The sequence below is a fragment of the Arachis hypogaea genome, chromosome 19 (assembly GCF_003086295.3).
Source record: "Arachis hypogaea cultivar Tifrunner chromosome 19, arahy.Tifrunner.gnm2.J5K5, whole genome shotgun sequence".
In the NCBI taxonomy this organism is placed as follows: Eukaryota; Viridiplantae; Streptophyta; class Magnoliopsida; order Fabales; family Fabaceae; genus Arachis; species Arachis hypogaea.
The window spans coordinates 99,604,917-99,677,005 of NC_092054.1; the positions used below are offsets into that span (position 1 = coordinate 99,604,917).

The window sequence follows — 72,089 nt, forward strand, 5'->3', positions numbered from 1 at the left end:
GCACAAATGCACAATTATACATACACATACTTCTTGAATCTTGAAGAGAGAGACGGAGACAGACCATACTCTCATTGCAAATTTCAATGAGAAACAGCCTGCCAAGCTGGCCCATGTGTCACACATTATTATTATTATTATTATTATTATTATCAGAAAATAATTATGAATTGTCAATAAAAATTGGTAATGAAAAAGAAACTCGTTTTTAGGAGAATATCTGATTACGTAGTGATTTTCTGAAAGATTAATTTTTAAGACTCTTCTCAATTTTAAATCAAAGAAGAACCGTTAAAGGAGAAAGAGTATTGGCGTTTAGAGAACGAGTCTTTTTCAATTTTCGTAGATAACCTCCCAGAAGACATATCAAAGAGGGAACTATTTCACCTCTTTAACTGGACTAGACGCATAAATGACATATACTTATCCAAAAAACAGAAGAACGGCGGTCTATACATCTTTGCGTTCATTCGATACACTATGAAAAGAGGAGCCTTGAAGGCTGTAACAGACATGAATCGAATGAGGTTGAGAGGCAAGGTTGTATTCGTGGGGGAAGCTAAATACAGGAGAGTGTCGGATGTGAGGGACACAAACAAAGTACAGCCACGGGAAGACAATCGAATTGCTATGGATCTTCAAAGGCCACCAAAAAAAGAAGCGAACCAGAAAACATCAACTGTTTCCACTAAAGAATTGGCGAAAGAGAAAATAGGCCAGGATCCACATGAAAATGGGTGGACGAAGAAGGTGGAGGTAGCGGTAGCAAAAGAAAATTTGGACTGGTTGCAGAAAAGCCTTGTAGGCGGATCGACGAAGGCTATTGACTTTAGGTCATTGAAGGATTTCATTGCAAAGAACTTTCCTCAAGTTATTCAGGTGCGTGAAATGGGAGCATATAAAGTTCTGATGACCTTTGACAGTCTGTTGAATGCGGAAGAGACTTACACTTTCAAAATGAATAGCCTTCTACAATTGTTTCATAGTGTTTGGAGATGGGACGAGTCGGAAAAAAGTGAAACTCGAAGAGTATAGTTGGAGTGTTTCGGGGTTCCGTTACATGCATGGTCTGTGGACACCTTCAGATTATTAGGAAGCCAATAGGGAGAGCTGGTGGAGTGCGATAAAGGGACGGAATTTTGCAGCTCCTTTAGTGTCGGGCGAGTACAAATCGATACCTGTGTGATGGAGGTGATCAATGAATGGGTCCATATCACAATAGGTGCTAGTGGGTTTGATGTTCTGGTAAAAGAGGTGGGACATGAAACATATGGAGAGAAATGTAAATTGGAAACTATGGAAGAAGAAGCGGTTAGATGTGAACAACAGAAGATATCATGTGCAAGAGACAATGATGACATAGCCATATGGTTGAAAAGAATAGCAAATTCAACAAACTGTCCAGATCAAGCTGTGGAGGTGGTAATGGAGGGACGGCGGGATGAGGTTGAAGACGAAGCTAGATTGATAAATTCAAAAATAATTTTGAATGAGTGGAGTTATGAATATTTAAGTCACAATAAAAAAATTGGTAACTTATAAATCTCATAATGATGCTATTGAAGGATTAGCGAATTTAGTTGGATGCCAGGAGAGCAATGAGACTGAGTCCGAACAAACTTTGTCATGAGAATATTCTTATAATCCTAATGTGCTGTCTAAGGACAATAAAATATATAAACTGGGTGGCCCAAATTATAAGCCCAATAACGGCAGAAAAGGAAGCAAAAATACTTTGGGTCATGAAGGCCCAAGCCACATGGGACGCATGCTTCTTGGGAACGCAGATGTGATACCCGCTGCTGGGCCGGGTGGAGTTCATCCGGGTCGGGCTAGGAGACGCCTACAGATTGGAGACGCGCCTACTGCTGCTACCTTGGAGTGCCTTGACCTAGCAGGCGGCATGCATCGTGCGACGCGCAACCTGGAAGATGAGGACTCTAGGTGGCGATCTCCAAATTCACGCTCTGGTGCAGCAGGCCTTAAGGACGCCGGTGATGAACACTCACCCGAGCTGGGCTGTCCGCAATTGAAGGATGGAGGAGGACCGATTCTGGGCGGAGGACGCTGGGTTGAAGAAGATGGTATAGGAAGGTTGAAGGGACAGGTGCTTGAACGATTGGAATTTCTCTATCGGTAAAGAATAAAAGTAATCACGTTGTAAGTATAGTTTCTAAACCAACAGAAAATTCTTTCGTACAAAAATTTTGTTTGTCACTTAAACAAACCCAATAAAATTGTTAACTGAGTATTTAAACATCGGGTCGTCTTCTCAAGGAATTGCAGGGAGGTATGATTTATTATTAGCTATGGAAAAGGTAGAATTTTGTTTTGGGTTTTTAAAATAAGGAACAATAATGTAAAATAACAAGTCGTTAAAATAATAAATAATAAAGCTCTTGGCAAGGTATGAGAATTAGAAGTCCTATCCTATTTATCCTTATCAATGGTGATGAAAATTATATTTTGCTCGCCATTAAGTCAACCTCTAACTATGAAGGTAAGTCAAGTGGATAAATCAATTTAACACCTAAAGTCCTAGTCAACTCCTAAGGAAAGACTAGAGTTATAGGAATTTAAATCAATCAGCAAAGATAAAAATTATCAATCACGATGAGTTTGATAACTCAAGAGTTACCAATTAATCAACCAAAGCCAAAACGAAAAAATCTAAATTATTTATATAAATAAAGAAAAGCAATCATAATTCTGAAATACCTCAAATTATATTAAATAAAGAAATCAATTCTAACATGGAGTTCATAAACCAACATTAACAAACTAAAATAAAATAATAGAATAAATAAAAGTAGAAGAACATTGAACCTGGGATTGAGAAGCAATCCTAAAATTAAGAGAAATCCTAAATACTAATCCTAAGAGAGAGGAGAGAAACCTCTCTCTCTGAAACTACATCTAAACCTCAGATTATGAATTATGAAAGCATGATCATGAATGAATGGATTCTCCCACTTTATAGCCTCTAATCTGTGTTTTCTGGGCCGCAAACTGGGTCGAAAACAGCTGAGAAATCGCTGGAGAAGAAATTTGCCACGCTGATTTTTGTCACTGCGATGCGTCCACGTGGAGAACGCATTCGCGTCACCTAGCATCAGGAAAACTATGGCATATTATATATCAAATCGAAGCCCCAGACGTTAGCCTTCTAACGCAACTGAAATCGCATCGTTTGAATCTCCATAGCTCAAGTTATGACAGTTTTAGTGTGAGAGGGTCAGGCTGACAGCTTTGCAGTTCCTCCAACTTCTTGTATTCCTTCCACTTTTGTATGCTTCCTTTTCATCCTCCAAGCCATTCCTGCCTTGTAAATCCTGAAATCACTTAACATACATATCAAGGCATCGGATGGTAATAAGAGAGGGTTAATATTAGCAATTATAAGGCCAAAGAAGCATGTTTTCAATCATAGCACAAAATTAGGAAGAAAATTGTAAAACCATGCAAATAGTATGAATAAGTGGGTAAAGAGTTGACAAAAACTACTCAGTTAAGCACAAGATAAACCATAAAATAGTGGTTTATCAACCTCCTTACACTTAAATAATAGCATGTCCTCATGCTAAGCTCAAGAGAAACTATAACGGAGTGAACAGGAATGGTAGAGAGTATGCAATGCAATCCTATCTATATGAATACAACTAAATGTGAAATACTTCTACCTACTTAGTTAAAAGTAAATAAGTCTTCCAAGACAAACATAAATCAGATTTTACTAATTCAAATTATACAGTGAAAACAAGTAAACTTGTAAGAAGATAGCTCATGAAAGCAGGGAACATAGAATCAAGCATTGAACCCTCACTGGTAGTGTATATCACTCTAGTCTCTAAAGTGTATAGGTTAATTCACTCTACTCTTCTCTAATCATGCTTTCTAAACTTTGTTCTTCATCTAACCAATCAACAAATATTTAGTATACCAATGCAAACATCATGAGGTCTTTTCAGGGTTGTAATGGGGCTGAGGTAAAGGTAAGGATATATATATATATATATTGTATCCCCTTATTTAATTTCTTAATAATTTTTTTTATCTTTTTTTTTTCAATACACATGGTAATTATTTTGATTTCACATGAGCATGCTTCCCAAATTTTTAAATAACTTATTCAATTTAATTCCCCCCTTTTTTTTTCTATCATCCCATGTTTCCATAAAATTCCCCATACTTAAATTATACACAATATCTATCTTAAGCTAACCAAGCATTCAACTTGGGATTTTTATTTTGTTTTTTTGCTTAAGACTAGTAATATGGTTATGGAATAGAGGGGGGTTAAAAAGCTCAAAGTGGCTAACAAGGGTGACATAAAAGGGTAGGCTTATTTGGGATAAGTGAGCAAAAACAAGTAATGGCCTCAATCATATGCAAGCATGTAAATACACTAAATAATGGACATATATAATGGAACAAAGCAATGATTGCAATTATAGAGAAGAAAACACACAAGAAAAAATTTATGGTTAAATAATGTAACCATATAAATAAGCTCAAAATCTCACAGGTTGTGTGTTCTTTGGCTCAAAAACCATGTTCCAAATACAACTTCCAAACAAGTTTAACACAAAATTTTCAATTTAAACTAGTGAAATACTATAAAAATTTCTTGAAAAAAAAATATTACTTCAACCAAGTAGTAACTAAATGCATAAAATCAAACAAATATGCAAATGCAGCAATTAACAAACAAAGAAAATAGAGTATTGGTGTTGAAAAGAAGGTAACTAATCCCTGGAAGTCGGTATCGACCTCCCCACACTTAAAGATTGCACCGTCCTCGGTGCATGCTAAGATGTGCAAGTGGATGTGGGTTGTGGTTCCTCAGCTAGGGCTCTTTTTGTTCCTTTCCCTGCCGGTGGTTTGGGAGTAGCTTTCTCTTTACCCTTCTTGGTGGCCATCCTGAAAAGGGAAAAAGAAAGTAACTTTTAAAGCTAAGTGTTAGAGCAAGGAAGAGAGCGGGAAAGGTGGTAATCAATGCACAATAAAGAAGAATGACGTTAACACATGGTCATGACTACATGTGAAAAGTTCATCAATGGAAATATATCAAGTGCATGTAATGACAATTAAATGCAAGATGTTTATTGGCATGCTGACAAAGGCATGAGTAGCATAGATCAAGCATTCTATGTCCAAGTTAGATTACCAAGTCTTTCAAACTAACAAGTTTGAATAACAATTACATTTAATTAATAAAATATAAAAAGGATTTTGTGAAAAGCAAGCATTTAGAGTAGTAGAATAAAAGAAATCTAAAAATAGTGCACAATGCCATACGGGCGTTTTCACAAACACATAGCATGCATGGTAAATAAATTATTGAATGTATTAAATTGAACATGCAAGCAACCCTTTAAAAAGTGATATATAATTGTCAAACAATTCCTTTAATAATTGGTGCACGAATTGTGAATCACACTTTTCACAACTAGTACCACTAACTAGTAAGTGCACTGGGTCGTCCAAGTAATACCTTACGTGAGTAAGGGTCGAATCCCACGGAGATTGTTGGTTTGAAGCAAGCTATGGTTATCTTATTATTCTTAGTCAGGATGCCAACAACAGTGTTTTTCAACTTCAATTGTAAAGAGTCAAAGGGCATAAATATAAATACTTATTGTGCAATGATAGAGAATATGTTGGGGTTTTGGAGATGCTTTGTCTTCTTTATTTCAGTTTTACTCTTGTACTCCTCTTCACACACGCAAGGCTCCTTCCATGGCAAGCTGTATGTAAGGTGTCACCGTTGTCAATGGCTACTTCCCGTCCTCTCAGTGAAAATGGTCCAAATGCTCTGTCACAGCACGACTAATCATCTGTTGGTTCTCGATCATGTCAGAATAGAATCCCTTGATTCTTTTGCGTCTGTCACTACGCCCAAAAATTGCGAGTTTGAAGCTCATCACAGCCATTCAATCCTTGAATCCTACTCGGAATACCACAGACAAGGTTTAGACTTTCCGGATTCTCATGAATGCCGCCATCAATTCTAGCTTATACCACGAAGATTCTGATTAAGAAATCTAAGAGATACTCATTCAATCTGATGTAGAATGGAGGTGGTTGTCAGGCACATGTTCATGGATTGAGGAAGGTGATGAGTGTCACGGATCATCACCTTCTTCATAGTGAAGCGCGAATGAACATCTTAGATAGGAACAAGCGTGTTTGAATGGAAAACAGAGATAATTGTATTAATTCATCAAGACGCTGCAGAGCTCCTCACCCCCAACAATGGAGTTTAGAGACTCTTGCCATCAAAGAGTACAAATTTCAGATCTAAAAATGTCATGAGGTACCAAATAAATCTCTAAAAGTTATTTAAATACTAAACTAGTAACCTAGGTTTACAGAAAATGAGTAAACTATGATAGATAGTGTAGAAATCCACTTCTGGGGCCCACTTGGTGTGTGCTGGGGCTGAGACTTAAGATTCTCACGTGCCTGGGCTGTTTTGGGCGTTCAACGCCAGGTTGTAACCTGTTTCTGGCGTTGAACTCCAACTTGTAACTTGTTTCTGGCGCTAGACGCCAGACTGCAACATGGAACTGGCGTTAAACTCCAGTTTACGTCATCTATCCTTGAGCAAAGTATGAACTATTATATATTGGTGGAAAGCCCTGGATGTCTACTTTCCAACGCAATTGAGAGCGCGCCATTTGGAGTTCTGTAGCTCCAGAAAATCCACTTTGAGTGCAGGGAGGTCAGAATCCAACAGCATCAGCAGTCCTTTTTCAACCTGAATTAGGTTTTTGCTCAGCTCCTTCAATTTCAGCCAGAAAATATTTGAAATCACAGAAAAACACACAAACTCATAGTAAAGTCCAGAAATGTGATTTTTAATTAAAAACTAATAAAAATATACTAAAAACCAACTAAATCATACTAAAAACTAAGTAAAAATAAAGTAGGATAAAAAGAAGAGAATATACAATGAATTCCAAAAATATCTATGAAGGTCAGTCTTAATTAGATGAGCGGGGCTATTAGCTTTTTGCTTCTGAACAGTTTTGGCATCTCACTTTATCCTTTGAAGTTCAGAATGATTGGTATCTATAGGAACTCAGAATTCAGATAGTGTTATTGATTCTCCTAGTTCAGTATGTTGATTCTTGAACACAGCTACTTTATGAGTCTTGGCCGTGGCCCTAAGCACTCTGTTTTCCAGTATTATCACCGGATACATACATGCCACAGACACATAACTGGGTGAACCTTTTCAGATTGTGACTCAGCTTTGCTAAAGTCCCCAATTAGAGGTGTCCAGGGTTCTTAAGCACACTCTGTTTTTTTGCTTTGGACCTCGACTTTAACCGCTCAGTCTCAAGTTTTCACTTGACACCTTCACGCCACAAGCACATGGTTAGGGACAGCTTGGTTTAGCCGCTAAGGCCAGGATTTTATTCCTTTAGGCCCTCCTATCCACTGATGCTCAAAGCCTTGGATCCTTTTTATTACCCTTGCCTTTTGGTTTTAAGGGCTATTGGCTTTTTGCTCTTGCCTTTTGGTTTAAAGAGCTTTTGGCTTTTTCTGCTTGCTTTTTCTTTTTCTTGCTCTCTTTTTTTTCGCATTTTTTTTCTGCAAGCTTTGTTCTTCACTGCTTTTTCTTGCTTCAAGAATCATTTTTATGATTTTTCAGATTATCAAATAACATTTCTCCTTTTTCATCATTCTTTCAAGAGCCAACAATTTTAACATTCATAAGTAACAAATTCAAAAGACATATGCACTGTTCAAGCATTCATTCAGAAAACGAAAAGTATTGCCACCACATCAAAATAATTAAACTATTTTAAAATTCAAAATTCATGTATTTCTTTTTCTTTTTCAGAAAACAATTTTCATTTAAGAAAGGTGATGGATTCATAGGACATTCATATCTTTAAGACATAGACACTTAGATACTAGTGATCATATAGTAAAGACACAAACATAATTAAACATGAAGCATAGTAAACAAAAAACAGGAAAATAAGAACAAGGAGATTAAGGAATGGGTCCACCTTAATGAGGGTGGCGTCTTCCTCTTCTTGAAGAACCAATGGTGCTCTTGAGCTCCTCTATGTCTCTTCCTTGCCTTTGTTGCTCTTTCCTCATAGCTCTTTGATCTACAGTCAATTGCTCTACCACAACAAACTTAAAAGGTTTGCTCGTCCTCGAGCAAAAAAAGAAAGAAGTGGAGAAGATGTAGGAGATAGAAGTGTGTGAATGGGTGGGTTTGGGAGGGAAATGGTTTGAATTTGAATGGTGAGGTAGGTGGGGATCCTGTGGGGTCCACAGATCCAGTGGGGTCAAGGATTTAGCATCCCTGCTCCAATTAGGCATACAAAATGTCCTTACTGTGCAATCCTGGCGTTTAACGCCAGACTGCCGCCTGTTTCTGGCATTAAATGCCCAAATTTAGCCTGTTTCTGGTGTTTAACCCCAGACTGATGCTTGTTTCTGGCGTTTAAACGCCAGAATGATCTTCCTCCGGGGTGTGCTATTTTTCATGCTATTTTTCATTCTGTTTTTTATTTTTCATTTGTTTTTGTGACTTCACATGATCATCAACCTAAAGAAAACATAAAATAGCAATGGAAAATAAATAGATATAATTAAATAACATTGGGTTGCCTCTCAACAAGCGCTTCTTTAATGTCAATAGCTTGACAGTGAGCTCTCATGGAGCCTCACAGATAATCAGAGCAAGGTTGGGACCTCCCAACACCAAACTTAGAGTTTGGTTGTGGCCTCCCAACACCAAACTTAGAGTTTGACTGTGGGGGCTTTGGTTGACTCTGCAGTGAGAGAAGCTTTTCATGCTTCCTCTCCATGGTTACAGAAGGAGAACCTTGTGTCTTATAGTTTGCAATATCTTCAAACCACAGAGCTTCCTGCATAGCAAACAATTGCTCATCCGGAAAGGTTTCAGAGATCTCAGTAGGAGGGAGGGATGCTCCTGCTACTGGTTCTATCCGGGACAGGTGATCAGCTACTTGATTCTCTGTCCCTTTTCTGTCTCTTATTTCTATATCAAACTCTTGCAGAAGCAACACCCGTCTTATGAGCCCGGGCTTTGAATCCTGCTTTGTGAGTAGATATTTAAGAGCAGCATGGTCAGTGTACACAATCACTTTTGATCCTACTAAGTAGGATCTAAACTTGTCAATGGCATAAACCACTGCAAGTAATTCTTTTTCTGTGGTTGTGTAATTTTTCTGGGCATCATTTAAAACACTACTAGCATAATAAATGACATGCAGAAGCTTGTTATGCCTCTGTCCCAATACTGCACCAATGGTATGGTCACTGGCATCACACATTAGTTCGAATAGTAATGTCCAGTCTGGTGCAGAAATAATTGGTGATGTGACCAGCTTAGCTTTTAGGGTCTCAAACGCCTGCAGACACTTTGTGTCAAACACAAATGGCGTGTCAGCAGCTAGCAGATTGCTCAGAGATTTTGCAATTTTTGAAAAATCCTTTATAAACCTCCTATAGAATCTTGCATGCCCCAGAAAGCTTCTGATTGCCTTAACATTGGCAGGTGGTGATAATTTTTCAATTACTTCAACTTTAGCTTGATCCACCTCTATTCCCTTGTTTGAAATTTTATGCCCAAGGACAATCCCTTCAGTCACCATAAAGTGACATTTTTTCCAGTTTAAAACTAGGTTGGTCTCTTGGCATCTTTTCAGAACAAGTGCTAAATGGTTAAGGCAGGAGCTGAATGAGTCTCCAAATACTGAAAAGTCATCCATGAAGACTTCCAGAAACTTCTCTACCATATCAGAGAAGATAGAGAGCATGCACCTCTGAAAGGTTGCAGGTGCATTACACAGACCAAAAGGCATCCTTCTGTAGGCAAACACTCCAAAAGGACATGTGAATGCTGTTTTCTCTTGGTCCTGAGGATCTATTGAAATTTGGTTGTAACCGGAATAGTCATCCAAAAAGCAGTAATTTTCATGACCTGCTAGTCTCTCTAGCATCTGGTCCATGAATGGTAAAGGAAAATGATCCTTCCTGGTGGCTGTATTGAGCCTTCTGTAGTCAATACACATACGCCACCCTGTAACTGTTCTTGTAGGAACCGGTTCATTCTTTTCATTATGAACCACTGTCATTCCTCCCTTCTTAGGGACAACATGGACAGGGCTCACCTAGGGGCTATCAGAAATAGGATAGATAATCCCAGCCTCTAGTAACTTAGTGACCTCTTTCTACACCACCTCCTTCATGGCGGGATTTAGCCGCCTCTGTCGTTGAACCACTGGCTTAGCATCATCCTCCAATAGGATCTTGTGCATGCATCTGGTTGGGCTAATGCTCTTAAGATCACTTATGGACCACCCAAGAGCTGTCTTGTGTGTCCTTAGCACCTGAATTAGTGCTTTCTCTTCCTGTGACCCTAAAGCAGAGCTTATGATTACAGGAAAAGTGTCACCTTCTCCCAGAAATGCATATTTCAGGGATGGTGGTAGTGGTTTGAGCTCGGGTTTAGGAGGTTTCCCCTCTTCCTGAGGAGTTTTCAGAGGTTCTTTTATTTCCTCTGGTTCCTCCAGATCAGGCTGAACATCTTTAAAAATGTCCTCTAGCTCTGATTCGAGACTCTCAGTCATATGGACCTCTTCCACCAGGGAGTCAATAATATCAACGCCCAAGCAGTCGTCTGATGTGTCTAGATGTTGCATAGCTTTGACAACATTCAACTTAAACTCATCCTCATTGACTCTCAGGGTTATCTCCCCTTTTTGGACGTCAATGAGGGTTCGTCCAGTTGCTAGGAATGGTCTTCCTAGAATGAGAGTTGCACTCTTGTGCTCCTCCATTTCCAGCACTACAAAGTCAGTAGGGAAGGCAAATGGCCCAACCTTGACAATCATGTCCTCAATTATGCCTGATGGGTATTTAATGGAGCCATCAACAAGTTAAAGACAGATCCGGGTTAGTTTGACCTCTTCAGTCAAGCCAAGCTTTCTGATAGTGGATGCAGAGATTAGGTTGATGCTTGCCCCAAGATCACATAGAGCTGTCTTGGTGCAGTTACCCTCTAATATGCATGGTATCATAAAGCTCCCGGGATCTTTAAGCTTTTCTGGGAAGCTTTTCAGAATGACTGCACTGCATTCTTCAGTGAGGAGAACCCTTTCAGTTTCTCTCCAATCCTTCTTATGACTCAAGATATCTTTCATGAACTTGGCATAAGAGGGTATTTGCTCAAGTGCTTCTGCAAACGGAATCTTTATTTCAAGAGTCCTGAGATAGTCTGCAAAGCGGGCAAATTGCTTATCCTGCTCCTCTTTGCGGAGTTTTTGAGGATAAGGCATCTTGGCTTTGTATTCCTCAACCTTAGTTGCTGCAGGTTTATTTCCTATAGAGGTAGGTTGAGAAGCCTTCTTGAGGGATTTATGATCAGCACTTGTAGGTGTCTGATCCCTCACTGGCATTTGAAAGCCAGGGTTGGAAGCTGGAGTGGCGTTAGACGCCAACTCCTCATCTGTTCCTGGCGTCTGAATGCCAGAACTGTGCTTCCTTTGGGCGTTCAACGCCAGTTCCTTACTTGTTTCTGGCGTTGAACACCAGTCCTGAGCATGGTTTGGGCGTTCAGCGCCAGCCTTTCACCCAATTTCTGGCGTTTTAGCGCCAGAATTATTTTTTCCTGGGCTCTTACTGTCCTCAGATGGAATTTGGGTAGTTTGCTCATTTCTTGGCTTCCTGTTGCCTTAAGGTGGGGTATTTAATGTTTTCCCACTTCTTAATTGAACTGCTTGGCATTCTTCTGTTATTTGTTTTGACAGCTGCTGCTTTGTTTGCTTTAATTGTTCTTCCATATTTATATTAGCCATCCTTGTCTCTTGTAGTCTCTCCTTGAATTCGGCTAACTGTTTTGTTAGAAAATCCAATTGCTGATTGAATTCAGTAGCTTGTTCAGCAGGACTGAGTTCAGTAGTCACTGTTTTAGCCTCTTCTTTCATGGAAGGTTCGCTGCTTAAGTACAGATGCTGATTTCTGGCAACTGTATCAATAAGCTCTTGAGCTTCTTCAATTGTCTTCCTCATGTGGATAGATCCACCAGCTGAGTAGTCTAGAGACATCTGAGCTCTTTCTGTAAGCCCATAATAGAAGATGTCCAGCTGAACCCACTTTGAAAACATCTCAGAGGGGCATTTTCTTAGCATCTCTCTGTATCTCTCCCAGGCATCATAGAGAGGTTCATTATCTCCTTGTTTAGAGCCTTGGATGTCCAGCCTTAGCTGTGTCATCCATTTTGGAGGAAAGTATTGATTCAGGAATTTCTCTGTCAGCTGTTTCCATGTCTTTATGCTAGCCTTAGGTTGGTTATTTAACCACCTCTTGGCTTGGTCTTTTACAGCAAATAGAAACAGTAATAATCTGTAGACATCCTGATCTACTTCCTTATCATGTACTGTGTCAGCAATTTGTAAAAAATGTGCCAGAAACTCTGTAGGTTCTTCCTGTGGAAGACCGGAATACTGGCAACTTTGCTGCACCATGATAATGAGCTGAGAATTCAACTCAAAGTTACTGACTCCAATGGAGGGTATACTGATACTACTCCCATATGAAGCAGTAGAGGGGTTAGTATATGACCCCAGAGTCCTTCTGGACTGTTCATTTCCACTTAGATCCATGATGGAGAAAGGGAGATGATGTAAAATAAAAAATTATTTTTATTTATTTAATTATTATTTATTTCAAAAATAAAATAATTTAAAATAAAATAAATAAAAATGGGTGAAGATTTTCGAAAAATGGAGAGAGGGAAAAGAAAAAAAAAAGAAAAAAAAATGGTTAGGGAGTTTTGAAAAAGATATGATTTGAAAAAGATTTTAAAATTTGAAATAAAAATCTGAATTTTAAAAATAAATTTCGAAAATTTGTTTAAAATAGAGAGAAAAGATATTTTTGAATTTAAAGAGGAAAGAGAAAAATAATAAGATAGCACAAGATTTAAAATTTTTAGATCTAATGCTCCTTGTTTTCGAAAATTTTGGAGGGAAAACACCAAGGAACACCAAACTTAAAAATTTTAAGATCAAGACACAAGAAAAACTCAAGAACACTTTGAAGACTCACAAGAACACAAGAACATGAAGAAAGAACACCAAACTTAAAATTTTTAGTAAACCAAAATAAAATTTTTGAAAAACAAAGAAAAATCAACAAGAAAACACCAAACTTAAAGTTTGGCACAAGATTTGATAGAAAAATTATTTTTGAAAAAGAAGATTTTGAAAAGAATATAAAAGATTCTGACCCAATTGCCAAGAACACAGACTAACGCTCTAGCCAACTGAGTTATAAATGTAACACTTGTTTTGAAGAAGTATTTTTAAATAACTAAGAATGAAAAATTTATTTTTTTTTTGAAAACTAATGTTTTGAAAAGGCACAAGAAAAACAAGAAAAATCATAAAACAAGAAAAACTAAAGATCAAACAAGAAAAAAAATTCAATTATAAAAATATAATTTTCGAATTTTTTTTTTTGAAAGAAAAAAAATAAAGATTCTAAAATTTTAACCAAAAATAATATTAGAAGACTCTAAACCAAAAAGAAAAATTTTTCCTAATCTAAGCAACAAGATTCACCGTCAGTTGTTCAAACTCAAACAATCCCCGGCAACGGCGCCAAAAACTTGGTGCACGAATTGTGAATCACACTTTTCACAACTAGTACCACTAACCAGCAAGTGCACTGGGTCGTCCAAGTAATACCTTACGTGAGTAAGGGTCGAATCCCACGGAGATTGTTGGTTTGAAGCAAGCTATGGTTATCTTATTATTCTTAGTCAGGATGCCAACAACAGCGTTTTTCAACTTCAATTGTAAAGAGTCAAAGGGCATAAATATAAATACTTATTGTGCAATGATGGAGAATATGTTGGGGTTTTGGAGATGCTTTGTCTTCTTTATTTCAGTTTTTCTCTTGTACTCCTCTTCACACACGCAAGGCTCCTTCCATGGCAAGCTGTATGTAAGGTGTCACCGTTGTCAATGGCTACTTCCCGTCCTCTCAGTGAAAATGGTCCAAATGCTCTGTCACAGCATGGCTAATCATCTGTTGGTTCTCGATCATGTCGGAATAGAGTCCCTTGATTCTTTTGCGTCTGTCACTACGCCCAACAATCGCGAGTTTGAAGCTCGTCACAGCCATTCAATCCTTGAATCCTACTCGGAATACCACAGACAAGGTTTAGACTTTCCGGATTCTCATGAATGCTGCCATTAATTCTAGCTTATACCACGAAGATTCTGATTAAGAAATCTAAGAGATACTCATTCAATCTGATGTAGAACGGAGGTGGTTGTCAGGCACATGTTCATGGATTGAGAAAGGTGATGAGTGTCACGGATCATCACCTTCTTCATAGTGAAGCGCGAATGAACATCTTAGATAGGAACAAGCGTGTTTGAATGGAAAACAGAGATAATTGCATTAATTCATCAAGACGCTGCAGAGCTCCTCACCCCCAACAATGGAGTTTAGAGACTCATGCCGTCAAAGAGTACAAAGTTCAGATCTAAAAATGTCATGAGGTACTAAATAAATCTCTAAAAGTTGTTTAAATACTAAACTAGTAACCTAGGTTTACAGAAAATGAGTAAACTATGATAGATAGTGCAGAAATCCACTTCTGGGGCCCACTTGGTGTGTGCTGGGGCTGAGACTTAAGCTTCTCACGTGCCTGGGCTGTTTTGGGCGTTCAACGCCAGGTTGTAACCTGTTTCTGGCGTTGAACTCCAACTTGTAACTTGTTTCTGGCGCTGGACGCCAGACTGCAACATGGAACTGGTGTTGAACGCCAGTTTACGTCATCTATCTTTGAGCAAAGGATGGACTATTATATATTGCTGGAAAGCCCTGGATGTCTACTTTCCAACGCAATTGAGAGCGCGCCATTTGGAGTTTTGTAGCTCCAGAAAATTCACTTTGAGTACAGGGAGGTCAGAATCCAACAGCATCAGCAGTCCTTTTTCAGCCTGAATCAGATTTTTGCTCAGCTCCCTCAATTTCAGCCAGAAAATACCTGAAATCACAGAAAAACACACAAACTCATAGTAAAGTCCAGAAATGTGATTTTTAATTAAAAACTAATAAAAATATACTAAAAACCAACTAAATCATACTAAAAACTAAGTAAAAATAATGCCAAAAAGCGTATAAATTATCCGCTCATCAATAATCCACAAGTAAAATATAGAAAATAATGACCCAAATAAATTTCTAACACCAATGAAAATAATGCAATGAATGAAAGTATGCAAATAACTAAAATGAAAAAGAATGGAAGTGAAGAAGGATGAGAAGTTAAAGAGATGAAGAAGAAGAAAGTAAGAAAAGGAAGAAGAAAGAAGAAAAGATAGAAGAAATTAGGATTATAAAAGAAAAGATAAGATAATTGGCGCTGATCTGGATAAGTTGTGCGGCGCAGGCGACGCGGACGCGTGGGTGACGCGGTCGCGTGGTGCGTGATAAGGTCAGGTGACGCAGACGTGTGGGTTACGCGATCGCGTGGTCTGATTTGTGCGATTGGTGCGAGTGCAGCGTCGCGTTCGCGCAACTCTCTGTTCAAAACTCTTTTTGCCAAACTTTTGGGTGACGCGGTCGCGTGGGTGACGTGATCGTGTGAATGGCCTTTCTTTTAAAAATGATGCGGACGCGTGGGACACGCGTTCGCGTGGTAGGGCTGGTGCTTCTAGCATCATTCCAGCCCAACTCCATCATAACTCTCTGCCATACACTTCTTTACGTCGATTTTGCAGGGCCACGCGTTTGCGTGGGTGACGCGGACACGTGTGAGGCATTTTTTCCACATGACGCGGACGTGTCAGCGACGTAGTCGCTTGGATCAATTTTGTGCCAAAGGCACGCCTCCAGCCATGCTCTCGCATGACTCTCTGTTCACTTTTCTTTTCTTCCTAATGCACTTGTGACGCGGACGCGTCAGCGACGCTGCCGCGTCGCGTGCAATTTTTTTTATTATGCAATATGCAGATGCAAATGCAGTGCTGATATGGATGTTATGAATAATTCCAGGTTCAATAAAACGGAATAAAATAAAACTTAAAAACAAACAAAACGGAATAAAATTAAAATTGAAAAGGAACGATCATACCATGGTGGGTTGTCTCCCACCTAGCACTTTTAGTTAAAGTCCTTAAGTTGGACATTTGGTGAGCTCCCTGTTATGGTGGCTTGTGCTTGAACTCGTCTTGAAACTTCTACCAATGCTTGGACTTCCAATAAGCTCTATCAATACCAAGTAAATTCCTCAAGCTTTGATGGAGTTCTTCACAAGCTTTGAGCTCCCAAAATTGATCCTCATATATTCCTGGATCCCAAATCTTGTTTCTACACCCGTCTTCAAGTTGATTATCATGATTCCATCCGGGTGGTTCAGCCTTAGAATTCTCACTGAAGCGTCCAAACAACTTCCCAGACCCATTCAATTAAGCTCTACACCAACTTTTGCGTTTAAACTTAAAGCTTCCAACCATAATGAACCTTGCAGGACAATTCTTACCACTGATCATCTTCCTCTTACTCTTAATGCCACAAAGAGCTCTAAGTTAGCCATCCGTCTCCAGTAGCCCATATTCAAGTGGGAAGGTAAAGGTCAAGGGTAGGAATTTTACCCACTTGAACGTTGTGTTGGACAGTAATGGCCTTGGGAGAGGTGTTTCTAATGAACTTGCAAGCTCCACTCCCTTGTGCTCTTCTCTAACAGCTTCCACCTCCTTGTAAGCTTCTTCAATTTCAACCTCTTCCTCTTGGTAGTTTTCTTCCAATTCAATCTCCTCTTCACTACTTTCCAAGGGCATGGGAGATTGTGCTTCTTCCTCTTGAATTTCCATCTCTTGATCGACCTCTTCCAAGTCCTTAACCATGACATGCCTTGGAGGCTGTACACCCTCCTCAACATCAAATGCAACCGTCTTTGAAGGAGGCTCAATGTCTTGACTTTCCCATGGAGGTTCAGCATCTCCCAAGTCTTCAACCACTTCTTCCTCTTCAATAAATACTGCTTTGTCCAGTAGTTTTAATATAAAATCGTACTCATCCTTGATGATTTTCTTTCCATGACAACTTCGTTCAACTATTCTTTCATCTTCAAGGGTCTCTTCTATCTCCACATTTTGGGCTTTCTCTTGCTCTAAGACAAAATCAGACTCCTCCTTGATGTCTTCCTTCGCTAATTCTTCAACCACTCCTTCGACTTCAAGGGTCTTTACTACCTTCACCTTTAGGGCCTCCTCTAACTCCTTATGAAGTATGGATTCGCGAAGATGATCCCTTCTCTCTTGTTCCATGTCAATAGCAACATTGGGATCATGTTGCTCTTGGATTGATGGATGTGGGTGCTCTTCCATGGATGGTGGTGATGGGATGGAGAGATCATTCTGTGGTTGAAAAGAAAGTGCACTAGAGCTTGAGGGTTGATTGTTGAAGGTATTTGGTGGTCCGATTTGGACGACGAGAGCATGTATAGTAGAGTTTAGATCGGTAAGTGCTTTCTCCAAGGAGGTTTGGGGTGGATAGGAGGGTTCATTTATTGGGAGAAAGGGTTCATGGTAGGAAGATGGTTCATCTTGATAATGATAAGGATATGGTGTATATTGAGGTGGTGGTTCATGAGAGTAGTTGTGTTGGAATGGGGGTGGTTCTGTGTATGGTTCATTTGGCTCATAAGGTGGTTGGTATGGTGGATACGGGTTAGGTTCATATGGAGGTGAATGGTGGAAAGGGGCTTGTGAGTATGGTGGTTCAAAATTACGTGGAGGGGGAGGTTCATAGGTTTTTTGCGGTGGGTGTTGTTTGCCACGAAGAGGTCCACCATAACCATTGTCTTAGTGCGCATCATAGAATGGTTGTTGATAGTGCCTTGGAGGTGGTTGTCGCCAAGAGGGTTGATCAAATCCTTGTGGCTCCTCCCATCTTTGATTGTCCCATCCATGACCCAAGCTTTCATTGTAATCTCCTCTTCCTGTAATATGATTGTAACCAAACTCATAGCCAAAGGGGTGAGAGTTCATAGTAGCTAATAAAAAATTAAAAACGAAAATAAAAACAAATTTAAATTAAAAGGTTATTGAAATTTAAATTTTGAAATTTGAAATTTGAATTTTGAAATTTGAATTTTAAATTTTGAAATTTGGATTTTGAAGTTGAAATTTGAAATTTGAATTTTAAATTTTGAAAATTGAATTTTGTAAAAGTCAACAATATAGGATAAAGTTTTGAAAAAGATTTAAATTTTGAAAAGGTTTGATTTTTTAAATTTTAAATTTGAATTTTGAAATTTGAATTTTGGAATTTAAATATTAAAATTTGAAATTTGATTTTGAAATAAGATAAGATAAGATTTTGAAAAAGATATGATTTTTGAAAAAGATTTGAATTTTGAAATTTAAAACTAAGATAAGATAAGATAAAAATTTTAAAATAGAAATCTGAAATTTTTTTTATGCAAATTTCGAAAATTCAATTAAAAATAAAGAGAAAAGATATTTTTGAATTAAATAAGGAAAGATAAAAATAATAAAATGACACCAAACTTAAAATTTTTAGATCAAAATGAAGAAAACAACTAAGAACAACTTGAAGGTCAAGCTGAACACGAAGAACAATTTGAAGATCAAGATGAACACCAAGAACAAATTTTTGAAAAAAAAAAATTTTAATAACTAAATAAAAACCAATAACCTCTTAATTTACGAAAAAGAAAAAAAATAAAAATAAAAATAAATAAACAAGTAAAAAGCAAATATTTACAATAACCAATAATAAGGCACACGTTTGCAATTCTCCGGCAACGGCGCCATTTTGAACGATCGAAATTTCTCTATCGGTAAAGAATAAAAGTAATCGCATTGTAAGTATAGTTTCTAAACCAACAGAAAATCCTTTCGTACAAAAGTTTTGTTTGTCACTTAAGCAAACCCAATAAAATTGTTAACCGAGTATTTAAACCTCGGGTCGTCTTCTCAAGGAATTGCAGGGAGGTATGATTTATTATTAGCTATGGAAAAGGTAGAATTTTGTTTTGGGTTTTTAAAATAAGGAACAAGTAATGTAAAATAACAAGTCGTTAAAATAATAAATAATAAAGCTCTTGGCAAGGTATGAGAATTGGAAGTCCTATCCTAGTTATCCTTATCAATGGTGATGAGAATTATATTTTGCTCCCCACTAAGTCAACCTCTAACTATGAAGGTAAGTTAAGTGGATAAATCAATTTAACACCTAAAGTCCTAGTCAACTCCTAAAGAAAGACTAGAGTTATAGGAATTTAAATCAATCAGCAAAGATAACAATTATCAATCACGATGAGTTTGATAACTCAAGAGTTACCAATTAATCAACCAAAGCCAAAAGGGAAAAATCTAAATTATTTATATAAATAAAGAAAAGCAATCATAATTCTGAAATACCTCAAATTATATTAAATAAAGAAATCAATTCTAACATGGAGTTCGTAAACCAACATTAACAAACTAAAATAAAATAATAAAATAAATAAAAGTAGAAGAACATCGAACCTGGGATTGAGAAGCAATCCTAAAATTAAGAGAAATCCTAAATACTAATCCTAAGAGAGAGGAGAGAAACCTCTCTCTCTGAAACTACATATAAACCTCAGATTATGAATTATGAAAGCATGATCATGAATGAATGGATTCTCCCACTTTATAGCCTCTAATCTGTGTTTTCTGGGCCGCAAACTGGGTTGAAAACAGCTCAAAAATCGCTGGAGAAGAAATCTGCCACGCTGATTTTCATCACTATGATGCATCCGCGTAGAGCACGCATTCGCGTTGCCTAGCATCAAGGAAACTATGTCTTATTATATATAAAATCGAAGCCCCGGACGTTAGCTTTCCAACACAACTGGAACCGTGTCGTTTGGACCTTTTTAGCTCAAGTTATGACAGTTTTAGTGCGAGAGGGTCAGGTTGACAGCTTTGCAGTTCCTTCAACTTGTTGTATTCCTTCCACTTTTATATGCTTCCTTTTCATCCTCCGTGCCATTCCTGCCCTGTAAATCTTGAAATCACTTAACGCACATATCAAGGCATCGGATGGTAATAAGAGAGGGTTAATATTAGCAATTATAAGGCCAAAGAAGCATGTTTTCAATCATAGCACAAAATCAGGAAGGAAATTGTAAAACCATGCAAATAGTATGAATAAGTGGGTAAAGAGTTGATAAAAACTACTCAGTTAAGCACAAGATAAATCATAAAATAGTGGTTTATCAGTGCTCCAGCTGGAAGATGCTCGATAGGTCTCGGCTGGTGTGGTTTCGGCTGGTGTGCTAGGATTAACCGATGATAATGGGGTTGTGAAGGCTGGAAGTGGAAGAGTTACAGTGATGGAAAGGGATCAAAGAATGAACGAAAAGGATGGAGGTAGTGAACAGGTACAAGGAATTATGGAGGCTGAATACGGGTGTAATAGAATGCACAATTTTGGCAATGAGGCTAGAAGAGCTGGTCGAGTTTATGAAGAAGGTACTAAAGCGGAGGGAGGAGTTGAAGTGACTCAGGGAGGAATTACACAGGCCCATAATGAGGGAGAAGATTACGGTGATGATGAGGCCAGTGTGGGGGACAGAGCACAAATAAACAATGATGGTGTAAGTGAAACCGAGCATACAAGACTAGATGAGCAGCTGATAGAGAACAAAAGGACTTGGAAACTAGCAAAAGAGTCCAGAGCAGAGCTATATAATGAAGAAGACGACATCATGGCGATTCTCCAACAATAGAATGAAGAAATTGCTCAAAAGAGAAGATTGGCTAAACAGAAGGCAAAAGCTAGACGAAGCAGACCCAAAATCCAAAAAAAGGTGTGCCATAATTCTTTAAAATAACCTTTAGTTCTTGGAATGTTAGGGGGTTAAGGGGTGATGGTAAATTGAGGATGGTGAAGGACCTAAAGCACAAATGTAGATTGAACATGCTAGGCTTGGTAGAGACTAAAAGGCAGTTGGTGACTAGATTTGATGTTTCAAAAATTTAGGGGAATAGGTGTGTGGGTTGGGATTATGTTGAGTTTGTTGGTGCTTCCGGTGGGCTGTTATTAATATGGGATGAAGATTTTTTTAAAATTAGAAATTCTTATAAAGGAGAGAGATAGTTGTGTGTTGAAGGGGTTATACTGAAGAATAATTACAATTGTGCTTTTATTTTGGTTTATGGTGCACATGATAGAAATGAGAAGCTTGTTATGTGGGAGGAGTTGAGCTACGTAGCTGGTTTATGTCAGGTTCCCTGCCGTTTCATGGGGGACTTTAATGAAATTGTACAGGTGGAAGAAAGACGCGGCACTGATAGATTAACCCCGTCGGCGGAAGATTTCAAGAACTGGATACATGATATGGGTTTGGTGGACTTACCTATTACAAATCGTAAGTTTATATGGTTTAGAGGATGATCCTGTAGTCGTATTGATAGGGCACTGGTGAGCATAGAATGGCTTGAGGAGTTTTCGGAGACTCGACTACGAGGTGGCCCAAGGGGTTTGTCTGACCACTATCCCATTATAGTGGAAGATAAGCCACTCAGACATGAACCGAGGCCGTTCAGAAGGCTTGACTCATGGTTTACGCATGAGGGTTCCCTAAGGATGGTAAGGGAGGAATGGAGAGGTTTAGGAGATGTGCAATTCACAGATAAATTGAAGGCTTTGACAATTCCACTAGGGAGATGGCATAAAGCCAATTTTGGCGACATGGACAAGAAGATTCTAAAGTTTGAGGAAGAGATTAAGAAGATTGATGACATGGTGGGTGAAGGGATTTATGATGGAACGATGGAGGCAAGAAGGAGGGCGCTTGTAGCTTGCTGTGAGAAATGGTATGTGAGAAAAGAACTACATTGGAAACAGATGTAGCGCTCAAGACAATAGGAGAAACAATAGGATTGATGCATTGGTCATTAATGGAAGATTGATAAGGAATCAAGCGAGGAATAAGATTGTGATTAGGAATTTCTACAAGGACTTGTATCATCAGGAGGAGTCTCCAATGGTGGGGTTCAAAGACGGGCTGGTGGAAATGATCAGTGAAGAGGATGCTTTGGCTTTGGAGATGCAACCGACTACTGAGGAGGTTAGGGAAGCAGTTTGGGATTGTGAATCTTCCAAGGCTCTTGAAAGTGATGGGTACAACATGAACTTCATCAAGAAGTGTTGGGATGAAATTGGTCCTAAGATCACGGCAATGGTGTTCGATTTTTTCCAGTCTTCTAGGCTACCAGCGGATGCCAATCTCACCTAGGTGGCACTGGCACCAAAGTTTACGGGGGCAAAGGAAATCAAAGATCTCAGGCCAATTAGCATGGTAGGGTGTGTGTATAAAGTCATCTCGAAGATGTTGGTTAGAAGAATACGAGCGGTAATGCCAGGACTAGTAGGTGAGACACAGAGTGCTTTTGTAAAAGGATGAAAGATTCATGATGGGGCTCTTATTGCTTGCGAAACAGTACAATGGATTAAAAGGAGGAAGAAGGAAGCGGTGATAATAAAGTTAGATTTCCAGAAAGCATATGATAGAGTCAAGTGGAGCTTTGTGGATCTTGTGATGTAGAAGATGGGATTTGAACAGAGAATGAGAGGGTGGGTCATGGAGTGTGTCAGTACATGTTCCATGTCGATATTGATAAACGGCTCACCTTCTAAGCCATTCAAGATGGAAAGGGGTCTTCGGCAAGGTGATCCACTATCTCCATTTCTATTTGTACTTGTTGTGGATGTACTACACAGGATGTTTGGGAAAGCGGTTAGAAACGGCCGCATATCTCCGCTACTGGTTGGTAGAGATCATATTGAGCTGCCACACCTACAGTTTGCGGATGATACCATTTTGTTTTGTCCTCCAGAGGAAGAGACTGTTAAAAATTATAGGCGGATTCTCCGTTGCTTTGAATTGATGTCGGGGTTAAGTATTAACTTTGACAAATCCAGCTTGATTCCAATCAACTGTGAGGATCGATGGGTACAGCGCATGTGCAGCGTATTGGGCTGTCAAGAAGCCTCTCTCCCAGTTAAATACTTGGGGATCTCGCTAGGAGCTAACCCGAGATTGGTGAAGACTTGGAAGCCAATTATAGACAAAGTGGAGGATAAACTGAGCATATGGAAAGTCAAGGTCCTTAATAAAGCCGGTAAGTTAGTGCTAATCAAATCTGTGCTAAACAGTCTCTCTGTTTATTATCTGAGTCTATATAAGATGTGAAAGGCTGTTGCAGAGAAACTGATCTCTCTACAGAGACGATTTTTGTGGAGTAAGGAAGATGGTAAAAATGGTATGGCCTTGGTCAGGTGGGAGTTGGTGCATACAACGAAAAAACTTGGTGGTCTAGGTGTTGGGGATGCCATGGTGCGCAATACAACCCTTTCATTTAAGTGGTAGTGGCGCTTTTCTAAGGAGGAGTGCCCGCTGTGGAAGAAGGTGGTCTGCTCTTGCAATAACCTGGACCCAAATGTGACGTTGTCTTCTCAGGTTCTACCTGTGCGGGGAGGCCCTTGAAAGGATATATGCCAGATACAGTTTAGGGATAAGCAAGTAAGACAGAAGATGGTCACTGGGCTGTCAATGGAGGTTGGTGATGGGAGAGGGACTCGTTTTCGGAAGGATGTATGGTTGCGTGTTGGTTCTCTAAAAGATCAGTTTCCAAGACTCTTCTCAGTTTCAAACAAAAAAAGATCCGTTATAGGGGACTGTGGGTTTTGGGATGGGGTTGAGTGGATCTAGAACTTCTAATGGAGGCGAGAATTATTCTAGTGGGAGTTGGATTTAGTGAACCAGCTACATGATACACTTAGACTGGTCAAACTTACTAATGGCAGAGAGGATAGAGTCGTGTGGAAATTTGATAAACAAGAAGTATTTTCTACTAACTCTTTTGTGCAGGTTTTGCAGGCGGAAATAACTCCAGAGGATATAACAAGCTACAGCTTTACCAGGACAATTTGGAAAGGGCTAGTGCCGCCAAGAGTTGAACTATTTGTCTGGTTTGTATTGACTAGGAAGGTCAACACTAAGGAGAGGTTGAGTCGGTTTGGGGTCATCAACCAGGAAGATGTTATTTGCGTGTTATGTAATAAAGGTGTTGAAAATGGTCACCATTTGTTTCTTGGTTGTGAATTTTCTTGGCAGGTTTGGTGTACTTGGCTATCATTTATTGGTAGGCAATGGACGTGTCCAAGGACGTTGAGGGAGCATTTCCTAAGTTGGACTGAGATATCCTATAGCAAGGAGGTGCACAAGAATTGGATGGTGTGCTTCTGTGCGATTATTTGGAATATCTGGCTGGAAAGGAATACAAGAATTTTTCAGCATAAAGGAAAATGGGTTGAAGATGTTACTAATTTGTGCTGTACAAACTACAAGGAGTGGCTAGGTGTGGATCCTTTTTGTTGTTGATGGCAATGCCAGAGATGACAAAGGATAAAGATTATCGCTCTTGTGTTGCATAGTTTCTTTTCTTTTCGATTGTTTGTTACTCCAGTTTGTTGTTTTTCATACGCTCCACTTGTGTTGAGCTACTTTCTTTCAAAAAAAAAAAAAGAGATTGTGAGTTGTGGAATGGGGTTGAATAAATTTGGAATTTCCAATTATTCCAATGGAAGTTGGATTTAATAAACCAGTTACATGATACACTAAGATTGATCAAACTTGCTTATGGTAGAGAGGATAGATGATGAACGAACTCTTGTTGATATAGAATTTCCTCAATTGAATTAATTCTCATTGTAAAGTATAGTTTCTAAACCAAACAATAGTCCTTTCATACAAAAATTTAAGTTGTCACATGTACAAACCCCAAATAAGAATTTACCGGAGTATTTGGACTCCGGGTTGTCTCACAAGGAATTGCAATGAAGTGATCAATTATTGGCTATGAAGATGCAAGGGGGGTTTTGATTGATAAGAGGGCGAGAAATTTAATGTGCAACAAAAGTAAAGAGAGCAATTAAAGGAAGCAATTAATAAAGAGAGACATTCATGGCAAGGTTTGAGATCATAAGCTTCCCATCCTAGTCATACAATGATTAATTCATCTTATTTAGTCAACTCCAACAAATAGGGAGAAAGTCAAACAAGACTAATCAATCATACCACAATAATAACAAGAATTTATCTTATTACGTCATCTCCAACATTGGAAGAAGGTATCATATTATCTTCCATGAAAGAAAGTCTAATAAGACTAGCTAATCTCAATCCAAAAGTCCTAATCAACTTACTAATTAAATTAGCAAAAGATTAGCGTCAATAGAAACAATATTAGCTAACAACTCTAGATCACCAACATGAGTTGGATTTTTATGACTCAAGATTGCCCAATTACTCTTTCCAAGCCAAGAATGCTCAAAATCTACTCTAACATCCAACCAAGCATTTTATCAAACACTTAGAAGGCATAAAAGGAAAGCATAAAAAAAGTGCAAAAATAATAAATCTACCAGCTACCAATTGCAAGAAATCAATAATAACAATCAAAATCAACATCAAAGAGCATGGAAACATAAAATTGCATTGAAAGAAAATGAAAATCCAACAATTGTTCATAAACATAAAAGAGACAAAATAAAGGAAATGACAAGTAAAACTAGAAGAGTAGATATGTAATAACAAGAAATTAAAAGGAAGAACTAAATCAAGACAAGAATTATAACTTGGATCCAAGAAGAATTAACTAAAACTACCCTAAAATCTAGAGAGAGGGGAGAGCCTCTCTCTCTAGAATTCTAACCCTAAAACATCATGAAAAACTAAACTATGACTACTTGGTTCATTTCCTCTTCAATCCTTGGGTTCAATATCATCAGAAATGGGTTGGATTGGGCCCAAAATGAGCTGCAAAATCGCTGGGGGCGATTTCTCTTTAGTGGACCCACGTGCTCCATCAGCGCGTGCGCGTACATGGCACGTGCGCGTCCCTATGCGTCAGCAAACATATAACAAATTTTATATCATTTTGAAGCCCCGGATGTTATCTTTCCAACGCAACTAAAACCGTCTCATTTGGACCTCTGTAGCTCAAGTTATGGTCATTTGAGTGCGAAGAGGTCGGACTTGACAGCTTTACGGTTCCTTCATTTCTTCATGAGTTCTCCCACTTTGCATGCTTTTCTCCTCACTTCTTCCATCCAATACTTGCCTTATGAACCTGAAATCACTCAACAAACATATCAAGGTATCAAATGGAATTAAAGTGAATTAAAATCACCAATTTTAGGGCCTAAAAAGCATGTTTTCACATTTAAGCACAAATCAAGGGAGAATTGCAAAACCATGCTATTTCATTGAATAAATGTGAGAAAAGTTGATAAAATCCCCCAAAATAAGCACAAGATTAACCACAAAATTGGGGTTTATCAAATCTCCCCACACTTAAACCAAGCATGTCCTCATGCTAAGAATAAAGAAGGACAAGAAAAGGGGTATGAACATTTATTCAATGCAAATAAACTATATAAACCTATCTATATGTATGCAACTAAACGCAAAATGATTCTACCTACTTGGTTAAAAGTAAATCAATCTCCAAGAATACATATGAACAAGTAGGGCTAAGGTCATATGACGACTCACAAACTCTACCAATTCAAATATCACAATTGAAGTTCAAATAGACTTGCAAGAAGAAAAGCTCATGAAAGCTGGGAACAAGGAATTGAGTACCGAACCCTCACCGGAAGTGTATCCGCTCTAGTCACTCTAGTGTATAGGGTCGATCACTCAATTCTCTTCTAATCATGCTTTCCATGATTTGTTTTTCATCTAACAATCAACAATTATTCAATGCATGCATACATTCATCATGAGGACTTATTCATAGGTTGTAATGGGGCTAGGGTAAAGGTATGGATGCATATGGTCAAGTGAGCTTAAAATTTGTATCTTTGATTAGCCTAAGCTCTCACCTAACACATGTAACAACCTATACAATTCTAATACACAACCTAGCTACCCATGATTTCCACTTTTTCACATACTCATGCATTCTTCTTAATTCACATTCCATATGCATTGATTTTTATTACTTTACTTTGGGGCATTTTTGTCCCCTTTTTATTTCTTTTTCTCTTTATATATATATATATATATATATATATATATATTTTTTTTCTTTATCACTTTCTTTTTTTTTCTAAAGTATATACAAACGTATCAATGCATATGGTTTTACATATAGTGCATGAATATGTACCCAATTCCCAATATTTTTTAAAAAAATTAAAAATTACACTTTTACCTCAACCAATGCCCCAAGTTTCCCATACCCAAATGATACACACTCTCACTAGCCTAAGCTAAACAAAGATCCAAATTAAGGACATTTATTTTGTTTTTCACTTAAGGGTAGTGATGTGCTAACATTAAGAACAAAAGGGATTAAATAGGCTCAAATTTGGCTAACAATGGTTGATGAAAGGTAGGCTATTTGGGTAAGTGAGCTAAATGAAATGATGGTCTCAATCATATAAATGCATGTATATATGGAATAATGGACATATAGAATCAAACAAATCAAAGATCACAATCATAGAAAGAGAATAGTGCACACAAGAATGAAAATAAGTGGTTATATGATGTAACCACACAATTGGGCTCAAAACTCACATGCTTGTGTTCTTAACTTAAAAACCATGTTCCAAAATAAATTCTTCAATCAAGTTCACAAAAAAAAAATTTTAAATTGGTAGGGTGCCCTAAAACAATTTTTCTTGGAAAAGAAATCATCACCCTACCCAAGTAGTCCTAACATAAAAAGGAAATGGTGAAATATGTACAAATTTTAACTAACATGCAACCTATTATGCAATGCAACAACTAACTAAACAAAGACAAAAATTAAAAATTGGTGTTGAAAAAGGAAATTGTTACCCATGGAGATCGGTCGAACGACCTCCCCACACTTAGAAATTTGCACCGTCCTCGGTGCATGCAAGGAAGAGCAAGGTGGACGGGTTGCTACAATTGATGAGTTTCTTCAAAGGGTTGTGCGGGTGAACTTGTCTGTTGCCCCATCTAGAAGCTTTCTCATTCCTTTCCTTCTTGGTGGCCAACCCAAAAATGCCGAGCGGTCGGACGACCTCCCCACACTTAAAAGTTTGCACCGTCCTCGGTGCACTCAAAGATGAGCAAGGGGGTACGGCGACTTTCGAGTTGCTACCTTCAGCTGGTAGGTCAACCGGTGCTGCGTGTTCTTCCTTCCGCTTCCATTTTTGCTTGTGGTGCATCGATCGTGAAAAATAAAATAAACACTGTAAGATGAGAAAATACAAAAGGAAGGAAGCGGGTATTGTTGGAATGAGGTAAATCACTAGAATTAAGTGGGTGAATTGGTGTGACATTGATGAAAAATAGGTGTGTGGGTTCTAAAATTGCGCGCGGTTTAGAATACACATACACTAGTACAAAAAGTTGTGTCACAACTACACAAAATAAAACATGCACTTCACTCATTCTAGTGTGCTTGAGATACTTTAAAAGATTCATAGGTTAAAACAACCCAAGAAGTAGTGAAGAAGCATAAAAGCATTCAAGCAAAAATCAAGCAATGGTGAAATTGGATAATGCATGGACTTTGATTGATGTGTAAGTGAACTTAATGAACATAATGGTATATGAAACTTACACCACAATCAATGACACCTATTGAAGTTGTTGCAACACCTATGTGACATAGAGGTGGAACACATGGATGCTATAGAACTTAGAAAAAAGGATATAGAAGTCAAAAGTCAATCACATAGCAAGCATGGTCCACAAAGCTTGAAAAGCTCAAAAATATGTCACTAGGTAAGCCTTCGATCCAATTTCACAATTCTACAATCCCAATGCATGAAATAAGTGATGTGAATAAGGGTGAACCATAAACAAGCATCACCTAAAAAAATGCAATGATAATATACAATTGTCTAACGATGGATGATGAATGCATGGTGGCCCAAAACATGCAATTCAAAGAGATAAGATGCATGAAGGCAATGTAACAAGTACTTGGTATTCAAAAGTGTTAAACATGAAAAATTCCAAACCAAGTAATAAATTGCAACCTCAACAAAGGAATCCAACAATGACAATAACGACAATGATGTTAAACTAACATCCCAATAGTAATAAGCAGCAGTAAATGGTAAACAAGATCAGTAATCCAACACTTATAATGGAAATAAAAAATTAAACTAACTAACTAACTAAAAGAAATGGTGTTACATGATGCTTGGTAGTGTTGGATGATGATTTAAGGGTGGAAAGAGAAGAGAAGAAGGAAAGAAATGGAAAGAGGAGAATAAAAGAAGGTGAGTGAAACATGGCAATCCACGCATGCGCGTCATGTGCGCGTAAGCGTGGATTGATGAAATGGAAGCGACGCGTACGCGTGCAGTGCGCGTATGCGTGCATGGCAAGGCAGAGAGTCGACGCGGACGCGCAAGGTACACGTGCGCGCGCCTTTGGGCACAAAGTTGGCACACTTCAGGCACAACTCTCGGGTGAATGTATGGAGGGGTGGAAAAACTCAATCCACGCGTACGCATACATGGCCCGTGCGCGTGGATGGCCGAAAATACTTGGGCACGCGTACGCGTAGAGTGCGCGTGCGCGTGGGTGGTGCTCTGTTTTTCAATATTTTCCTAAGTTCTTGCACCAATCCAAGCATTCCAAACCTCCGAACAACTACCAAAATACCACAAAACCTTATTTAACCTACTAGACTCCTAATTAAACTCAACTAATCAAACAAGACATGAAATTAAACTAATTACTAATATGTACAAAAGGGAAAAATGAAAAGAATTTACCATGGCGGGTTGTCTCCCACCTAGCACTTTTGTTTATTGTCCTTAAGTTGGACTTATGAGGAGCTCCTCTTATGGTGGCTTGTGCTTGAAGCTATCCTTGAACATCCACCAATGCTTGAATTTCCAATAAGCTTTAGTCTTCAAAGATGATAACTCCAAGCCTTGATGGAGTTCCACACAAACCATGGGCTTCCAAATTTGATTCTCCTTGTGCGATCCGGGATCCCACACTTTGTTTTGACACCCATCTTCAAATTGATCATCATGATTCCAATTGGGTGGCATGACCTTAGAATTCTCAAATAAGCATCCAAACATTCTCCTAGACCCACACAATTTAGCTCCACACCAAACATTGCCATTCAACTTTGAGCATGTAACCATCATGAACTTAGAGTGATGTTTCCAACCACTACACAACTCCTTCTTACTCTTAATTCCACAAAGAGCTCTAAGTTGACCATTGATGAGTTTGGAAAACTCTTAATTAATATTTATGATGAATAAACATTATTAAAAATAATTAACTGCAAAAATTAATAATCTGATTTGATTAAATAATTTTTGTTGCAGGTTTTAATATTGGGCCGAAAAATGAGTTTCTGGCTTAAGCCCAAAAAAAAAAAAACCAGCCTTGTTGCATGATTGTATACTAAGTGGCTGAAATTTTATATTGTTGGGCCAAGCTTAATGTTGCTTACAACCAAGCCCATGGTTAATTTTTGATGAGAGCCTCTTATGCTTGATCCGAAATAATTTTCATCAAGAAAGCAAATGTTAACCAAATGGGCCAGAATTTAAATAGTATCACTAAGCCCAATTTGTTATGCATGCATGGTCCGAAAAGAAAAATGGAATTGAGGCACAAAGATGAAAACCCAACTCATTGAACTTTGGTTGCATGCTTCCAACGGACTTCACATTAACTTATTATGGAACTCAAATTTTATAAAGAAAAGTTAATGCAGTCCTTGGGAATATGAAAGAAAAAAAGTCAAGTGATTTGATGGAAATTAATGGTAGCTTACACGCTACTTCACAAGCTTGGAGAAATGCACCTAATTATTTTATCCATCATAACTCTCATAGCTTTGCTTTTCTCTTTCTTCCTTCTCTCTATTTGCTTCTCTTCTTTCTTCGGTCCTTATCCAGGAAATAATGGAAGAAATGTTCTTCAACCAACAGAAGGAAGAAGATGCATGCATCAAGACCATCAAGCTAATGATGGCAAGAAAACATACTAAAATAAAAATGAGCTGTGGCTAAGATACTTACCAAATGTGGTCAAATTTGGTGAGGTTATCTTGAGCTTTCCATGCTCAAAAAGGAAGAAGAAGATCTCGGCCAGCAAGGGAGATTCTTGAAGCATGGCTTGTCTTTGATTCTGCTCAACCACCACAGGGAGTAGCTAGAGTGGCGAAGTGATGGTTGAAGGCAGAGATTGAAGCAGATGAAGTCATCATCATCATGAAGCATCAAGGGCCAGAATTCCATCTTGGAAAGCAAGCCAAGGATGGAGAGCTCGGATTGATGAAGGGTGATGATCAAGAAAGGACTAGAGGTAATTGCATGTTGGTTAATGCATGGTTATCTCTTCTCTCTCTATGTGGCCGAACCGGTTTGTTGAAGGAGGAAGAAGTTGGTTCGGTTTTGGCTTCAATAAGTGGAGGCTCCCCTCTTCTATATTAAGGGTGGACAGCCACTGTTTGAAGCAAGGAGAAAATTTGAGAGTGCAAGGCACAGAGTTCTCAGAGCTACCTGAGCTAACAGTTTTCTCTTCTCCTTCAATGTATTCAGTTTTGTAATTTTCTGTTTAATTTTGTCATGTCTTGAGTCTCATGGTAAAAGGCAAACAGTGAGGTTTGTAATGAAAAAGCCATAGAGCGAAAAAGGCAGAGAGTGCAAAATTAAAAGAAAAAGCCATAGATGTCTTAGAGTTCCTTTGTTCATCTATGTTGTGTTTCATGATTCTGTGGGAATCCCCTTGTAAGTTGGGTTAGCACTTTACAAGTTGTAATCAGATTGATTATAGTGAAATTCCATCATGTTTGTGATGGAGACTGGATGTAGGCTGCACTGCACTTAGCAGCTGAACCAGGATATATCTGGGTGTAATCTTTCCTCTCTCCAACTCCATTTCTGTTTTATACTGCACAGGAGCAAAAATCAAAATGTCTCGTGGCAAGTGACGAGCAAAAACAAAAAGTCTCGTGTCCAGAGATGAGCTAAAATAGAAAAGTCTTCTCTGAGTTCAGCAAGTGTTAGCAACATAAAAAGGGGGCTAAGATTCAACCCCCCCTTCTCTTAGCCACTGAAACCATCAATTGGTATCAGAGCATGGTCTCAAAGAGATCAAGCTTTGTAGCTTGGAGTAAAGATCCTCATGGCAGAAAACAGTGGCGCAAATGTGGTGTCCTATAATCTAGCTGAAGGTCAATCAAGCAACAGACCTCCTCTTTTCAATGGGAAAAACTATACCTATTGGAAGGAGAGGATGAAGATATTCGTACAAGCAGTGGATTACAGACTTTGGAAGATTATTCTCGAAGGGCCTCAATTTCCAACTATCACAAGTGCAGAAGGAGTTATTTCTCTCAAACCAGAAGCAAGATGGACCGAGGAAGATAGGAAGAAGGTGGAGTTAAATGCCAAGGCAATAAATCTGCTCAATTGTGCTATCAGCTTCGAGGAGTACCGACGGGTATCAAGATGCACAACGGCAAAGGAAATCTGGGACAAATTGCAAATCACCCATGAAGGAACCACCATTGTCAAGAAGACTCGGACAGATATGCTAAATAGAGAATATGAAATGTTTGCAATGAAGGAAGGAGAGTCCATTGATGAACTATTTGAACGGTTCAATGCTATCATTGTTGGCTTAGATGCTCTGGGAATTACACATTCTGATTCTGTGCTAGTGAGAAGAGTGTTGAGATGTCTCACAAAAGAGTGGGAAACTAAAGCTTTAATTATTTCTGAGAGCAGTAGCTTAGACTCCATGACTCTTGATGATTTGAGAGGAAATCTTCTTGCTTTTGAAAATACCTATTTGAAAAAAGATACAAAAAAGAAAGGAATTGCATTTTCTTCTGTGACTAACCCTCTGGATGATGAATCCAGTGATAACTCTTCTGAAAATGAGTTTTTTTATTTGCAAAAAAATTCAGGAAAATGGCTAAGCTCAAAGGCAAAGGCAGCAGCACAAGGAGAGTAAAGAAAGACCTTAGCAAGGTAACTTGCTATAATTGCAAGGAAATGGGGCATTTCAAATCTGATTGTCCCAAGCTGAAGAAGGAGGAAAAACCAAAAAGAGGAAAGAAGAAAGGACTGATGGCCACATGGGAAGACCTGGAGAATGACTCTGATGATGATGATGAAGAAACCGAGACCAAGTCACAAACATGTCTCATGGCAGACCACATAGATCAGGTAGTCTTTCATAACCCTAACACTGAAGATCTCCATCTTATGATAGACCACCTTTCTGAAAAAATAAGATGTTTTCTGCTGGAAAATCAAGAACTTGAACAGCAAATTACCATTCTTGAGGCCGAAAACAGTTTTCTAAAAGAAAAAGTGAGAGAGGCTGAAACTGCTTGTGATCTTGTTGAAGAAAATAAGCAGTTAAGAGCCCAAGTTAGGAGCTGTGAAAGTAACCATTGTGTTCTTGCATATGTGAACTGTTTTAAGCAAAATGAAGAGTTGCTTAAAGAGGTTAAAAGACTTAAGGAAGACTTGGCCAAGTTTACACAAAGTTCTGAAAGTTTAAATCACATCTTGGCTAGTCAAAAACCTCTTTATGATAAGGCTGGGTTGGGATTTTATAAATCTGAAAATTCACATTTTGAAAATATTGCTTCATCTTCTAATGACACAAGATTTCAAGATCCCACCTACTTTAACAAAAATGCAACTCCAAGGTTTTGTAGACTATGCAATCGGAATGGACACTTTCCCATTCAATGCTTTTTCGGTGAAAGAATGGTTGGTGACAAGGTTTATAAAATTGTTTTTGATTACAATGGCTTAGGACATAGAAGATGGTTTAACGTAAAAGGATCCAAAAAGATTTGGATACCTAAGGTTACTTAAGCATTGTTTTGTAGGTGTGCCTAGCATCCAAAAGGAAGGAAAATGTGTGGTATATGGACAGCGGATGCTCTAGGCATATGACCGGAAAGGCAACCTTCTTCATAAAGCTTGATGACTATGATGGAGGACTTGTCACTTTCGGTGATGATGCAAAAGGAAAAATTGTGGCTGTTGGAAAAGTTGGTAAAAACTTTTCTTCTTGTATAAATGCTGTTCTCCTTGTACATGGCTTGAAACATAACTTGCTTAGTGTTAGTCAACTTTGTGATTTGGGTTTTGAAGTTATCTTTAAGAAATTTGTTTGTTTAGTTGTGTGTGAAAAAACTGGGAATGTTCTTCTTGAAGCTAAAAGATGTAACAATGTGTATGGATTAACTCTTGAGGATTTAAACGAACAAAATGTAACATGCTTCACATCTTTTGAATCTGAAAAATGGCTTTGGCATAGAAAGTTGGGACATGCTAGCATGTATCAAATTTCTAAGCTAGTCAAAAGAAATTTGGTTAGAGGAATCCCAAACATCAAGTTTGAAAAGGATCTTACTTGTGACGCTTGTCAATTAGGCAAACAAGTAAAATCCTCTTTTAAATCAAAAGATGGAATCTCAACCAAAAGGCCATTGGAAATGTTACATATTGATCTTTTTGGTCCTACTAGAACTCAAAGTTTAGGAGGTAAACATTATGGTCTTGTGGTGGTAGATGATTACTTTAGATTTGGTTGGGTACTTTTCCTTACTCATAAGAATGATGCCTTTCATGCCTTTTCCACCCTTTGTAAGAAAATTCAAAATGAAAAGGATTTGAAAATTGCCCATTTGAGAAGTGATCATGGAAGAGAATTTGAAAATCAAGATTTTGAAAAATTCTGTGATGACTTAGGGATTTCTCATAACTTTTCGTGCCCTAGAACCCCCCAACAAAATGGGGTGGTTGAAAGAAGGAATAGAAGCCTTCAAGAAATGACTAGGGCTATGTTATGTGAGAGTGAAATTCCTAAATTCTTATGGGCTGAGGCTGTGAACACAGCATGTTATATTTTGAATAGAACAATCATTAGAAAAGGGTTAAAGAAAACGCCTTATGAGCTATGGAAAGGAACCCCTTCAAATCTTAAGTACTTTCATGTTTTTGGATGCAAATGTTTTGTGCTTAACAATAAGGAAAATCTTGGAAAATTTGATCCAAAATCATATAAAGGAATGTTTGTTGGATATTCCACCACAAGCAAGGCCTATAGAGTTTATCTCAAGGAACATAGGACAATAGAGGAATCCATACATGTTACTTTTTGTGATTCTAACTTAATTCCCAGTATTGTGAAAGATATTGATTCAGATGGTGAAAAGGATGGAACAAGCAAAGAAAATCCCAAATCTGTCCAGAATGAAGAATCTGTCAGCTCGATTCTGTCTCGTCAGATTGAAGGAGAAACTTCCATTTTATCTCCTGAGCAGACACGAGAAAATGAAACAGCAAGACCACCAGAAGCTCATCAAAGTTCAACACCTGGCCGAAAACCTAGAGAATGGAAGTCTATGAGGGGTTATCCTCATGACTTCATCATTGGTGATCCCTCTCATGGTGTAACAACAAGATCCTCCACCAAAAGGCAAACCGAACCTAGCAACTTTGCTCTCTTGTCACAAATGGAGCCCAACAATGTCAAACAAGCTCTTGAAGATCCATCATGGGTCAAGGCCATGCAAGAGGAACTAGCTCAATTTGACAAGAATAAGGTTTGGACATTAGTACCTTATTCGGATGGTATGAAGGTAACGGGTACTAAGTGGGTCTTTAAAAATAAACTTGGTGAGGATGGACAAGTTGTTCGTAACAAGGCTAGATTAGTGGCCCAAGGTTACGATCAAGAAGAGGGTATAGATTTTGATGAGTCTTTTGCTCCGGTAGCTAGAATGGAAGCAATTCGGTTGCTTCTTGCCTATGCCGCCCATAAAGGTTTCAAAATGTTTCAAATGGATGTTAAGTGTACTTTCCTTAATGGCTTTATTGATAGAGAAGTGTATGTGGCACAACCCCCCGGTTTTGAACATAAAGAGTTTCCAAATCATGTTTTTAAATTGTCTAAGGCTCTTTATGGGCTTAGACAAGCTCCAAGAGCTTGGTATGAAAGGCTTAGTGCCTTCTTGTTGGAAAATGAATTTCAAAGGGGTACCACCGACACTACTTTATTCATTAAAGCATCTAATGATGATATACTTCTTGTTCAAGTTTATGTTGATGACATTGTATTTGGTTCGGCCAATATTTCCTTGTGTGAAGAGTTTGAAAAACTCATGACTAGTGAGTTTGAAATGAGCTTAATGGGAGAGCTTACTTTCTTTCTTGGCCTCCAAATTAAACAAACTCCTAGTGGTACTTTTATTTACCAAGGAAAATATGCAAAAGAACTTATTAAAAAGTTTGGCCTAGAAAATTCCAAAGCAATGGGCACTCCAATGCATCCTAATACAAAACTTGAAAAAGATGATGATGGCCAAGATGTGGATGAAACAAGGTATAGAGGAATGATAGGTTCACTCATGTACCTTACCTCCTCTAGACCGGATACTGTTCAAAGTGTGGGTGTATGTTCAAGATTTCAATCTCACCCAAAAGAATCCCATCTTACGGCTGTTAAACGCATCATTAGATACATTAAGGGAACTTGTGATTATGGCTTGTGGTATCCTAAATCTGATGAATTTTGTGCAGTAGGGTTTTGTGATGCAGATTATGCGGGAGATAGAGTGGATAGAAGAAGCACGTCCGGCATGTGTTGCTTCCTTGGAAGCTCACTCAACATGTGGTCAAGCAAGAAACAAGCCACAGTGGCTTTATCCACCGCTGAAGCAGAATATATTTCCGCATCTACATGTTGCACTCAATTAATTTGGTTAAAAACACAATTGGAAGATTACAAATTAGAAATCAATAGTATACCCCTATTTTGTGATAATATGAGTGCAATAAATATTTCAAAAAATCCTGTTTTGCACTCAAGAACCAAGCATATTGAGATAAAGTATCATTTTATTAGGGAACATGTGCAAAAGGGTACTATTGATATTCAATTTGTAAAATCAGAAGACCAAATTGCTGATATTTTTACAAAACCCCTCTGTGAAGACAGATTCTGTACCTTGAGAAAAAGCTTGGGAATGTTTGATTTAAGTTTCATTGAAAATTTGTGAATATTTGACTCTGCTCAGTTTTTGCTCGTAGGTTTGGACGAGAAACAATAAATGGCAGAATGGAAGAGCTGTGGTCAAGGGGGAGGCAACGCAGAATTCGAATTTTATGGGCCCCACCAAAAATTCCTTGACCCCACCATGACAGTTTTGTTAGTTTCATTTCTTTTGAAAAATTAAATCAACAAAATCTCTTGGTTGTCTCATCAAATCTTGTTGGAAGAAACATGTTGTCAAATCAAATCTTTCCCTCCAACTAATCCCTTGATTTAGGGAAACCTCTTTTCAGTTTTTGAAACCCCCATGGATAATAACCGCTCTATTAGTGGGTAATAACTTCTCTCATTCTCTCTCCAATTAAGCATTTAATGCTTCTCTAACCTCCCATCACTCACCTCACTATTCGGCCACCTTTTCATCTCCAACTTCCATCTCCGTTGATCTCTTTCATTATGAAAAAGAAAACAGCCCCAAGGAAGAGTGAGAGAATTCGCCAATCTCAAAAACCTTCTACAACCCAATCACATACCCACATTCACATTCATTCCACCTCCTCCTCTTCTCTTTCACCCCCTCCAAGCGGATCGAGACTATGAGGCGCAAAGTTATCGCTCAAAAATCTTTTGGAAGAAGGAAGAGCGAGAAGGCGAAGGAGCCCAGCATTGAAGAGGAAGTAGAGGAGTCTCATACCTCACCTTCTCCATCATCGCCGAAAAGAACCTCTCAACATGCATCCGGAAAGAGTTCCAAAAAGACGAAGGGTTTCGAGTTCCATGAGACCAGAGAACCCGCAAACCTTGGGTCAATGGAGTTCAAGAACAAGTTTCACAAACAACACTCACATTTCGATCCTTCCAGGTTCTCTACGTGTGCTGCTTTTGAATTCCACAATGAAGTCCTAGAGAAATGGCATTTGTGTCTCTCTTATCTAGTGAATCTAAAATCTCTGGCATCCAAAGGACTCGATTTACAGCCCATGTTTGAAGGTCTTAAATGGTCACCTCTGCTTCATATTCATAAAATGGTGTACCCAGGGCTGGTTAGGCAGTTCTATGCAAATCTAAGGTTTATTGATGGCAGCCTTCACTCTTATGTGAAACGGGTTCAAATCATATTGGATTCTGAAACAATCTCTTCTGCCCTTGAATACATTGATGAAGGACCAAATGCTTATATGAGTGATAAATGGGACTCACATGTAGGAGTTACATACAAGCAAGTGATTCATCAAATCTGTGAAAATCTGTCTGGCCTAGATGGAACTGTTCCAACTCATAAGGCTTTGGGTCCAACTAACTCTCTGCTGCACCGCATCATAACTCACATTCTCACTCCTCAAAGTGGTTCTCACAATAGGGTAACTGTATCTGATTGTCTCATAATATTTGCTTTAGTTACTTCAACTCCTATTTCATTTAGCTATATTATGATTCGTCACATGTGGGAGTCTGTGAAAAGTACAAAAAAGGCCAATCTACCTTATGGAATGTTTCTTACATGCATTTTTGAGTACTTTAAGGTAGATTTAACCAATGAGGATGTAGAGAACCGTGTTTCCATGATCAGAGCAGGCGGAGCTGCAAAAAGAGGAAAGAAATCTGATGATGACTTTGAAGGCCGCCCAGAATCCTCAAAGACGACTATTTCCCTCAGAGAAATTCTCACAGAATTCACCAATATGTCCGATCTCATGGTTCAATTTCACAAGTCTGCCCGCAAACTTGCTTATGAGAATGAATTGGCATGGAAGAAATGTCAAGAGAGGGCCAGTCTAATGTTAGAAAGTCTTGAAAAAGAAGTTGGCAGTGATGGCGCCGAGAAGGAACCTTACTTTAATCTTTTCGATGATTAACTCTCTGGTTACTATTTGATATTGGCACAATTTGACTCAATTAGCTCTTTTGTTTTTTGTTAGGGTTGCAGTTGACAATAGCTACCTAGGTGATACTTTGATGACACCATTTGGTTATGCTTTGGACTGTTCTATGGCATATTCTGTTTTCTATAACAATGTTTTGTGCAGGTGCCCCAATGATGACAAAAGGGGGAGGAATTTAAGGTTCCAAAATTGAAATTGGAACGAAACAGGGGTTGCTGAGAAACAGGGGAACAGGGGATGAAATTTTCAAAATTGAAAATTCATGATCACCCTTGTTCAAAGAATGCATGTTGTTATTGCATTCACTATGGTTGTTGCTTGAACTGCATTTGGTTTATAATGATGTTTGATTTATTGATGCCTGGCTGTTGATTCATCATTGATAAACTTGTTGTTTGGAAAACTTATTTTTGGCAGTTCCTTTAAATTGTGTAATACATTAAAACTGCCTTGTTTTGATCATGTGTACTTCAAATACTTTTCCATCATGATGTTTTGCTCTGATATCTTTAACAGGAAAGGATTTGAAAAACATTTTGATATTTTTTGCATGAAATTGTTTGAGCAGTAAATCAGTTTATGATATCAAATGAGTTTTGATTATCAATTAAAACTGCTCATAAATCAAGCATTTAGCATCATAAAACATGCTAAATAACATTGTTACTTGAAGCTTGATTTAAAATGTTACAGGTTAGTGCTTCCCATGGTAAAATAAACATACATCAAGGGGGAGCAATGTGACATTTAGAAAGGGGGAGAAATTCAAATCAAAGGGAGTATTCTTTACTCAATCTCTAAATTTTTTTCCATTTCAATTTTAATAATGTTTGTCATCAAGGGGGAGATTGATGAGTTTGGAAAACTCTTAATTAATATTTATGATGACTAAACATTATTAAAAATAATTAACTGCAAAAATTAATAATCTGATTTGATTAAATAATTTTTGTTGCAGGTTTTAATATTGGGCCGAAAAATGAGTTTCTGGCTTAAGCCCAAAAAAAAAAAAACCAGCCTTGTTGCATGATTGTATACTAAGTGGCTGAAATTTTATATTGTTGGGCCAAGCTTAATGTTGCTTACAACCAAGCTCATGGTTAATTTTTGATGAGAGCCTCTTATGCTTGATCCGAAATAATTTTCATCAAGAAAGCAAATGTTAACCAAATGGGCCAGAATTTAAATAGTATCACTAAGCCCAATTTGTTATGCATGCATGGTCCAAAAAGAAAAATGGAATTGAGGCACAAAGATGAAAACCCAACTCATTGAACTTTGGTTGCATGCTTCCAACGGACTTCACATTAACTTATTATGGAACTCAAATTTTATAAAGAAAAGTTAATGCAGTCCTTGGGAATATGAAAGAGAAAAAGTCAAGTGATATGATGAAAATTAATGGTAGCTTACACGCTACTTCACAAGCTTGGAGAAATGCACCTAATTATTTTATCTATCATAACTCTCATAGCTTTGCTTTTCTCTTTCTTCTTTCTCTCTATTTGCTTCTCTTCTTTCTTCGGTCCTTATCCAGGAAATAATGGAAGAAATGTTCTTCAACCAACAGAAGGAAGAAGCTGCATGCATCAAGACCATCAAGCTAATGATGGCAAGAAAACATACTAAAATAAAAATGAGCTGTGGCTAAGATACTTACCAAATGTGGTCAGATTTGGTGAGGTTATCTTGAGCTTTCCATGCTCAAAAAGGAAGAAGAAGATCTCGGCCAGCAAGGGAGATTCTTGAAGTATGGCTTGTCTTTGATTCTGCTCAACCACCACAGGGAGTAGCTAGAGTGGCGAAGTGATGGTTGAAGACAGAGATTGAAGCAGATGAAGTCATCATCATCATGAAGCATCAAGGGCCAGAATTCTATCTTGGAAAGCAAGCCAAGGATGGAGAGCTCGGATTGATGAAGGGTGATGATCAAGAAAGGACTAGAGGTAATTGCATGTTGGTTAATGCATGGTTATCTCTTCTCTCTCTATGTGGCTGAACCGGTTTGTTGAAGGAGGAAGAAGTTGGTTCAGTTTTGGCTTCAATAAGTGGAGGCTCCCCTCTTCTATATTAAGGGTGGACAGCCACTGTTTGAAGCAAGGAGAAAATTTGAGAGTGCAAGGCACAGAGTTCTCAGAGCTACCTGAGCTAACAGTTTTCTCTTCTCCTTCAATGTATTCAGTTTTGTAATTTTCTGTTTAATTTTGTCATGTCTTGAGTCTCATGGTAAAAGGCAAACAGTGAGGTTTGTAATGAAAAAGCCATAGAGCGAAAAAGGCAGAGAGTGCAAAATTAAAAGAAAAAGCCATAGATGTCTTAGAGTTCCTTTGTTCATCTATGTTGTGTTTCATGATTCTGTGGGAATTCCCTTGTAAGTTGGGTTAGCACTTTACAAGTTGTAATCAGATTGATTATAGTGAAATTCCATCATGTTTGTGATGGAGACCGGATGTAGGCTGCACTGCACTTAGCAGTTGAACCAGGATATATCTGGGTGTAATCTTTCCTCTCTCCAACTCCATTTCTGTTTTATACTGCATAGGAGCAAAAATCAAAATGTCTCGTGGCAAGTGACGAGCAAAAACAAAAAGTCTCGTGTCCAGAGACGAGCTAAAATAGAAAAGTCTCCTCTGAGTTCAGCAAGTGTTAGCAACATAAAAAGGGGGCTAAGATTCACCCCCCCTTCTCTTAGCCACTGAAACCATCAACCATCATTTTTAATCAAGCCATATTCAAGTGAGAAAGTGAAGCTTAGGGATAAGAATTTTACCCACTTGAATGTTGTATTGGATGGTGACTTAGGAAGGGGTGGTCCCAATGATCTTGCAAGCTCCACTCCCTTGTGCTCTTTCTTGACTATCTCTACCTCTTGGCAAGCTTCTTCAACTTCAACCTCTTCCTCTTGGTGGCTTGCTTCCAAATTCAATTTCTTCTTCATTGCTCACCAAAGGCATGAGAGGTGAGGTATCTTCTTCTTCAATCTCCATGTCAAGCCCAATTGGAGAGGATTCAATTGTACATAAGAATTCTTCAATGATTGAATCCATCTCTTGGTCAACCTCTTCAAAGGCTTCAACCACTTCTTTCGGCTCAAATATCTTAACTTCCTCCTCTTGTTGCACTCCTTGCTTCAACTCCTCTTCTTCACCTTGAAGCTCTAAACTCACTCCCTCAGTAGGCTCCTTAATTGCTTCTCCACATTCGTCAATGGGAGTGCCTTGGTTGCTTAAGCTTAGTCGTGAGGAGACCATGTTGCTAACGGCTTCCGCTAGGATAGCCATCTTGGCTCCTAGCTCTTTAAACTCCTTTTCCGTCCCCTCTTGTTGCCTTAGGATATGAGACTCATGGTCCCTTAGTTCTTGCATGAGGGCTTCATCAGGGGGCGGTGGTAGAAGAGAGGGTTCATTGTTTGAGGGAAAGGTTTCATAATTGGAAGGTGGTTCATCTTGGTAAGGTATGGAGATGGTGCATATTAAGGTGGTTCTTGAGAGTAATTGTGTTGGAATGGTGGTGGTTCCATGTATGGTTCATATGACTCATAAGGTGGTTAGTATGGTAGATAAGGATTAGGGTCATATGGGGGTGTTTGGTGGTATGGGGCTTGTGAGTAAGGTGGTTCAAAACCATGTTGAGGGGGTGGTTCATAGGCATGTGGTGGTGGTTGTTGACAATCACAATAAGGGTCACCACATCCATTAGATTGATATGCATTAGGATGAGAGTTATACCCATAAGAAACTGGAGGGGGTTGTTGCCAATAAGGTTGATCAATCCTTTGAGGTTCCTCCCATCTTTGATTGTTCCATCCTTGATGCACATCCTCATCATTGTAGCTCTCATTTTCTACAACATAATTTGAACTAAACTCATAGCCAAAGTGATGAGAATTCATAATAGCAAATGAAAATAAAAACAAAACTAATAAGAACTAATAAAAGCTAACTCCTAAAACAAGCAAAAACTAGCAAAGAAGCATATTAACATATATATAATAGCCAATAACATAACACCATTACAACTCCCCGGCAACGGCACCATTTTGATGAACGAACTCTTGTTGATATAGAATTTCCTCAATTGAATGAATTCTCGTTGTAAAGTATAGTTTCTAAACCAAACAATAGTCCTTTTATACAAAAATTTAAGTTGTCACATGTACAAACCCCAAATAAGAATTAACTGGAATATTTGGACTCCGGGTCGTCTCACAAGGAATTACAATGAAGTGATCAATTATTGGCTATGAAGATGCAAGGGGGGTTTTGATTGATAAGAGGGCGAGAAATTTAATGTGCAAGAAAAGTAAAGAGAGCAATTAAAGGAAGCAATTAATAAAGAGAGACATTCATGGCAAGGTTTGAGATCATAAGCTTCTTTCCTAGTCATACAATGATTAATTCATCTTATTTAGTCAACTCCAACAAATAGGGAGAAAGTCAAACAAGATTAATCAATCATACCACAATAATAACAAGAATTTATCTTATTACGTCATCTCCAACATTGGAAGAAGGTATCATATTATCTTCCATGAAAGAAATTCTAATAAGACTAGCTAATCTCAATCCAAAAGTCCTAATCAACTTACTAATTAAATTAGCAAAAGATTAGCGTCAATGGAAACAATATTAGCTAACAACTCTAGATCACCAACATGAGTTGGATTTTTATGACTCAAGATTGCCCAATTACTCTTTCCAAGCCAAGAATGCTCAAAATCTACTCTAACATCCAACCAAGCATTTTATCAAACACTTGGAAGGCATAAAAGGAAAGCATAATAAAAGTGCAAAAATAATAAATCTACCAGCTACCAATTGCAAGAAATCAATAATAACAATCAAAATCAACATCAAAGAGCATGGAAACATAAAATTGCATTGAAAGAAAATGAAAATCCAACAATTGTTCATAAACATAAAAGAGACAAAATAAAGGAAATGACAAGTAAAACTAGAAGAGTAGAGATGTAATAACAAGAAATTAAAAGGAAGAACTAAATCAAGACAAGAATTATAACTTGGATCCAAGAAGAATTAACTAAAACTACCCTAAAATCTAGAGAGAGGGGAGAGCCTCTCTCTCTAGAATTCTAACCCTAAAACATCATGAAAAACTAAACTATGACTACTTGGTTCATTCTCCCTTCAATCCTTGGGTTCAATAGCATCAGAAATGGGTTGGATTTGGCCCAAAATGAGCTGCAAAATCGCTGGGGGCGATTTCTCTTTAGTGGACCCACGAGCTCCATCGGCGCGCGCGCGTACATGGCGCGTGCGCGCCCCTATGCGTCAGGCAACATATAGCAAGTCTTATATCATTTCGAAGCCCCGGATGTTAGCTTTCCAACGCAACTGAAACCGCCTCATTTGGACCTCTGTAGCTCAAGTTATGGTCGTTTGAGTGCGAAGAGGTCGGGCTTGACAGCTTTACGGTTCCTTCATTTCTTCATGAGTTCTCCCACTTTGCATGCTTTTCTCCTCACTTCTTCCATCCAATACTTGCCTTATGAACCTGAAATCACTCAACAAACATATCAAGTCATCGAACGGAATTAAAGTGAATTAAAATCACCAATTTTAGGGCCTAAAAAGCATGTTTTCACATTTAAGCACAAATCAAGGGAGAATTGCAAAACCATGCTATTTCATTGAATAAATGTGAGAAAAGTTGATAAAATCCCCCAAAATAAGCACAAGATAAACCACAAATTTGGGGTTTATCAATAGAGTTGTGTAGAAATTTGATAAACAATGAGTCTTTTCTACTAACTCTTTTGTGCAGGTTTTGTAGGCGGAAATAACTCTGGAGGATATAACAAGCTACAACTTTACGAGGACAATTTGGAAAGGGCTAGTGCTGCCAAGAGTTGAACTGTTTGTTTGGTTTGTATTGACTGGAAAGGTCAACACAAAGGAGAGGTTGAGTCGGTTTGGGGTTATCAACCAGGAAGATGTTGTTTGCATGTTATGTAACAAAGGTGTTGAAAATAGTCACCATTTATTTCTTGGTTATGACTTTTCTTGGCAAATTTGGTGTGCTTGACTATCATTTGTTAGTATGCAAGATGTTGAAGGAGCATTTCCTAAATTGGATTGAGATATTCATTAATAAGGAGGTGCGTAAGAAATATGGTATGTTTCTGTGCGATTATTTGAAATATCTTGCTAAAATGGAATACAAGGATTTTCCAACATAAAGGAAAATGAGTTGACGAGATTTTTCATTTGTACTTTACAAACTACAAGGAGTGACTAGGTGTAGAATCTTTTTGTTGTTGATGGCAATGTTGGAGATGACAAAAAATAAAGTTTAGCGTTCTTTGTTCTTTGTGTTGCCTAATTTTCTTTTTTTCTATATAATTTTTATGTTGATCCTGTTTGTTGTCTTCATACGCTCTACTTATTGTATTGAGCTAGTTTCTTTCAAAACAGAATTATTCTCCAATCTAACCAATCAAAGATTTATTTGCAAAAAAATTGAATTTTATTTAAAAAATATTATTTACTAATAAATTATTACATAAATAAAATAACATTTTTTAACCATTAATACTTATTTGACAAGAAAAATTAATCACTCGACCAAAGATTAATTACCTATTTATTATTATTATTATTATTATTATTATTATTATAAACTAGTTGTCCAGTTGTATCAATATTTACAATATTACCCTCTAATCTCAATCAAAAGTTTAAGTTCCCTCTTCCAGCAAAGATCAGTACCGACGTCTTGTCAACCTCACTCAAAGGCTCATTTTAACCTCACGTCCTTATTCATCCTTACACTTCTCACTTTTCACTATTCACAAATTATATGGACATTATACAATTATCATTGGATATATTAGGTTCAATTTCATCATTTCAACGCATAGATCTAGTAGTAATCATAAGTTCAATAATATAAATTTTTGTTATGTAACCACTGATGAGTTGAAAAAACTTTGTTGCAAAAGAAATGTTGGGTTTTCTATAGTCAACACTAAAATTTTGTTCATGACCATAATAATAATAATACAGGAAAAAATTGTTATGTTTATATGATATAGTAATTGTCCTTACTTAGTGAGAGAAAATTATGTTGGTGTTTGATAAACATTGAAAGTGATATAAATTTTTAATTGACAACATAGATTTATTTTAATAAGAATCACATTCAACACTTAATCTTAAATTTTACTTAAAAAAGTTTGATTATTAACTGTACTCTACATATCTAAAATAACATTTTTATGATGAGATTACTATGAACTGGAATCCATAATAAGTTAAGAGGCATATAATTCTTAATTCCAATAGTGGCATAGCATCAACCAAACAGTACATAGAAGAAGAGGGGCAGTCCTGTAAATCACCAATGGAGTGGACCCTCTCTAAATTCTGACATCATTATCAATCTCCCAATCACCAAGGACAACAATAAGAAGTGCTCCCTTGAATGGTCCTAAGCTCCTAAATCTCAGAAAAAAGGAGATCGAGGCAAAGCCAAAGGGAGAGAGAAAGAGAAAGAGACTCTCTTTGAGTTTGAACTTTGAAGCCAATTATGACGGCCAATCACCATTTTAGCCATAACTGGTTATTGTTGTGTCTCTTGCTCATATCCTTCCAAATCCAAACTTCTGTTCATTGCTTCCAATACAAGGTTGGAGATCTAGATTCTTGGGGCATTCCCACTTCATCAAATCCACAACTATACACCAAATGGTCCAAAAATAATGATATCAAGATTGGTGACTCCCTTTGTAAGTTCAATACACATTTTCATTTTCATTTTCATTTTTCATTCATACCAATAAAATTAGTCACTTTACTTTTATACTGACAAAAGGGTACATTTTTTTTCAGTGTTTTTATACCCACCAAGTCAAGATTCATTGGTTCAAGTAACACTGGAAAACTACAAGAGGTGCAACATTAAGAACCCTATATTGTACATGAACAATGGCAATTCATTGTTCAACATCACATCAAAAGGTGAATACTTCTTCACCAGTGGAGAGCCAGGGCACTGTCAGAAGAATCAGAAGATTCATATAACTGTTGGTGTTAATGCTTCTTCAGATGTTGATGCTCCATCACCATATGGATCAGCAACTTCTTCTGCACCTTCTTATCAACCTGTTTTTGGCAGCATTCCACAGCCTCCTTCTCAATCCATGGTAGCCTCAGATTCATCTCACATTGCTTCAAATTCTCAAGCTCTTATCATTGGATTTGTGATGTGTTTGCTCTTCTCTGCCTTAATGTAAGGCCCATATAGAAACAGAACAAATATCTCTTGTGCTTTTTTACTTTCTGTCTCGAGATACTTATCAAACAAAGTTAAGAAGTTGAGGAGTTTCTAGAGTCGGAAATATTTCATTGGTGATACTGTTCTTCTGTTTCCTTTGATTCTTTATCGCAGATCTATGTAATTCTTTTGAAAAATTTTCCTGGCCATGGTTTTGGATCATGGACTTTGGCTATATGATGTAATTGAATATTTGAATTCTTTCAGCTAGTGATATGCTGTGATGTAATACCTGTTATTGGAGATTTAATTTAATTAATGATATATTCACTTCTTCATATATGTTATGGGGGGATTTAGCACAAATGTGGTCCCTAACAGCCATAATTTGGTCTCCTTTAGTTAGATTCTTAAAGCTAATCGCAATTGACCCGTTAATTTCGCTGAACTGAAGAACTAAAGTTTGCATTAGGAAGGGCAAATAAAAAAACAGGTTCAGAGTGAATTATTGCAATTCTTTCCAAAAACTTTTTGGTTTCCATATTATATCCTAACTTAGGATAGAAGTGGGCCGGAATATCCAACGGAAATTTGTAGCTGAGCTCGTTTTAATTTTCGTTCGGTTTGGTGCTTCTCGTTTTATTAAGAACCTGTTTGGAAACAGTACAAGCTACTTGTTTTTGTGACTTTTGAATTATTAAAAGTCACTATACGTGTATTTGGTATTGTTTAAAAATAATTTTTAATTTTTTAAAAAGTTAATTTACAACTTTTTTAAGAAGTAGAAATATATCACTTCTTTTTTTTGATAAATCATCCTATCACTTTTCTAAAAAAATTAACTTCAAAACAAAAGGGATCTGATTTTATTATTGGCTCTGTGAGAATATTTTCTGTTTCTCGTGAAAATACTGGCCTTCTATCATCATTTTCAAGCAAGGTTCCATCTGTTAGAAGTATTAGCCTTCCATTATTATTTTCATATAATAATTCATCTGCTGAAAGTATTGGTCCTCCACCACCATTTAAAATAATGTTCCATGTGAACCACCTACCACCTACTACGTATATTCCTTCCAGTATCATTTTCATGTAATGATTTATTTGATAAAAGTATTAACCCTCCACCACTATTTAAAATAATGTTCCATCTGAACCACCTACTGCATATATTCATCTGCATATATTATATTTGTTTTTTATTTTTACCTACCATATCATACACAATAAAACAGCAAACACTAACTATACAATTTCTTTGGTACTGTCATCAAGATTATTGTAAATTAAAATTTTATTACTATTCACTACATACAAGAACACCGTTATGGGTGAAGGTGAAGGTAAAGTAGAAGAGCTAATTTCTAATGATATTACGTGACAAGAACCAATTGTCTAAAAAATGGAACTAATAAGAGAGCAAATAAAGAATCAATTGTCTAAACGATTGTAATCTTAGTGATTAGATTATGTAAAATCAACATTCAATATTGAAGTATTTGGTATCATCGTTATTTTAATTTCCAATCTTCTTGTATAAAAGAATTGTATTTTTTGAGTTATTTATCCAAACACTATAACTTTAAAATAAGTACTTCTATAACTAAAAATTCAAACACAAGATAACTTATTTATAAGCTGCCATTAATAAAAGTCCTTATACTTTAAACTCTTTTGAAAAAAGAGCTTATTTAAGTTGTTTATCCAAACTGAGCAATAGGTTATGGTTGATCTTTTTGTAACGCCTATTAGTTAAAACAATCAGGCTGTAACTTAAAAAAAAGTCTATGAAGTTTCTTGGGCTGGCTCGCAAAAATATTTCTTTGTAAAAATAAATTATTCTTAGTTTAGACTTTCAACTATTGACTTATATTAAATACAAAACAAAACTAAAAAAAATCAATAATTATTACTAATTAAGATTATCATTTTTTGTTTAGAGAAAAAATTATAAATTATAAGTATGTTTATGAAATGTGACTAACAATTGATATATAAATGAATTATACTTTACAAATTATGAATTACAAATTTTACAATGTATTTAATGTTAATTTAAATATTTTAAATTTATTATTTTGATTTCTAATACATGAAACAGGATATTCAAATAGGCCTTAGGACTTGTCAGATTTTAAATAGGCCGGATTCGAACCTGAAAAAAAAACCTATTAAAAAAAATTAGACTTAGGTGTGGGTCATCTATTTATAATATGAGTCAGGCTTGTCAAAGCTGAAGCTCGGTTTGATCCAGCCCATTTCTATCCCTGCTCCTAACATGATAGGTTAAGGATTAATTAGGTGCAGATTTGAGTTTCATTTAAGAGTTTGTCGCTGGCTAATAGATCACTGCATATACAAGAATTTAAAACTCCGACACTTACTTAAGTAGATGAATGAGCTAACTACTCGACCAATCCATGTTGGTTATTATTTCGAAAAGCTGATCCAAGTCTTACAATAAATCCTAATTTTTCTACATGGATTGACACTTTTTTTTGTCTATGTTCTAAAAAGAAGCATTATTTATATGACTAAAATACTAAAATTAACCATAAAAAATACGCTGACAAAACTGACCATAAAAAATTTAAAACTAAGTTGTATTATAAAAGATAACTTCCGTCAAACAAATCTAACCAGTTATCAATTTCTCGTTGACGCTCTTAATGTTCCATTCCACTTATAACATTAAACTTAATTAAATAATTAAAAAATATAATAAACAATAAAGTTCTTCTCCCTCTTACCCTTTTTCTATTATCTTAACTTTTCCATTCATCAACGCTTATTACCATAATCACCCACTCTTCTCTTTATTCTTCAACCGTACACTTTTTCTTTACCTTCATCAACTTGTATGCAAAAATTTATTTTCTTAAACTATGCTATTTCTAGTTAATTTTTGTTGTGTTTCAATTTTCAAAAGTGAGATTTGAATTTGACGAGTAATTCTCACATTGGTGGCACATCTCACTCGTAGAATTAGAATTTTTTCTCAAAAAATTTTAACTTTTTAGAATTTAGATTTTGATAGTTACGACTCCAAAACGAGCAATGACCAACATCATTTACTCAAAGCCAGAATCTGATGAGATTCTTAGCTTCTGCAAGAGGAAGAAAAGCTCCTACGGCGGCTGCGAAAAATGAGAACTTGTTCTTCGGCCAGTTGTAGTTCGTTGCCGTAGCCAATGACAACAACAGAAATAAGAGTAAGTTGCCGAATTTAAGAGGAAGTAACAACAATGACGATATGCTCTCTGATACGTACTCAAGAGGGTATTTTTGGCATTTTAAAACTAAGAGGCACAATGGTAATGTTGTCTTATTCGAGGATTTTAATACTAGAAGAATTATACTATGCCGGTCTTGGATATCAAGAAAACCAAGAGTTCGTATAAAATACAGTGGTGTTGAAATGACGGCACTCATAAGACGCATTGGGCTAAACGAGGACATCAAGAAGTCCAAGAGTGATCTTCAAGTTCATTAGGAGTCACAAATTTAGCATTAATTTTCAAAATTATTTAGTCTATATTTCAGTTTGATTTGTTTTTAAGATTTGCCAAAAGATTTGATTTGTTTTCGATTTGTTTAGTAGCATTTTTAGGCGTTTAAAATTTAAATCAAATATGATCTAATCTAATAAGATCAAATCTGATTTGAATTAATTATCATATCTTTAGGATTTTAATTTTAGAGTCATATCTAAGAAGATTTGACTCACTTTTAGGATAATCTAATCTGTTAAGGGTCTATTTAAACATTTTTGTGAGGCAATTTAGACACTTTTTGATGAATAAATTTAGGGGTCTATTTAGACAATTAAAACACTTCTATATGTGATCAAGTGATCAAGTGAGGTGAATGATTTGCTTTACTTGTTGCATGAAGAAATTTAAAAGATCCAACTTAAAGTTAGTGTTAGTTCTTTATTTTAATTTTCAGACCTTTGATTTAGGTTGTCAAGAAAAAGTTCTTTGAAGGTCTAATAGAAAATTTCTTCTGGTGACCTAGATTGCTAAGAACATATTTCTTAGAGGTCTAATAGAAAAATATTTATCTTTTCTTTTATTTTTTACTATGTCTTTCATATTCATCCTCATACGTTCTTATCACTCTCCTTCACATCTGGCATGATTCTTCCATTTTGGAGGTGAAGAAAAAAGAACAAGGATTGATGAAGAAAGAGAATAGTGGGGTATTATGGTGATGGGATTGATGAATAGAGAAGTTTAGTTTTTAGGAAAAAAGGAAAGGACAAAAGGTAGAATAATATTTAGGGTATAGGATATTTTTTAGTGTAAAGTATATTTTTCGTTCCTAAAGTTTGGTAAAAGTTTCAAAAATACCCCTAAGTTTTATTTTGTTTCAATTTTGTCCAAAAATTTTTCGATTTGCATCAAATATACTCCTAGCGACTAATTTTTCAAAAGATTTAAGACCAATTCCACAATAATTTCATAAGAACAACCTTCAACACAAGTAAATTAAGCATAATTTTTGTTCCACGGGATATCTGAAATTGGGTTGCTTATTGGGCCAAGACGTGAGGTCCAGGCTCCCTATATGGTAGCATCCGATTTCCTTTAGCGCCGAGGTGTTGCCGTCCGAGTTTCTTGTGAGGAGGTGGGGGTAGTATCTGTAAGAGACTCCGATGCTTAAGTTAGCAAGGGTTTAAGTAGGTTTTTTGGTAGATTGGGCCTGAATATACCTGAGGGTGTTTGGTAAATTTATAATAGGTAGGATAACTACCTTTTAGAGTAGTTCTACCTTTATTAGTGGATAGCTATTCCTTTTCTTCTAGGAAAGCTGATGATATCTCCCTTTTAGAAAGGTGGGAGATATCTTAGGAGTTAGTTATTTATTCAGATACTTGAGGTTGAGCTATTTTTGTTGTGCTCGACCTCTGCAAGGTCAGGTAGAAGTAGAAGAGGCCACCCTTTTGGGTGGGCTTTTCTTCCTTTTGGGCCTGACTTTATATTTTTGGGCCAGGGTATGAATATTGTTTTGACTTGAATTCGAGCATTTTTAGGTCGGGCTCAAGCATTGATGAACTTGTCCTTTTCACGTCGGGTAGACCGCCTTTCGGGATAAGTCGGGCACTCGATGTGTTTCTGAAATGTCACATCTTTTCATAACATCCTACACGTTCTTTCTTTGATTACCTTCATAATCGTGCACGCATTAATGAGGGGTGTAGAATGACACTTTTGTCCCTAGTGTCTTATAAATACTTCATCTTTCTTATTTCTTCCTTTTTTCACTTTCTTCGCATTGCTTCGTCTTCATCTCTCCATTACTTTTGCAACCTTTGTTCTTCTTTAATGATTTTTTATCTTGAATTTTTGTTTGGGTGTTCTCATTCATTCATTGGAGGCTTTAGATTGTACGTGCTTTCGCTGTTGAAGTGTTCTTTCCGTTTTGTACTCTTCTTTCCAGGTTGGTTTTTTACCCCTTTTTCTTGCTCAATCTCTTGCCTTTTGCTTTGACTCTTTGATTGCTATGTTTGACTCTGGGATTTTGCATTCTAAAAATTTGCTTTTTGTCTGAACATGGGGTTCTGTATTGCCCCCAAATGGTGCCATTTTATTATGGAGGATGGTGTCATTTCTACATGATAGAGATATAGCATAACTGTTGTGTGTTGGAAGGGTTTTGTGACATTCCTGGTTGATATTGACCCAACCTCTTTTGAATTTATCAATGCTTGTGTTGTTTATGCTTTGCGTTTTGGGAGGTTGATGACGATCTTTAAAGCCGACCCAACCTCTTGATCGTTTATCTTGTTTTGTCTTATTTGTGGTGATGAATTTTTATTTTGTTGTATTGTAGGTGTAGCTTTTGATGTCTCGTTCAGTAGTTCACAGTATGTTGATGAGCGGATATTTTATAAGCTTTTTGGCATCATTTTATATCGTTTTTAGTGTGTTTTGTTTAGTTTTTATTGAGTTTTTATAGGTTTTAGTGTTAAATTCACATTTTTGGATTTTACTTTGAGTTTGTGTGTTTTTGTACAATTTCAGATATTTTCTGGCTGAAATTGAGGAGCTGGAGCAAAAGTTTGATTCAGAGACAGAGAAAGCACTACAGATCTTGTCCGGATCTGACCTCCTTGTACTCGGAAGAGCTTTTCTAGAGCTATAGAAGTTCAAATGGAGTGTTTGCAACGGCTATGGAAAGCTGACTTTCAGAGCTTTCAAGCAATGTATAATAATCCATACTTTCCTTCAGATTAGAAACCCAAAACTGGCGTCCAACGACAGCCTTTTGCCCCCTTCCAGGCGTCCAGCGCCCAAGGAGCAGAGACCAATGTCCAAACGCCCAAAGAGGACCCCCTAACCAGCATTCAATGCCTTAGAGGTCTCCTAGCACATGGATCTCATCAAAGCTCAGCCCAAACACTCACCAAGTGGGCTCCAGAAGTAGATTTTAGCACTAAATAGACTGTTTTACCCTTACATCCTTTGTTAAGAACTTTTCGATCTTCGCCCATCATTCAGCATATTTTCATTTATCACTTTGTATTTTTATTTCTGTATGAGTTTCTAAACCTCCTAGGTTGAGAGGAGGAGCCCTGCTGAGTCCTATGAATTAATAAAAGTATTACTGTTTCTTCTTCGATCCGTGTTTGATTTAATTCTAAGATGTATACTTGTTCTTCAACATGGTGAATAGGATGATCAGTGACAATCAGCTCTGTTCATCATACTAAGACGAACGTGTCTGACAAACACCCGTGTCTATTTGGGTTTGTGTGAATACGTGACTGGAAAGTGCGAACCAACAGCTATGTTTATACGTCTCTCAGACGGCTAATCCACGACTTCGTTGGGGACTTCTCGAGACACCAGTTCTGCCAATTTCCGGGGAGATTAGGGTCTCAGTGGAATAGGCTAGAATCCAAAGAAGTAGCATTCTCTGATCTGGAAGATTCAACCTTGTTTGTGGCGTTTTGAGTAGGATCGCCAAGAGAATGAACTGCTAGAGCTTCACCCTATGTCAGATTGGATGACTAATGAGCGGATATTTTATATGCTTTTTGACATCACTTTCATATAGTTTTTATTGAGTTTTTATAGGTTTTAGTGTTAAAATCACATTTTTGGATTCTACTATGAGATTTTGTGTTTTTGGGCAATTTCAGGTATTTTCTGGCTAAAATTGAGGAGTTTGAGCATAAGTCTGATTCAGAGACAGAGAAAGCACTGCAGATGCTGTCTAGATCTGACCTGCCTGCATTTGGAAGAGCTTTTCTGGAGTTACAAAAGTCCAAATGGGGCGCTCTCAATGGCTATAGAAAACTGACTTTCAGAGCTTTCCAGCAATATATAATAGTCCATACTTTGCTTCAGATTAGAAGTCCCAAAACTGGTGTCCAACGCCAGCTTCCTGCCCCTTCCAGACGTCCAGTGCCCAAAGAGTAAAGCCCAATGTCCAAAGGCCCAGAAAGGACCCCTGGCTGGCATCCCACGCCTAAGAGACCTCAATGCACGTGGATCTCATCAAAACGCAGCCCAAACACTCACCAAGTGTTCCTCATAAGTAGATTTTAGCACTAAATAGACTACTTTACCCTTACTAGTCATCTGTTTAGTATTTAAGGGGATTATGCTCATGTAAATCAGGGAGATTCTCCGATCCAGGAGATCATCATCAACCTTTTATCATCTTCTTCGGGACTCTGTAATTGAGGAGAGTACCCTTTACATTTTCCACCATTGTTTTTATTTTCAGTATGAGTTTCTAAACCTCTTAGGTTAAGGGGAGGAGCCCTGCTGAGTCCTATGAATTAATTAAAGTACTATTTCTTCTTCTTTGATCCGTGTCTGATCTATCTCTAAGATGTATATCCCGATCTTCATCGTGATGAACAGAACGATCTAAATTGGCTCTATTCATCACATTAAGACAAACGTGCCTGACAAACACCCGCGTCTACTTGGGTTCGTGTGAATACTTGGCCGGAAAGCATGAGCCAACAGCTATGGATTTACATCTCTCAGACGGTTAATCCACGATTTCGTTGGGGACTTCTCGAGACACCAGTTCAGCCGATCTCTGGGGATATTAAAGTCTTCGTGGTATAGGCTAAATCCAAGAAGCAGTGTTCTTTGATCCAAAAGATTCTACCTTGTCTGTGGAGTTTTGAGTAGGATTGCCAAGAGAATGGATTGCTATACGCTTCATCCTCTATTGGATTGAATACCAAGGGCCCTGGCGTTCATTCTGTAGTAGAGGAGATCAAGGACCATTGGCGTGGCTTTGATCACTTACAGCTTGCCATAGAAGAAGATCATTCACAAGAAAAGAAGATGATAGTACTAGAGTTACTTCAGAAAGACAAAGCAACTCCGACTCTTAACTCTGTTCCTATACTTATTTCAACTTAACATCCAAATGTTTGATATTCATATCCTTACTTCCACTTAATACCCAAAAAACCTTCTGATTCCACTTGATTAAGACCTGCAAGACAACCATAAGCTTGCTTCAAGCCACAATCCTCGTGGGATCGACCTTGACTCGCTCAGGTTTTACTTGGATGACCCAGTGCACTTGCTGGTACTGTTGCTGTTGTACGAAATAGTGTGGGTTATGTGTACAAGTGCAACCAATGACCACGGCCAATGGCATTTGATCTGGAGCAGAGGAGATTGATGACCATGACCTATGGCGTCAATCACATACAGCCTGCCATTGAAGAAATCACTCACAAGCAAAGAAGACAGTAATACCAGAGTTAATATATACAATATTCCTATTACTATTCCTATTACTGATTTTAATATATACAATATTCCTATTATTGATTGCCCTTGAATCAATCCAACCAACTACCTTCTGATTTCGCCTGACTAAAACCTGCAAGATAACCATAGCTTGCTTCAAACCACAATCCTCCTGGGATCGACCCTGACTCCCTCAGGTATTACTTGGACGACCCAGTGCACCTGCTAGTACAGCTGTATGAAAGTGTGGGGATTCGTGCACCATATGTCTTCTAAGGTCCCATTCGACTTGACTTGGGTAGATTTATCTGTTCTTACTCCTATCCTTGTTATCGATAATGAATATGCCAAAGCCTTCCGTAGACATCATAGGTCATGTTTGAGTAAGGAGGATGAGAAGAATTATGAAATTATAGTTGCTGATCTTGAAGAAGGTCTGCTTTTCCTGAATTGATAAGTTGGAACATCATTTCATATATGTGTATGATTGCTTCTTTATAAAATTATGATTTCCCTTTCCTTTCTCTGATTTTGAGTTCGAGGTCCTTAAATTCTGCAATGTTTTTCCTACGCAATTGCATCCTAATTCTTGGATTTTCTTGAAAATATACTAACTTCTTTGTCAAAAACTAGATGTTCGACCTTCACTCAAGGTCTTATTTTATCTTTTCATCCTCGTCAAACCCTTTAGCTCCTAAAAACAAGGTTCGCTCTCTTGCCATGCTATTCAGGGTAGGAAAGTTTTTGCTAACTTTGATGAGTTATTTCATGCCTTTAAAAACTATTTCTTTAAGATCAGAGCTGTGGAGAGTGTCCGACCTTTTTTCCTGAGTGATGAGTGTGAGCCTATTTTCCCTTTGTATTGGGAAGAAAACTCTATGATACTCAAGTATAACTTGGATGACTTAAACGAGGTTAAGGAGGGTGTGATTGGGGTATTCCAGGAGTATTGGGGCCGAGAGAAAATCTGAGCTAACTTCAGTCCAAGCTAGGTAGTTTTTCTTTTTCTTTTATAGATCTGGTTTTGTAAAAATTGTATTGATGGCTACCATATCCCAATTTTGGTGTTGCAGAAAGGATGGCTCCTAAGTCGGCTGCTGTGAAGACACTCTGGACTGCTAGGAAAAACGTTGTTGCATAGAGCATACAACTAAAAGAAACTAGTGGAACTACCAACCTTTCCTCGCCCTTAAAGTCAGACACAGGCACCTCGGCCTCTCTAAAGGTTACTTCTTACCCGACTCCTCAACTAACTCCTCCCCCTTCTAGCCCGGCCAAGCTAACAACCCATCCTCCACCTTCTATTATAGAACTGAATCCCAAAAAATGCAGGACTTCGGATTCAGGGAGTATATATGAGCAAGGTTTTGATGCTCTTGCTTGGAGTGAAAAGCACATCCTTCCTCATAGCTTTATCAACATGGATGATATTTCTATTAAGAGCCACCTTCAACTCCTTGCCTGAGGTGGAGTTCGGACAGCTGTCATATGCATAGCCTTAGCTAGGGAGTTGGAGAAGACTCCCCTTGATGTTATTCAGAGCTCCTTGGCTGCCTCACAGGCTAAAGTGGCTTCCTTAAGGGAGTCTAAGAAGGAGTGAGAGTAATAGAAAGAATCTCTACTCTCCAATGTTGGCAAAGCTCAGGCTAAAGTAAAGCAGGCAGAGGCCGCCTTAGCCATGTCGGAGGGGCTAAAGAAGAAGGCCGAGGAGAGTTATTTTAGGATCTTCTGGAAAAAGCTTGACTTGGTGGATGAGGTGACTAAATCTCGATCTAGATATAAAAAACTTGAGGAGACCATAGCTGAAGGCATGGACGAGATGGTTGCGAATCTGAAGGCTCAGTTCTGAGTTGTTACTCCTAAGGTGAACCTCTCCCTCATCAGCCTGGACAATGTTGTGGTAAAGGAGAAGATTGCTCCAGCCCCGGATGATGAGGAGGATACTCCTATACCCGATCCGAAGACTTCGGGAGCACAACTCGGGTAGGCTTCTCAAGTTCCCGACCCTTAGTTGGATGGTGAACCTCTTCCTTTTACAACTCTCCTGATCCCTACAGTTTTGATTTCTGAATATGCTCTGACCTCTTTCGCTCAGCCTGAGGATGCTGTTACTGGCGAATAACTTCATCCTTTATAATTTCTTAAATTTTAATGGCTCGACTTGTGGGTCTTTTATGAGCAACTTAACTATGTAATAGTTAGTTTGAACAATTTTTGTTTTTAACTAAAAACCTTTTTAGTAGTGGTTTTTGGTACGAATGGTTGAACAACCGTTTAGTTGAATGCGAATCTTCATTGTTTCGACAAATTTCAATTTTGTGTTTTGCTAAGTTAGAAAAGATGTAGGTGAAGTACCTTGGTCCATTCTAGACTTTTTGTATATGAGTATTTTCCTTTAGATGTTTGAGTTCCGACTTCGGGAAATCAGACTTTACCAAGTTACTTGTATATTTCAATTTTGGTCCGACTCGTTTTGAGGTCGGTTCACGAACTTCTTACATAACTTCTTACACTAATTTGTATCTTGTCGCTTCCTCTTGCCGACCATGTAGGTCGAGCAATGATTTTTGCAATTTTTTGTGCTTAAATTAATGCGTTTAAAGTAGAAAAACTAGTAGAAAAATACTTGATGCACGAAAATCTGTATCGCTACAAATTTTCTTCGACAAGTATACCGAATTATCGTCAAGTAAAAAATCACAATAGAGTGAGGTCGAATCCCACAGGGATTGATTGGTTGAGCAATTTTAATTAGAGGATTGTTCTAGTTGAACTGAACAGATTTGAATTAGGAATTGCAGAATGTAAAATGGCAGGAAACGTAAATTACAAGAAATGTAAATGACTGAAAGTAAAAGAGCTAAATGTAAATTGCAGAAAGTAATTGCAGGAAATTAAACTTGCAGAAATTTAAATGGGAATGGGGTGATTGAGCATAAATGTAAACAACAGAATTAAAGAGAATGGGAAAGATAAGAAATGGGGGATTTATTGGGCTTAGGAGATGGTGCATTCTCCGGATCAAATTCATCATCATCTCTTCCTCAATCAGTGCATTCATTGATCTCTTAGCAATCTTAGGTGATTGAATCCCAATTTCTTGGCAATCTAATCTCTCTAAGCTTAAACAATTGCCCAATTTCTTGATCTAATTGCTCATGGGAAGAGATGAAGTTTGGTCACTGATTATACCACACACTTTCATAGATCAAAGTATTGGTAGGATTACATGTCACTATATCCATCCAACCCCCAATCTAATCCGACGTGAGAAAGCATTTCTAGCATGATTTCCTCATTCCTCTTCCAAGGTTCAGAGGAAATCCAAGTATGAACAATTTCTCTTCCGCGACAATTGCTCAATTGGATGAAGATCGAAAGCTTTCAAGCAAATCAAGAGAAAAGAAAGAAGAAGAAGAATGAAAACTACAATTGATCCATTGAATCACAACAGAGCTCCTTAACCCAATGAATAGGGGTTTAGTTGTTCATAGCTCTGAGAATGGAAAGTGAAATTGAAAAGTGCATTGCAAGAGTAAACTGAATTTATAGAGAGTGTTTACAATCCTAGATCCCCAGGTTCCCAATCCCCCTTTTTCTAACTCAAACTCTCTGTTATTTATACACTTTCTTCCTTTAGTCCTCAAGTCTTTGGACTGGGCTTTGGCCTTTGTTGAAGCAGTTAAAGTGGCTCTCAATGATGTTGAGAAGGGGCGCTGGTAAACTAACGTTCATACTATGCATGGGTGCCCAATTGTACTAGAGATGGCATCAACGTTGGTGATCAACGTTTACAGGCAAACGTTGAGTCAAACGTTCTTTTGAAAAAGGATTGAGCGTTGCCACTAACGTTTGACTCAACGTTGGTGCACCAATGTTCATTCATCCACGCGTGCACGTCGCCCACTGTTAAACCCCAATTTTGTGGTTTATCTTGTGCTTAATTTGGGAGATTTTATCAACTTTTCTCACATTTATTCAATGAAATAGCATGGTTTTGTAATTCTCCCTAAATTTGTGCTTAAGTGTGAAAACGTGCTTTTTAGGCCTTAAAATAGCTAAATTTAACTCACTTTAATTCCATTCGATGCCTTGATATGTTTTTTAAGTAATTTCAGGTTTAGAAGGCAAAGATTGGGTTGAAGGAATGAAGAAAAAGCATGTAAAAAGGGAGAACTCATGAAGAAATGAAGGAATCACAAAGCTGTCAATCCTGACCTCTTCGCACTTAATCGATCATAACTTGAGCTACAGAGGTCAAAATGAGGCGGTTCTTGTTGCATTGGAAAGCTAACATCTGGGGTTTCAAAATGATATAAAATTTGTTATAGTTTCCTGGATTTTAGGGATGCGTATGCATGCATCACGCGTACGCATGGGAAGTTGCACGTGACTCACTAAAGGCAACTCGTGGCCAGTGATTTCTGAAGTATTTTGGGCTCAATCCAACTCATTTTTGATACTATTGAACCCAAGGATTGAAGAGGGGATAAACCAAGTAGTCATAGTTGAGTTTTCATCATGTTTTAGGGTAGAATTCTAGAAAGAGAAGCTCTTTCATCTCTCTAGATTTAGGATAGAAATTAGGGTAAAGTTAGGTTAATCCAATACAACAAAGGGGGTTAAAACGGCGATTATTTTGGGGAATTACGACGGTTAGAACTGCCATTATGACCAAAACTGGCGCCTCCAAGAAACGCCATTATTCTGGGCGCCATTCTGGTTATTACGGCGGTTTTTAGAAAACCGCCATAATAACCTGTGGATAATACGGTGGGTTTTTGAGGGTTAAAATGGCGGTTTGTAACTACCATTATTTTCGCATAAAATGACGGTTTTTAAACATCCGCCGTTTTTACCACGATGTTGTGGCATCAGTTCTGTTTAAAATGGCGGTTGGAGACCATCGTTTTTACCATTATAACTGCCATTTTTACCAGGTTATAATGGCATCTTTTGTTTTTAAAATGGCGTTTTTAACCGCCGTTTCTACCAGCATATAATGGCATCGTTTTCATTTAAAATGGGGGTTTCTAACCGCCGTTTGTACCTAATTATGATGACAATTTTATGTTTTTTAAAATAAGATTGAAACTACCAATTTAAAGTGATATTTTCGAAACTCACTTAAAAATCTCGTAATAACCAAAAGGCATAGTCATAAATCAAATATCATAAGATGATTTTTAATTCATACATGATTCAAAAGTCATAATCCAAGTCATAATTGAAATTTCATAATCCAAAAACAAAGTATTAAAGAAAATTTTTTCAATAATACGTCTTAACATATAATTCTTAATATACGTCTTAACATATCAAGTAAGGTCATGCTTCCTTGTTGCTTGCTCCAGAAGACCTACTTCCTAACTCTTTTGGTGATGAAATCTCAGTCTCCTGATCCAATCCCTACAACAAAAATATAACTATTATGAACAAAAGAAATGCAAGAAAAAGGCATATATTTATATACATTTATCATGTCTAATTACATAGCATTGATACAATAATGAGTAAATTTTTTCTAACTAACATTGAAACATTGAGTGCTTCAATCTTGATTCTTGTATTGAATGAGTAAATAGTTCACATGCACTTGTACAGGGCATAACTCTGCCAAATGGTTAGGTGACATGGAAAATACAAGATTCTGCTTTTGACCAATTATATCAACTACTCATAAGAATAATCCTACTAGAATTATTCAATCCCTTTAATATTCGAACCTTGAGCCTTTTTCTTACAATAACAACCATTTAGATAAAATAATATAGTTTACATGTGTGTGTAAGATAGAGTGAGCAATCCAGTGGGCTACGCAGTAAGTAGAAAAACAATTGGAGGATGCCAACTGTAAATGGTTTGGATCTTCTTATAATACTTAACAGTAAACCCTTCAAACCTCTTTTAGACATACAATATTATTTATGAATTATGATATCTGTATATCTTTTCTTTTAGCATTGGTTTAACGTTATTTTAGATTTTGTTCATAAACAAGATTTGCTGACTAAATTAGTTATTTTAACACTAAGAGATTGGCTTTAGTAAATTATTTTAACTTGCTCCAGGGACTGTGATTATAGAAGGCACCAGAAAAGAAGAGTTGAGAAATTGGAATTAACAAAGTAATGGTGCCAACTGTAAACTATGTATCTATAATTCTATATATAATTTTAGGAAATAGTACTCAAGAGAGGACCTTTTTCTAAATTCAATTAGAGTCACGTTCTGACTTGCTTAGGGGTCTTCCTGTACGCAACTCATTATTACTATCACTCTAGCATAAGCTAGCACTACTACTAATTATATTAATAATAGGAATCATAAGCAGAATATGAATGTACCTGTGAAACTTGTTGAGTAGGGAACATTCCAGCCAATTGTATTAGAATTTTACCTCCTTCCTTAGAAGCAATATAGGAGACTAGCACTTGCAATTGCGCTTTAACGGTATCCAACTCTTCTTGCACATTTGGACCACAAGTAGATGATGTGCCAACATCATTTGAAGAACCTAAATTCATTTGACTAATTCTTGTAGTGTTGTTCTTGAAAGCAATTGTTGGAACAGCTCCCATACCTAAACATCGAACACGACCAGTGTGCTCTTTCCCAAAAACTACTCCAAGAGCATCAAGAGGAGAATTAACAGTTAATTCCATCGGTTGTTGGCTGCTATGTGCTTCAATCTTCTCCTACATATATAAAAAAAGAGAAAGAATAAAAAATAGTATTATCTTATAAAAAAGAAAGAAAAAGAAATACAAACAAGTTACTTATTACACTTTAGTCTTATCGTTATTTTTTTAACTTTTTCATTAACATAACTTCCATCTATTTTCTTGTGAGTGATGTCCCACATTTGAACCCTACTAACTTCTTTTCCCGTCTCTTCCATCTAGAATTTAAGAAAAGTAGACGATGCAGAGAAAAATATCAGAACAAATGAGAACTGCACTAAATATCAGGAGAAAAAACAAATACAAGAAAGAAAAGGAAAAGAAAATCCAACCACCAATATGAATCGGAGGAAAATAGAAAGTATAAACAAGTGAACTGTGCTAATAGAAACAAATTAATCAGATGCTGATTTGTGCATAATGTAGTGCCCTACTACCCCACCAAGTGGATGGGAAAGAAAACATCAAAACAATACCATATGCAACCATACATAATGGCCCTACAAAGCATGACAGTCAATAATACAAAGGGTCCCAATAAATAAAGATTCTGCAAAGAAATAGACAAACTGACATGGAATATCAATAAAAATTGCTAACTAACAATAATAAAAAAAAGTCCACAAATTGTGTGTAAATTCTGGTGTACAAGTAATTTCCTCATTGTGCAAAAGAAAAATACTCAGAAGGAATGAAACAACCCATGAATGGTTAAACACTTTAACTGAATATGGACCGGCATCTACTTCAAATTTTGACTTTTTGCTTAATTTTAATATCCATTATATTTAATATCCATTTTAAAATAGTTCATAACAGTTTAAATGAGAAGCACAACAAAGCAATTAGAAAAAATAGAGAGGAAAAAAAAGGTGGAAACAAATAACATCACATCAGCTTAATCAAGAACAGCTTAATAATAATAATAATAATAATAATAATAATAATAATAATAATAATAATAATAATAATAATCATTAAAAGTGAAGGTAACGTGAAACAATCACGAGTCAAAATGTCACCGACCCTCTTGAATGTCAAGCAACTACCTTAAATCACCATTTTTTAATATATATATATATATATATATATATATATTAATAAAAAAAACAGAGGAAACTTTCTCACAAAAGGAGCCAACTTTCAGAATCTGGGTTTCGGAAAGAGCTTTGTTTAAAAAGTTAGACCCTTTTGTTTTCCTTCAGAAAGCTAAAACCCTTTTCTCATGAATATAGAGTGAAGAAGAAGATGAAGATGACGAAGAAGAAGCTTACCTAATAAACGAGCTCCAACCACGCGAACAACAAAACAAGGTTTCTCATTAATCTTCTTTCATAATAATGCAGATATATAGCTGGAAGAAGGAAAAAAAAGGAAAAATAATTTTAAAAAAGAACAAAAAAAATGAACCACCAGTATTTATTATATCAAAAACAAAAGAATTAATTATATGAAGCTGTGTTGAACATCCCACTCATTTGAGTGTTAGTATTTAATAAGCACGAAAGTGTTGGCTCACCTGTTCTCGGGCTATATCTTCCTTCTACAGTTCTTGGTTCTTTTGGAGGGACAATAGGAGAATACTTTGTAAGTCTAGTGGAAGATCAGAAGGAAACAATTTCATAAGCTCATTGCTGGCAAAGTTTTGATAAGTGCATTTTCGGATAAGCGAGCGAAGGCATACCAAGACCTATCATGACCAACTCACCATCAGAACATACTACACAAACTGCAACATAATCACTCATATTTCAAAAACTCATGACAAAATTGAATAGCAAAATATATCAACTTCAGAAGAAAAAACACACAATTTGAATAACACCTTTACACTCTTTGAGTTGCTTCCTTTTGCTTGAGAAATAAAGAGAACCAAATAGAAGTAAGCAAAACAAAGCAAACATAGTTCAGCTATTGCCTCATAAACTAGTTCCCAAACTACAAAACAAAATGGTTCCAAGTGCCTAAGAAGTAAGTCCAAAATTAAAGAAACAGCTCAACTAGTGTCCAATACACATATCTTTGAAACCTCTTCACTTTCTTTCGGTCCCAATCGAAACAAAAATCACTGGAAGTTTATTCAATAAAGCATATATAGCATATATAGCATGGTTTATTCAAGGGTTTAGTTAATGCAAAAAACATTGAACAGAGTAAGGGCAGCAGAGCTAAACAACTACAGAGATTACTCATTTATAGCTTTGCTTAAAAGAACCAAAAAGGAACCAAAGAGGCAAATAGAGATGAGATTGGAGCAGTTTTTTCTGAGATCTAAGATCTGAGATCGGAGATCAGAGAAACACCTTAATAGAAGTAAGCAATAGAAGATCTGAGTTCAGAGAGAGAGAGAGAGAGAGAGAGAGAGAGAGAGAGAGAGAGAGAGAGAGAGAGAGAGAGAGAGAGAGAGGAGGGGGTAAAGTTAAGAAAGAAGACCTGAGATCATCGTCAATCACCCCTGCACCAACGTCAATCCAATGCTTCAACGGAAGACCCAAAAATCCCTAACAGAGCTGCAGAGAAACAAAAACCCCCAAAAATCAGCACCAAAAGCAATTTTGAAACCCTAACCCAAACAAAAACGAAGAAATCGGTGCCTTTTGGAATCGAAATGCTGAGGTCAGTAGCCACCAGAACCTTGCATCTCGCCGAAATCTTCGTCTCCACAGCACAAAAGAAAAAACAAAATAAAACAGCATTTCAATTTAACTTGAGAGAGAGAGGTACCTGGAGAGATCGTAACCGGCAGAGAGAGGAGAAGCCCTAGAAGGAAGAATGGCGTTGTCGGAGAGCTTCTTTACACGGAGGAGATGAGAGCGTCGTTTGTTCAGAGAGGAGAAGCCCTAGCTAGAAGGAAGAACGGCGTTGAATGAGCCAGGGATTACCATTTTTTTCTTTTTATATACGTGTGAAAACGGCGGTTCAAAACCGCCATAATCACCAGAACCGCCAAAATATATAAAACCAGTTATGGCAGCAGCAACAATTGCCATAATGTTTCGATAATATGGTGGTTCTTTAAAACCGCCTTAATCTCAATGTCATTTTAACCCTTTTTTTTGTAGTGATCTCTCTCAAATTCATCTTTCAATTCTTGTTTTGATTTCAATTCTCTTTATATTTTAGTGTTCTATTGTTTTAATCTTCTTAGTTTCTCTTGTTAATTTCTTGTTTTGCTCTCTTTTATGTTTATGAACAATTGTTGGATCTCAATTTCTTCTTATGCAATTTTATATTTCTATGTCTTTTGATGTTTACTTCACTTGCTATTGTTGATTTCTTGCTTGTGATAGTCATGGGTTTCATTAATTCTTGCATTTTGTGATGTTTACGTTTCTTGCACTCTAGGTGTTTGATAAAATGTTTACACTAGTTTTTGAGTAGTTTCCTTTACTCTTGGCCTAGGCTAAGGGAATTGAGTGACCTTGAGTCATTAGGTCTCATTGAATTGGTGATTTGAGAATCCTTAGTGGTCAATTTGATAACCATTGACTCTAGTCTACTACTAAGTTAATTAGTAGCTAGGTTAGGACTTATGGATTGATGTTGATCAAGCCATTTGACGTACTTCAAGCCTAGGAGTAGATATTACGTACTTAAGGCCTTTGGAAGTAGACTTAATGAGCTTGGTTCCTCATAATTGTGAATACATGGTTTGTTGATAAGGATGGTGATCTCAAATTTCCCATGTCTTAGCCAAGAGTTCTTTTCCCTTATTTTATTAGTTCTTGTTATTTTACTTTCTTGTCATTTATTTTCTTGCTAATTACTAAATCAAACCCCCTTGCATCTTCACAACCAATAATTAAACACTTCATTGCAATTCCTTGTGAGACGACTCGAGGTTTAAATACTTCGGTTAATTCTTATTGGGGTTTATACTTGTGACAACCAATATTTTTGCATGTGAGGATTCTTTGTTGGTTTAGAACTATACTTGCAATGAGCTTTCATTTGTGAAATTCTAAACCATACAAGAAACCGAGCATCACCCACGCGTACGCGTCAAAACAGTATTTTGCGCATATGCGTTGCTCACGCGTACGCGTCACAGCAAATTTTCCAACTCAAAATTTAAAATTTTTATTGCAGGCGTTGGACCCAACGTTGGTTTACCAACGTTGCCTCCAACATTGCACACTTGTGTGTACACACACTGCCTTGTGTGTGCGCACACTTGAACTTTTCTTCTTGTGCGTACGCACACAATTCCGGCGTACGCACACAGGGCAATTTTCTCAGCTCCAACTTTGAGTCTTATCGAAGACGTTGGAGGTAATGTTGGTGAGCCAACGTTCCCTCCAACGTTGCACCCCTTTTTGTAAGAATGTTGCCAGCAACGTTTATGAGCCAACTTTGGCCACCAAAGTTGCACTTTCAGCCCTTTTAGAACGTTGCTAGCAACATTGGTGAGACAACTTTGGCCACCAACATTGCTTCCCTTGCCTCTTCCTTGCCATTCCTCTACTTCTTTCCACCTATCATCAACCAAAAAAAGGTATTAAAGTCTTGCTATAATCACAAGATTCTTGCACCATTCATATCATCAAGCAAATCTAGCATAAATCTCATAAAAATGCATTAATTTAACCATGTTTGATTGAATCAAGGCATGCATGAAATTCTCATCCAATTACTTACTTATTGCTCAAGAAAGTGCATGAAACCTAATGAAAACAGATGAAAAAGGCTTGTGAAACTAGTCTAAGATGCCTTAGCATCAATACTTTATTATCAATAATAAAAAATGATGTACATAAATTTGTTTTCTACTAATGTTTTCTCTTATAATCCTTAGCCTTTGCTATGATGCCTCGTTAAAACCCCCTTCAGGAAAATCTTTTTTGGAAAAAAACCATGAAGTCAGGAAAAAGAGTACACCAGGAAACAAGGTTTGCTTTTCTTGCTGTAATACCTCTTTAAGTTACTTGCATGTAATTTAAGTCGGATACCTCATAGTAACCCTTGACTTCGACAACTTTGTAAGGTCTCTTCCAGTTTGTAGCTAGCTTTTCTTCGCCCGACTTCTGAACTCCCATGTCATTTCGGATTAGTATGAGGTCGTTTGTGGTAAAGCTTGTCTTGATTACTTTCTGGTTGTACCTCAAGGCTATCCTTTGCTTCAATGCTTTTTCTTTTATCCGAGCTTGTTCTCAGACTTCAGGGAAGAGGTCAAGTTCTTTCTTTTGTGTTTGGACATTTATTACCCCATCATAAAATCTAACTCTCAGAGATTCCTCAGTGATCTCAACAGCAATGATGGCTTCTATGCCATAAGCAAGTTGGATGGGTGAATTTCTGGTTGTAGAGTGGGAAATTGTTCGATATGACCATAAGGCTTGAGGAAGCTCATCTGCCCATGCTTCATTTGCATCTTGTAGTCAGCGTTTCAATTCAGCCAATATGACTTTGTTGACAGATTTTGCTTGTCCATTGGCCTGAGGATGTTCTACTGATGTAAATTGGTGTTTAATCTTGAATCTTGAGGCTGGCCACTAATGTGTAAGCATCATATACCCATTTTCACCCTATTTTCTCGTTAAATTTAGTAAGTTTAATTATATTTTAATGTTAAAATCTTCTTTGGATGCTACTTTAAATTTTTCTGGTGTTTTATTATTTTAGGTGAATGTCGTATCAATTTGGCAGAGTTTTGAGCAAAAATGAGAAGTTTTGAAGTTGCCCCCTTGGGTGCTAAACGCCCAGCTGGTGTTTAGCTCCAGCAATCTGATGCACCACTATTTTTTGGTGCATTTTATACTGAATTGAGTGGATTTTTGTCCATTATTCTCACATTTATCCCATGAAATAGCATGGTTTCATGATTTTCTCCTAATTTGTGCTTAAGAGTGAAAACAAGCTTTTTAGGCCCTTAATTTGCTAATTTTAATCCACCTTTGATTCCACTAGATGCCTTGATGTGTTCGTTAGTGAATTCAGGTTGAAAAGGCTAGGAATGGATCAAAGGAATGAAGAGAAAAGCATGCAAAGTGGAGAGATCATGGGAAATCAAGGATTTGGAGTGCATTCATCAACGCGCACGCGTAGGAAGTAAGAATGCCAATCGACACGTACGTGTGACCCATGCGTACGCGTCGCAGCTCGCACGTGACCTCATTAAAGTGAAAACGCTGGGGGCAATTTCTGAGCTTCCTAGGCCCAAATCCAACTCATTTTCTGAGCTTATTACATGCAGAAATCAAGAGGAGTAAAGGGGGGGAGGGGAGGGGAAGCACATAGTTGAGCTTTCATTATGCTTTAGTTAGTTTCTAGAGAGAGAAGCTCTCTCTTCTCTCTAGAATTAGGTTAGATGTAGATTAGGATTTCTTAGATCTAGGTTTAATTCATGCTTTGATCTACTTTTCATTTACAATTTCTTGTTCCTTTACCTTTGCTTTCCTAGTTTAGTATCTTACTCTTTGTATTTGTTTACTTTGTTGTTGATGCACTCTTGTTTCTTCTATTTTTCTTTAATGCAATTTATGCTTGATTTCTTTTATTGTTGATTTGCTTTATTGTTGTTAATTCCTTGCTTTTGGTAGTTATAGATTTATATTTCTTGCAATCTTATTTTACTTTCCTTTTATGCCTTCCAAGTGTTTGATTAAATGCTTGGAAGGATGTTAGAGTAGATTTTTGTGTTCTTGGCTTGGGATGGTAACTTAGGTGAAATTGAGTTGCTAATGTCCAAGTGTTGATAATTGGTGTCCATTGACTCTAGCCTTCACTAAGTTAATTAGTGAGTGGTTAGAACTTATGGATTGGGATTGATATAGCTCATTTGACTTTCCTTCACTTGTTAGAGGATGACTTTATGGGATTGATCCTTGCAATTATCATGTTGTGGTTAGTAACAAGGATAAAGATCCTTAACTATCAACCCTTGCCAAGACCTTTTTATCATTTGAGTTCATTTACTTTCTTGCCATTTATTTTTCATGTCCCTTATTCAAAATCCCAAAATACTTGTCCCATAACCAATAACGAGAACACTTCCCTGCAATTTCTTGAGAGACTACCCGAGGTTTAAATACTTCAGTTTATTTTTATTGGGGTTTGTACTTGTGACAAAAAAATTTTTGATTGAGGAATTGTTTGTTGGTTTAGAACTATACTTGCAACGAGATTTCAATTGAGAAATTCTTTACCGATAGACAATATCCATTCATCAAAATGGCGCCATTTCTGGGAAACTGCAAATGTGTGCCTTGTTATTGGTTATTGTATATATGTGAATATGTTTGCCTTTTGTCTCTTTGTTAGTATTTGCTAGTTTTAGGATTTAGTTTTCTTTGTTTCTTCTTAGATTTTGTTTTCATTTGCTCTTGCTATCATGAATTCTCAACCATTTGGCTATGAGTTTGGTTACAATTATGTTGTAGGAAAAGGGAATTTCAATGAGAATGTGCATCAAGGATGGAACAATCAAAGGTGGGAGGAGCCTCAACTTTATAGATAACCTTCTTGGCAACAACCTCCTCCGGCTTCGTATAGGTATAATTTAACTCCTTATGCATATCAATCTAATGGATGTGGTAATCTTCATTGTACTTGTCAACAACCACCACCACATGCCTATGAGCCTCATCCTCAACATAGACCTCAACCATACTCACAAGCCCCTTTCTACCAAATACCTTCATATGACCCTTATCCATTATATAACCAATCACCCTTACCTCATCCTTGTGACCATTATGTTGGAAAATCCATAGAGCCACCATAATTCCAATATCAATACTCCCAAGAACCACACATTTCATATACACCACCTCCATACTTTCACCAAGAAGAACCACCTTCCTATTATGAACCCTTTTTCCAAAATAATGAACCCTCTTATCCATCCTAAGCTCCAATAGATGAACCCCTTGGTCTTATCCTTCGAGGGCAAGAAGAGATGAAAAGGGAGGTACTTGAATTAACAGCCGCCTTAGATGAGGTGGTAAACCGATTAGCCTTCCAATGCTTGAACACTCAAGGCACTCCCATGGCCACATGTGGAGAATCAATTGAAGAGCATAGCATGAAGGAAAAATTGGAAACTCCAGTGGAAAATGAGGAATGTTACTTTGTGTTGGAACAATTGGAGGAACCTATGATTGTTAAAGAAGAGGAAGAAGTGGTTGAAGACTTAGGAGATGCGGAACCTCCATGGGAATCTAAAATCCTAGAAAACCTCTCCAAGAAGATTGAATTTGATGTTGAGGAGGAAAGTGCACAACCTCCAAAGCATATTCCATATGAAGAATTGGACGGGATAAAGCAAGAATTAAGTTCCCATGGCAATGAAGATCATGCATCAAATCTTGGTGGTGAATCCTTTGAACTTGAAGAACCTTCTCCTGGTGAAATAGAAAGTAATGTGGAGGTAGATTTCTCTCATCCTCCCATTTATGATTTGAGTGAGGGAGAAGAGTTAGATGAAATTGTTGAACAAAGGATTGAAATTGAGAAATCTTATGGAGAGGTGGGGCTCCTTAGAAAAAGAAGGACGGGAGTTGAATATGCTTTGTCAAGATCCTTGGAAGCTTCTTTGCCTAGGTTGTCATCTACTCCTATAATTGAGTGGGTGAAAGTCATCTCTATTAGCTTTATTGTCCCACTCGAGTATGGTTTGCTTGAAACGGATAGTCAACTTAGGGAACTTTGCGGGATGAAGCATAAGAGAAGGATGTTTCGTGGTTGGCATTGCAAATCAAGGCTCATTTTGGTTGATACATCAAGGATGAGATTCAAAGGTTGGACTAGTGCTCAATTAGGTGGGTCTAGAAGGAGAATTTGGCACTTCATTGAGAATTCATCTTACTTAACACCCGGATGGATTAATGATGATCAACTTGAAAACGGGTGTCAAAACAAAGTATGGGATCCCGGATTGCATAAGGAGAATCAATTTTGGGAGCTCATGGTTTGTGAAGAACTCCATCAAGGCTTGGTGGAATTAATTTTGAAGAATGGAACTTATTGAAAGTCCAAGCATTGGTGGATGTTCAAGGATGAATACAAGCACAAGCCACCTTGATGAGGAGCTCCCCATAAGTCCAACTTAAGGACAATAAATAAAAGTGCTAGGTGGAAGACACCCCACCATGTTAACATCTTTCTTTTTTTTTCTCTTTTGTAAATATTGGTAGAATTGGTTTAATTTCATGGTTTGATTGGTTTGTTAAGTTTAGTTGGTAGTCTAGTATGTTAAATAAGGTTTTATGGTGTTTTGGTAGTTGTTTGGAGGTTTGGAATGCTTGGTTTGGTGCAAGAACTTGGAAAAATTTTGAAAAATAGAGCACCAACCCATGCGTACGCGTGACCCCAAACTTTTCGACCATCCACATGCACACGTTATTCACGCGTACGCGTGGATCCAAAATTTTCTAGCTTCCATACAAATTCCAGAGAGTTATGCCTACTTTGTACGTGTTTT

General features: G+C 37.3%; 3 protein-coding genes across 3 annotated transcripts; 2 read left to right on the plus strand and 1 right to left on the minus strand.

The window, feature by feature from the left end:
• The first annotated feature begins 20,801 nt into the window (after positions 1–20,801).
• Positions 20,802–22,312, plus strand: LOC140182301 (uncharacterized). Its single transcript, XM_072228461.1, has 4 exons — positions 20,802–20,881; positions 21,246–21,442; positions 21,506–21,890; positions 21,991–22,312. Exons 1-4 carry the CDS (start codon positions 20,802–20,804, stop codon positions 22,310–22,312), a joined length of 984 nt encoding a protein of 327 aa, XP_072084562.1.
• Positions 22,313–46,440: 24,128 nt separating this feature from the next.
• On the plus strand, positions 46,441–47,591 carry LOC112779748 (early nodulin-like protein 8). Its single transcript, XM_025824086.3, has 2 exons — positions 46,441–46,765; positions 46,869–47,591. The coding sequence occupies exons 1-2, from the start codon at positions 46,567–46,569 to the stop codon at positions 47,270–47,272; spliced, it is 603 nt and encodes a 200-aa protein (XP_025679871.1). The 5' UTR covers positions 46,441–46,566; the 3' UTR covers positions 47,273–47,591.
• Positions 47,592–61,265: 13,674 nt separating this feature from the next.
• On the minus strand, positions 61,266–63,182 carry LOC112779395 (uncharacterized). Its single transcript, XM_025823633.3, has 2 exons — positions 62,333–63,182; positions 61,266–61,394 (listed from the first exon to the last, which is right to left on the minus strand). Exons 1-2 carry the CDS (start codon positions 62,648–62,650, stop codon positions 61,314–61,316), a joined length of 399 nt encoding a protein of 132 aa, XP_025679418.1. The 5' UTR covers positions 62,651–63,182; the 3' UTR covers positions 61,266–61,313.
• Positions 63,183–72,089: the final 8,907 nt, after the last annotated feature.

What these genes read in the sequence shown, in the direction of transcription:
- LOC140182301 (XM_072228461.1), top strand. Translation starts at nt 20,802, where the DNA reads ATGAAGAAATTGCTCAAAAGAGAAGATTGGCTAAACAGAAGGCAAAAG. An exon ending in GGACTTACCTATTACAAATC is followed by an intron (nt 21,443 to 21,505) that starts GTAAGTTTATAT and finishes TGGTGAGCATAG; the next exon opens with AATGGCTTGAGGAGTTTTCG. An exon ending in GTAGCTTGCTGTGAGAAATG is followed by an intron (nt 21,891 to 21,990) that starts GTATGTGAGAAA and finishes AAGATTGATAAG; the next exon opens with GAATCAAGCGAGGAATAAGA.
- LOC112779748 (XM_025824086.3), top strand. Translation starts at nt 46,567, where the DNA reads ATGACGGCCAATCACCATTTTAGCCATAACTGGTTATTGTTGTGTCTC. An exon ending in CAAGATTGGTGACTCCCTTT is followed by an intron (nt 46,766 to 46,868) that starts GTAAGTTCAATA and finishes ATTTTTTTTCAG; the next exon opens with TGTTTTTATACCCACCAAGT.
- LOC112779395 (XM_025823633.3), bottom strand. Translation starts at nt 62,650, where the DNA reads ATGGAATTAACTGTTAATTCTCCTCTTGATGCTCTTGGAGTAGTTTTT. An exon ending in CTACTCAACAAGTTTCACAG is followed by an intron (nt 61,395 to 62,332) that starts GTACATTCATAT and finishes TTTTTGTTGTAG; the next exon opens with GGATTGGATCAGGAGACTGA.